This window comes from Eucalyptus grandis, chromosome 10, assembly GCF_016545825.1.
Source record: "Eucalyptus grandis isolate ANBG69807.140 chromosome 10, ASM1654582v1, whole genome shotgun sequence".
Classification (NCBI taxonomy): domain Eukaryota; kingdom Viridiplantae; phylum Streptophyta; class Magnoliopsida; order Myrtales; family Myrtaceae; genus Eucalyptus; species Eucalyptus grandis.
In genome coordinates, this window is record NC_052621.1 from 15333528 (window position 1) to 15405616 (window position 72089).

Here is a 72089-nt window from a genome sequence, read left to right on the forward strand (position 1 = left end):
AAGAAGAGTGCTTCAGGAATGTGATCAGCCTGTGCTTTATGGAAACGAAATTTGAATTGTAGCTGAGGATCTTGACCGGGGAAATGGCGCTGGCGGTCGAGATTGGGAGGGGAACCATGCATGCGGTCGGGACAATGTTTGAACGGAGAGCAGAGAAGTCGATGCTTTGGGCTTTAGTTGGTATTTGCCATGTAAAGCAGTAATTTGCTTTTCGCCCGGTTTAATAATTCAAATCTCCACAAATAATGAAAGATGCGTACTTATGTATTGATATTTATTTTATGTAAATTTTAAATAATTCGAATTTAAAATATGTTGAGATATATACATCATAAAATTTAGATTATAAAAAAGAAATAATTAGATAACAGTCTTTAATTTACTTGGAGAATAACATTTTATTTTGAATCATAAAAAATAAATAACTAATAATTATAAATTGTTATAGGGTCCATACTTTTAAGAATTTATAACTTATAATAAGTTGTTGTTCTCTAAGTAGCCTAAAAATTATTACGCTAATAAAGCCCCTTTTAAAACGTAAAAAGTAAAGATCCATCCAGGTCAAGGTATTTCATTTTCCTAGCGAAATGACTAATTTGTTTGCTAGGCATGTAAGGCAAATCATGCTCATCCGAAAAACCAAAATTTTTCTTTTTTCAATTCTTTTGCTAGACTAGACACACTCTTCAAACAAATTAACAAATTCCTTCGTGCTGCGCAGTTACTAATTTCTTTATTTTATTTTTTTACTGAACAGCACACGTGTTGCAAGTGCAAGGAAATAGTGGAAAAAGTTAATAAAGAATAAAATAATACGTAAAGGTTTTGATCTAATGTTTTCGCATAATTTCAATTGTCGTAAAAGGAAAGATGATAGATTTAAGGGATATTTGAATTGGTTTTAAGTAGAATTTTGAAGGTAAGGCATTCATTGATAATTTGCTGACTATTTCGATTATTGTAAATTATGATTCTGTCAATCATAGTTTTGCGTGATCATAAAATGTTTTCAATATATGGGTTTTTCATGGAAACTCTTTGAAAATTTTGAGGGTGAAGTAGCCACTAAGTTTGTTTAATTTGTGGTATAGATGATAATTTTTGTATAGTCGCTTAAAACTGATAATTTTTGTAGCCATTCTTGTAGTATAGGTTTTTTCATGTGCTAACTTATCGTGATGTTACATTACTTAATTTTTATTGAACTTGTCTCGGTTACCATATTAGAATGACATCCTCTTTGGTTTTTCCGAAAGTACAATGTCCAGTTTGACACTTTTATAGCATATCATGCTTTAAATTTCACTTTTTTACTGGGACGCATGTATTACTTTTAAAGAAGGATAGAGTACTCGTTTATTTAATCTGTTTTAGGGTGATAGAATAACCATTGGCCGGAGGGGCTGGCTCGCCCAAAGGAAGAGTGAGGAAGGAAGAAAAAAAAGAGAGAAAAAGAGAAAAAAGAAAAGTCAAAATTTAAAATTAATAAAAATAAAAGAAAATGTATTAAAAAATTGTTTATGTCGGTTCACTAGACTGCTAATGCCAGCCGACCAAAATTAGCCAAATGGGCTGAATTGACACAATTGCATTGAATTGACAAAAAAAATAAGTTTATGACTGAATTGGAATAATTGCAATAGGTTTAGGATTTTTTTGATAATTTTTCCAATATGTATAAGTTACCATATATGTGACATCCCGATTTTCGCAATTTTTATTTTCAGTCAATTGAGACGGACAATTCATCTGTGCATGTAGTTCGCCTCTCAGTTGGCCACTCACGAGGGAACTAGTCTATTGAGTGAAGTAATTAAGGAATTTTGCCGCGTCAGACTTAGGGACTGATCACCCTCGGGTCGGATGCAAGAAAATTTCCCAAAAGCTACTCGGTGGATTAGGCGCGCTGAAATCGCACCGGATTGAATTCAACCGTAAAAATTGGAATTGAATTTAGAAGTTGGAAGCCGGTCATGTCACATATCTTATTAGGAGCATAGGATAATTTTTATGGATTTTAATTTGGACTCAAGTAGAAGAGAATTGATGGACATTGAAGTAATTGAATGTACAAGAACTTGGACCCCGGAAAATGAAAGTGAACCTATTGGAAGATGTTATGGAGGATTTGAATTAGTGGAGAATGACATCGGCGTGATGTCATGGTGGAGGCCAAATTCAAGGAGAGCTTGACAAGTGTCACAAGCCAATTGGCTCACCAAAAGTGGGGATGTCACTTCCCCCTTGTCTCCATCATCTTCAAGCTTGAGAGGAGAGAGATTGGGAGGGAAACCGAAGGAGAGAACCAGCGGAAACCGCCCCCCTTCCGTCCACCTTCGCCGCTCGACCGTCGCCACCGCTTGCCTTCGTCGTCGCCTTCGCCGTCGCACGCCATCGCACGCCGTTGCCGTCGCCGCTCGTCCGCGTGCGAAGCCTCGCGCGCGCTCGTCGTGTCCCCGTCGCACCGTCGTCTCTTCGTCCGCTGCTGGTCACCGTCCGCCGAAGCTCCCGTCACCGCCGATCGTCCGCTCAAGCCTTCACCGGTCGTTGCACGAGCTGTCGCCGGTTCTCCTCCGCCGTTTCCTCCACCCGTTCAGCCGCCGTTCCATCGCCTTTCAAGCCCGATTAGTTGCTGGAAAGAAAACCAGCAAATCTAGCCTCTTCCAAGCTCATTTTGGTCCCCTATTAGTGCTCATTTGGTGTTGATCCGTGTAGGTTTGTCGTCGGCGTCGTCGTGCTCTTCGCCGGAGACTCGTCGGAAAGCGATTCCGGTGAGTTTTACCTCACTAATCCGCGATTAGCGAGTTAATGATGCCTTAAGTATGTTTAGTTTAAGTTAATTGAGATTAGGTGGATAGATTGGCCTAATTAGTTATGGATTATATTAAGGTGATTAATTAAGGTAAAGTGTGTTTAGTTTAATGGTTAAGTATGTTTATTTTTAAAATAAACCTTGATGTGACTTAAAGGAGTTTATTTATGATTTAAATAAATGCTTCGAAATTGTTGGATTATTTAATAATATATCTTATTCCGAAATTCATTAAAATATTATTTTATATAAAAAAAAAACTCGAAAATTTATTTTGACCCTAGTTGCTTAGAATTTCGTGCCGATCGTTCTTTGTGCTAGTAGAATTTGAAATTGATGATTGGTCGTGATGAATTGAGTGTGATTGCGATTTATGAGGATTCTTTAGAAAACCCTAAGTGTGGAAATTGATGGGAGATTAGCCGTGATATACCACCTAGGAAAGGTTGTGCCCAGTGAGGCCGTGATGTACCACCTAGGAAAGGTCGTGCCTAGTGAGGCTGTGATGAACCACCTATGAGAGGTCGTGCCTAATAGGGCCGTGATGAACCACCTATGAGAGGTCGTGCCTAGTGAGGCCGTGATGGACCACCTATGAGAGGTCGTGCCTAATAGGGCCGTGATGAACCACCTATGAGAGGTCGTGCCTAGTGAGGCCGTGATTGACCACCTATTAGAGGTCGTGCCCAGTGAGGCCGTGATGGACCACCTAATTAAAGGTCGTGCCGAGTGGGGCCGTGATTGCCACCGTTTGTCAAACCTTTCTAATAGGGCGGGGATTGAGAGCAATGATTGATTTGCTAGAATGACATGTAATCGGCCGAGTCGATTGATCGCTAGACGATCCAAGGGGTTGAATTGTTTTGATGATGTGATTGTGCCATGGTCGGTTGGTTATCATAATTGTACGTGGTTGAATTATATAAATTGTGCTAACCTGCAGATGAGGGCTAAGCCGAGGTAAGTCTTCTTGATGTTGTGGCTAAGCTACTTTGGGGCGTATTTACTTTCTAATAGGGGTTTAGGAGGGGTGAACTTGCTGAGACAAAGTCTCATCCCGGTTTGGGGAAAAATATTACAGGACCGTAGATGGCGAGACCCCCGGAGATGAGTGGCCTGCCGACGGAGATTGACCAGACGACAGAGAGTGCTCCTGACCCTTGGAGTCCTTGGGTCTATCAGTTGGTTAGGACCCTCATCTGGGTCGAGGTGAACGTGCATAATAGGGTACCGTACATGTTTAGGGCTTGGTTTCGTTCCGGGGTCGATGGCGTTAGGGTTGGCCCTCTGGATAGCATGGATATTCTACCGGGCATGATGAATGCCATTTTGGGTGAAGGCGTGGCGGATCTTCCTGACGGTGGAGTGATCAACGCTTCGCCCCCGGCCTCCTAGGTGACTGATCCTGAGGATGTAGGGTCGACGAATGGGGACGACCAATAGTCCTAGGATAGTGCCTTTTCCTTTTTGGGCGGACTAATTCGTGTTGTGTAGGCTAACCCTCTTTTGATGCACATAGACTCTGACCCATTTTTGGTGCATAGGCCACCGGATCCGGTTGATGTATGTAAGCACTTTGGATTGTTGATGATATATGAAAGTATGTTGTTTGATTTTGAGTCGATGTTCCTGCTGTCCTATCCCGTATGCTTTTGTAAGGGGTTTCTTAGTACGTTCCTCTTGCGCATTAATAAATAATAAAAATTGGGGTCGGCGACACTACCTGGGAATGTCGCATTTGCATGACCATGGCGGGTTGTTCACGGGTCTCGGGGTTCGGGGCGTGACAACCCCGTTTAAGTGGTATCAGAGCGAGGTTTGTGTATGGAGTGATAAGGGCGATGAGTCACGGGATAGTTAATAGGAAGAACTTTTCATATTCTAATGCATGTGATTGTTAGTTGTTTGTTAGCTTGGTTGAAAGGTTACTCAAATTCTAATATGGCATTGGAATTCGCCAATAGGCATCTATATTGAGCCTGTAGCATGAGTGACCGAGTGCCAAGAGCTGCTAGGAAGAGAGCAGTAGGCCCCGTGTTTCGGGGTGGGCCGTCAATGAGAGTCGGTGCCCGAGGTGCCTTGGGAAGAGCGCAGCCGAGGCCGGTGCGAGTGGTGCGCGTCACCTCCGGAGGATGCAGTGGCCCCCGAGGATCCGAGGTTTGCTTTGGGATCATGCGAGATGCTTGAGATGATGGGTGACAGACTAGACCAGTAGGCCGCCGCTTCAGCCGCCGCTATCGCCGCGGCCACCCATGCTGCTAATGCCGCCAATGCCGCCAATGCTGCTATTGCCGCTAATGCCGCCGCTGCTACTGCCGCCGCACCGGTTGCCGAGCCAGAAGAGGAACTTGAGGAAATTCCACTTGAGGATGTGGTCGCTGGGAGGCCTAGGCAGAAGTTGGTGCATCACTTTCTGAGATTGAACCCACCAACGTTCACGGGAGCGGGAGATCCCGAAGCTGCAGCGCTATTGGTTCAAGAACTAGAGAATGCCTTTGAGCTACTGTTGTGCACTGAAGGAGAGAAGGTCGTGCTAGCGGCCTATCAGTTGAGGTGGACCGCAGCCACATGGTGGAAGACTAATAAAGGGATAGTGTTCCCTGATGGTGTAGCTCGAGAGTGGAATGCATTTCTAGAAGCCTTCAATGAGAAGTACTTTTCTGATTGTGCTAAAGAGTTGAAGATGGCGGAGTTCCAACGCCTTCGTCAAGGTACAATGACAATGAGATCGGTATGAAGTGAAGTTTGCTGAACTGTCGCAGATATGCCCCCGATTTGTCCGAAACCGACGGACCGACCCGAAGGTTTAGAGATGGGCTTAGATCGGAGGTGAGGAGCTTTTTGGTTCCGTTAGATCTGAAAGAGTACAAGGATCTTTACAAGTGGGCCCAGCTGATTGAGAAGGACCAGAATGAGAAAGCCGCCGCATCTGGGTCGCGGTTTAACTCAAGCAGAGGTGATAATCGGTTTGGGAAGAGGCCGATGCCTGGGGGAAGGTACCATGTTCCACCCACCAAGAAGGGTGGAGTGGGGAAGCCGTCATCGAGCTTCAATGGAGCATGTCGTTCGTGTGGAAGGCGACATGGCTCAGCCCCGTGCCCTCCTAGGACGGGTGCTTGCTATGAGTGTGGCCAGCAGGGTCACATTGCTAGGGTTTGTCCTAGGAGACAAATGAGACAGCCTCAGTTGCCGCCGCCGCCGCCCGCCGCCGCCACCGCTGGGCTAGAACAGAGGATTCGCACCGCAGATCATGCCGCCGGGTGGAATGAACCGACCTCCAGCTCAGGGAAGGACTTATGCGGCGACGGAGGACGGGCGGAGGATGCGCCTAACGTGGTCACAGGTATGGTCTTGCTGAACGACCAACCAACTTATGCTTTGTTTGATCCTGGAGCTTCGCATTCATTTATAGCTGAAAGATTTGTTAAATTGGTAGAATTAATTCTTGAATTGTTGGAGTCTGTGATTAGTATATCTTACCCGTTGAAAGATAAAGTGTTAGCTACGGTAGGTTGCCTTGGTTGCAAGTTAGTGATTGGTGAGCGAGAGGGGAGGATAGACCTGATAGTCCTAGCCATGTATGATTTTGATGTGATAATTGGCATGGACTGGCTCACCAAGCATCGAGCTAAAATGGACTGTTATCGCAAGGCGATTCAGTTTAACCCGTTAGGGGGTGAGAGCTTCGAATTTATTGGGAGTCGAGGAGGGCCCTCGGTTTCCTTAATCTCATCGCTCAAAGCAACCCGCTTGTTAGGCAAGGGTTGCCAAGGTTACCTAGCAACTGTCGTAGACATGATAGTAGAGGAGTTAAAGATTGAAGATATCACAGTGGTACGAGAGTTCCTAGACGTGTTTCCGAAAGAATTACCGGGTTTACCGCCAGAGAGAGAGATAGAGTTTGTGATCGAATTAGCCCCCGGGACAGAGCCGATCTCTAAAGCTCCTTACCGAATGGCCTTGTCAGAGCTTAAGGAACTAAAGGTGCAAATGCAAGAGTTGTTGGATAAAGGATTTATACGTCCAAGTGCATCACCTTGGGGAGCACCGGTATTGTTTGTGAAGAAGAAAGATGGTTCATTACGCTTGTGCATCGATTACCGACAGCTCAACCAGGTGACAATTAAGAACAAGTATCCGTTGCCAAGGATTGATGATTTGTTTGATCAACTTCAAGGAGCGTCGATATTTTCTAAGATCGACTTGAGGACGGGGTATCATCAGCTAAGAATCAAGAAGGAAGATATCTTGAAGTCGGCGTTTCGCACCCGATATGGCCATTATGAGTTTACGGTGATGCCGTTTGGGTTGACAAACGCCCCGGCTGCTTTCATGGATCTGATGAATCGGGTGTTCAAAGAGTACTTAGATCAGTTTGTAATTGTTTTCATCGACGACATCTTGGTGTATTCAAGGAGTACTGAGGATCATGAAAAGCACTTGAGGATAGTGCTTCAGACCTTAGGAGATCACGAGCTGTACGCCAAGTTTAGTAAGTGCGAGTTTTGGCTGACTCGTGTAGCTTTCCTAGGTCATGTCATCTTTGGTGAAGGAATCTCAATGGATCCCGCAAAGATTGAGGCAGTGATCAACTGGCCGAGACCGACGACAGTGATAGAAATTAGAAGTTTTCTGGGTTTAGCAGGGTATTACAGACGGTTTGTAGAAGGGTTTTCAAGGTTAGCATCGCCAATGATGAGACTTTTGAAGAAGGAAGAGAAATTTGTGTGGACGGATAAGTGCGAGAGTAGTTTCCAAGAGCTTAAGCATAAGTTAACTACCGCGCCTGTGCTTACTATTCCATCCGGTCCAGGAGGGTTTGAGATCTACAGTGATGCGTCATTTAAGGGATTGGGTTGCGTATTGATGCAACATGGAAGGGTTGTTGCGTATGCGTCCCGTCAGTTGAGACTTCACGAGCTGAATTACCCGATGCATGACTTAGAGCTAGCAGCGATCATCTTTGCCCTGAAGATTTGGAGGCATTATTTGTGTGGGGAAAGATTCCAGATCTTCACTGATCATCAGAGTCTCAAGTACCTATTCTCTCAAAAGGAGTTGAATATGAGACAGCGTTGATGGATGGAGCTCTTAAAGGACTACGACTGCGAGATTTTGTATCACCCTGGAAAGGCGAATAAAGTCACCGATGCACTGAGTAGGAAGTCTTCAGTTGCCCAGATGGTACTCAAGGAATGGGGCTTAATTGAAAGAGCACGGGATTCGGATTTCAAGTTTGAAGTAGGCCACCTTTCGAACCTTGTGGCCACCCTTAGAATTGAACCAGAAGTCTAGGTCAGAATCAGAACGCTTCAGCAGACGGATCCAGATGTTCATAAAATCCTGCAAGAGGATGCAGAGAAAAGAAAGGCTGACTTTCAGATTTCTAAAGATGGAACATTGAGGTTCCAAGGACGATTGGTTGTACCTGACGATGTGGAGCTTAGAGAAGAGATTCTATCAGAAGCGCATCGTAGCAGTTACAGCATTCATCCTGATAGTACCAAAATGTATCAGAATCTGCGTCAACACTTCTGGTGGTGTGGCATGAAGGCGGACATCACCAAGCATGTCGCCAAGTGTTTAATGTGTCAGCAAGTGAAGGCTCAGCATTGTAAACCAGGAGGACTTCTGCAACCCCTTGAGATCCCGGAATGGAAATGGGAACATATCACAACGGACTTCGTGACGGGTCTACCGAGGAGCCAGAGAGGGAACGATTCGATTTGGGTAGTGGTCGGCCATTGACAAAGTCGGCTCACTTCATTGCAGTTCGAAGAGACTTGAGTTTGGATAGACTTGCAGATCTATATGTACGTCAAGTGGTTCGTATGCATGGAGTGCCAGATTACAATTACTTCGGACAAAGACCCGAGGTTCACCGCCGCCTTCGGAGGAGTTTACAATCCGCTTTAGGAACAAAGCTGCAGTACAGTATGGCCTATCACTCGCAGACTGATGGCCAATCTGAGAGGACAATTCAGACTCTCGAGGACATGCTCGAGCTTGCGTCTTGGACTTCAAGGGAAGCTGGGAGGAACAGCTTCACCTGGTCGAATTTGCTTACAACAATAGTTATCAGCAGAGTATTCAGATGGCTCCTTTTGAAGCATTGTATGGTAGAGCATGCAGAACACCAGTGTGTTGGGATGAGGTCAGAGAAAGAAAGATCACCGATCCACAGTTGGTTCAGCAGTCAGTAGAGGCAGTTGCAGTTATCAGAAATAGATTGAAAACCGCTCAGAGCTGACATAAAAGTTATGCCGATAGGCGTCGAAGGCCATTGGAGTTCCAAGTTGGTGAGCACGTCTTTTTGAAGGTGTCACCGATGAGAGGTACTTCCCGCTTTGGCAAAAAGGGGAAACTGAGTCCGAGATACGTAGGTCCCTTTGAGATTTTGGAAAGAATAGGGACTCTAGCGTATCGTCTTGCATTATCGCCGAGGTTGGCACAAGTGCATGACGTCTTTCACGTGTCGATGTTAAGGAAGTATGAACCTGATTCGGCACACGTCCTAAATTTTGAGGAATTAGACGTGGATGACAGGGTGTCGTACGTTGAAAGCCCGGTTCAGATAGTGGATCGCAAGGAACAGGTTTTACGAACCAAGACCATTCCATTGGTCAAAGTGGTCTGGCAACACCACGGCACCAAGGAGCAACATGGGAGACCGAAGATTCGATGAGAGAATTGTACCCCTACCTTTTTGAGCAAAATGTGTAATGGTTTAAATTTCGAGGATGAAATTTTAATAAGAGGGGAAGAGTTGTGACATCCTGATTTTCGCAATTTTTATTTTCAGTCAATTGAGACGGACAATTCATCTGTGCATGTAGTTCACCTCTCAGAGTTGGCCACTCACGAGGGAACTAGTTTATTGAGTGAAGTAATTAAGGAATTTTGCCGCGTCAAACTTGGGGACTGATCACCCTCAGGTCGGATGCAAGAAAATTTCCCAAAAGCTACTCGGTGGATTAGGCGCGCTGAAATCGCACCGGATTGAATTCAACCGTAAAAATTGGAATTGAAATTAGAAGTTGGAAGCCGGTCATGTCACATATCTTATTAGGAGCATAGGATAATTTTTATGGATTTTAATTTGGACTCAAGTAGAAGAGAATTGATGGACATTGAAGTAATTGAATGTACAAGAACTTGGACCCCGGCGGAAAATGAAAGTGAACCTATTGGAAGATGTTATGGAGGATTTGAATTAGTGGAGAATGACATCAGCAGGTGATGTCATGGTGGAGGCCAAATTCAAGGAGAGCTTGACAAGTGTCACAAGCCAATTGGCTCACCAAAAGTGGGGATGTCACTTCCCCCTTGTCTCCATCATCTTCAAGCTTGAGAGGAGAGAGATTGGGAGGGAAACCGAAGGAGAGAACCAGCGGAAACCGCCCCCCTTCCGTCCACCTTCGCCGCTCGACCGTCGCCACCGCTCGCCTTCGTCGTCGCCTTCGCCGTCGCACGCCGTCGCACGCCGTCGCCGTCGCCGCTCGTCCGCGTGCGAAGCCTCGCGCGCGCTCGTTGTGTCCCCGTCGCACCGTCGTCTCTTCGTCCGCTGCTGGTCACCGTCCGCCGAAGCTCCCGTCGCCGCCGATCGTCCGCTCAAGCCTCCGCCGGTCGTTGCACGAGCTGTCGCCGGTTCTCCTCCGCCGTTTCCTCCACCCGTTCAGCCGCCGTTCCGTCGCCTTTCAAGCCCGGTTAGTTGCTGGAAAGAAAACCAGCAAGATCTAGCCTCTTCCGAGCTCATTTTGGTCCCCTATTAGTGCTCATTTGGTGTTGATCCGTGTAGGTTTGTCGTCGGCGTCGTCGTGCTCTTCGCCGGAGACTCATCGGAAAGCGATTCCGGTGAGTTTTACCTTACTAATCCGCGATTAGCGAGTTAATGATGCCTTAAGTATGTTTAGTTTAAGTTGATTGAGATTAGGTGGATAGATTGGCCTAATTAGTTATGGATTATATTAAGGTGATTAATTAAGGTAAAGTGTGTTTAGTTTAATGGTTAAGTATGTTTATTTTTAAAATAAACCTTGATGTGACTTAAAGGAGTTTATTTATGATTTAAATAAATGCTTCGAAATTGTTGGATTATTTAATAATATATCTTATTCCGAAATTCATTAAAATATTATTTTATATAAAAAAAAAAATCGAAAAATTTATTTTGACCCTAGTTGCTTAGAATTTCGTGCCGATCGTTCTTTGTGCTAGTAGAATTTGAAATTGATGATTGGTCGTGATGAATTGAGTGTGATTGCGATTTATGAGGATTCTTTAGAAAACCCTAAGTGTGGAAATTGATGGGAGATTAGCCATGATATACCACCTAGGAAAGGTTGTGCCCAGTGAGGCCGTGATGTACCACCTAGGAAAGGTCGTGCCTAGTGAGGCTGTGATGAACCACCTATGAGAGGTCGTGTCTAATAGGGCCATGATGAACCACCTATGAGAGGTTGTGCCTAGTGAGGCCGTGATGGACCACCTATGAGAGGTCGTGCCTAATAGGGCCGTGATGAACCACCTATGAGAGGTCGTGCCTAGTGAGGCCGTGATTGACCACCTATTAGAGGTCGTACCCAGTGAGGCCGTGATGGACCACCTAATTAAAGGTCGTGCCGAGTGGGGCCGTGATTGCCACTGTTTGTCAAACCTTTCTAATAGGGCCGGGATTGAGAGCAATGATTGATTTGCTAGAATGACATGTAATCGGCCGAGTCGATTGATCGCTGAGACGATCCAAGGGGTTGAATTGTTTTGATGATGTGATTGTGCCATGGTCGGTTGGTTATCATAATTGTACGTGGTTGAATTATATAAATTGTGCTAACCTGCAGATGAGGGCTAAGCCGAGGTAAGTCTTCTTGATGTTGTGGCTAAGCTACTTTGGGGCGTATTTACTTTCTAATAGGGGTTTAGGAGGGGTGAACTTGCTGAGACAAAATCTCATCCCGGTTTGGGGAAAAATATTACAGGACCGTAGATGGCGAGACCCCCGGAGATGAGTGGCCTGTCGACGGAGATTGACTAGACGACAAAGAGTGCTCCTGACCCTGGGAGTCCTTGGGTCTATCAGTTGGTTAGGACCCTCATCTGGGTCGAGGTGAACGTGCATAACAGGGTACCGTACATGTTTAGGGCTTGGTTTCGTTCCGGGGTCGATGGTGTTAGGGTTGGCCCTCTGGATTGCATGGATATTCTGCTGGCTGTGATGAATGCCATTTTGGGTGAAGGCGTGGCGGATCTTCCTGACGGTGGAGTGATCAACGCTTCACCCCCGGCCTCCTGGGTGACTGATCCTGAGGATGTAGGGTCGACGAATGGGGACGACCAATAGTCCTAGGATTGTGCCTTTTCCTTTTTGGGCGGACTGATTCGTGTTGTGTAGGCTAACCCTCTTTTGATGCACATAGACTCTGACCCATTTTTGGTGCATAGGCCCTGGATCCGGTTGATGTATGTAAGCCCTGGATTGTTGATGATATATGAAAGTATGTTGTTTGATTTTGAGTTGATGTTCCTGCTGTCCTATCCCGTATGCTTTTGTAAGGGGTTTCTTAGTATGTTCCGCTTGCGCATTAATAAATAATAAAAATTGGGGTCAACGACACTACCTGGGAATGTCGCATTTGCATGACCATGGCGGGTTGTTCACGGGTCTCGGGGTTCGGGGCGTGACAATATACTTCTTCAAATTACATGCTTTTCCGAATGCATTAGTTTTGATGCAGTGACATATGTATAAGTTACCAGATATTTCTTCAAAATGCATTATCATACTCTAAAATTAAAATTTTAGATAAATTGAAATCTATTTCCTCTTGAAAAATATTTTTAAACTACGTTTGACCATGTGACCCAACCACATACTAGTGTTTGGCTTGCTGCTCTCCCATCTCATTTGGGACTATACCCAGTGTAATGCTGAATTGCAAATCATTATTAGTTTTACTAATATGTAAGACTTTTTATTGTTTTATTTAATTTAAGAAATGCATGGGTTTGTGAGATGGAGCCTATGGTTGCACGACGGGGGGCTTAACCACAATATTAGAATTTAACTGGTTGACTCATTATACATAGTCATGTATCTAATATATTCGCTGATAAATGGAACGCTAAGGTGAATTCAGCTTTACTGATCATTATGTCAGATTAAATCCAAATTACTTTAATGTTGCAATTTGAAGTCTTAAGTGCATTTAAGATTAGAGTGTGAGGAAAATGAAGTTACTTTGTCCAAAATGTAAATAGAAAGTGGGAGGTAAATGGACCTCTATAATTTAAGGTGATGTGGCTCAATCACATAAGGGAAAATGATACAAATGGTTTCTAAACTATGACTCAATATGAAATGTGGTCCCTAAGCTTTAATTCGACGTGCAATTTGATTTCTGAACTTTTAGTTTATTTAGTATGGTTTTTAGACTTATGGTACATATTCAAAATAGTCACTGAATTACAAGAAAATATTCAATATTGACATTTTATTAATTCAACATTAGGGATAACATTAGATATTTTCATATGATTTAGGAACTAAATTTGACATATACTAGAAGTTTAGGGACAAATTGCTCATTGTGCTAAAACTTAGGAACCATTTGTATCATCATCTCATCACAGAACTCCATTTTATTCATTTTACTCTTTTTACTTGAGAAAACAAGCGTGACCTTTAGGATTCTCTTTTACATTGTTTATCACTTGATAAAACTAATTTATTTCCCATTAAAGTGTAAGTAAATTAATAATGTACGCAATTTACATCCATGTACTATTCTTGTAAATTAAATTATATCCTAGTCGGATAGTTAGGTTTCTTTTTCTACTTTGTGGAGAATGAGCTTTCTGCTCAACAATGTCTTGGTTGCTCTTCTAATATCATATTACATTGTGTTAATCAACCAACATGTAGAATGTTTGAATGAAATTTACGGCCCAATGCCCTTTCGATGAACATGTTTATTATAATAAGCAAAGGGTGTCATGCCCCTAACCCCGGGCACGTGCACATTCCTCAGCGGTCAACTAAATTGCGACGTCTTAGGACGCGTTGCTTAAGACGCGTTGCCAACCTTTCGTTTTATGCACATGCGAAAGCAAACTCATAAACCCCAGACAACAATCAAATATATGTGATAGAAAAGCAGGACAATCAATTTTTCTCAAAACACACTTTATAAACAATTATGAAGAGACCACCGCCTTGGTGGCCGCGATGATTTGGGCTCTCTCCCCCTCACGAAGGAGGGAAGTTCAAATCCCCTCACGGTCACTTGGGGTCTTAAGTGGGATGTCGGGGTGGTGGATCCTCCCGCTTACATGTCCCCCTAGGTTTACTCGCCGACTACCGGTTGTACGGGGTTCCTGGGTCACCAAAAAAAAAAAAAAAAAAAAATTATGAAGAGCGACCAACCGCACTGAGTAGCGCTACTAGCTTCGGGCTTTTTCCCCCTCATGAAGGGGAAAAGTTCAAATCCCCAGCACGTCGCAGGTGGACTTACTCACTTCACGGGGGTGGTTGGTTCCTCCGTAGGCCCCAGGATTTGCCTGCCGACTGTCAACTTACGAGTTTCCCTGGGTCATTAAAAAAAAAAACAATTATGAAGAGCATAGTTAGCCCTTTTCCAAACGCTTTTGTGAAGGGTAAGCGGATCAGGGACAATATCTTGTTAGCCCATAAACTCTTCTCCAGGTTCCATCTAGAGCCCTACTTACCTAAGTGTGTGGTTAAGGTAGACTTCTGGAAAGCATATGACACAATTGATTGGAAATTCCTTGAGAGAGTTCTCTGTGCTTTTGGGTTTCCTGAGTTTGTGACTTAACTTATTATGACTTGTGTGCGCACTCCCAAGTTTTCTATTGCCTTGAATGGGAAGCTTCATGGGTTCTTTGCGAGTGGGTGTGGCCTTCGCCAAAGTGATCCCATTTCTCATTATTTATTTATTTTGGTTATGGAGGTGCTGTCCGGGATCCTAATTAGGTGCTCTTCAAAGCTAAAGTTTAAGTTCTTCTAGAGATGCAAGCCAACGAATCTATCGCATTTATTTTTTGCGGACAACGTCTTCCTGTTTTATGAGGTTGATTTGTCTACTGTGACTCTCCTCAAAGAAGGTCTCCAAACCTTCTCAACTTGGAGTGGTTTGCTTCCAAATCCGAGCAAGAGCGAGATCTTCTTAGTTAGAGGTATGCCTTCTTTAAGGAACCGGATTCTCCTTGAGCTCGGTTTCCATGAAGGTAACCTATTGGTGCGTTATCTAGGGGTTCCAATTATTACATCAAGACTTAGTAAGGCGAACTATTGCGCTCTCGTCAACCGCATTATAGCAAGGGTTCAAGCTTGGACACATCGCTTTCTTTCTTTTTGCCAGCTGACTTCAGCTTATCAGGTCAGTCTTTCATGCTATCCAAGCCTATTGGCCGAGTGTATTTATTTTACCTATAGTTGTGTTGGACCAAATTGAGAAAATCCTCGAACAATACTAGTGGAAAGGCCCAAAATTGGGTAGCAGGGGTGCTAAGGTAGCCTAGGATGATATGTGCCTCCTAAAAGAGGAGGGAGGGCTTGGTATCCAAAGGCTTCGGGATTGCAACAAGGCTGCCATGCTGAAGCATATTTTGCTCCTGTTTTCAAACAAAGAGGCATTGTGGTGCAAGTGGATTCATTCCACTTTTTTTAAAAAGAAAGAACTTTTGAGTCGTTAAAAAACCAACCTACTATTCCTAGGCTTGGAAGAAAATCTTATATCTCAGGAGGGAGTTCTGGAATGCCTTCTATTGGAGGATTGGGGATGGCCTCTCAACTTTACTTTGGTTTGATAATTGGCACCCTAGGGGTCTTCTAAACTTATTCTTTTCGGATTCACTCATCTATAGCTTCGGGCTTTTTAGGCAGGCAATAGTGGTAGATCCTTTCTCTGATGCTAAACAGCCTCTCAAGATAGTGTTGGAGTCATGGGAGCACCCCCTCCTGAGCCTTTCTCAAGTCTCAGACTGCTTTTACTGGAGGGAGAATTCGTTGGGCCGGTTCACGGTTGCAACGGCTTGGGAGACCATCAGGCGGAAGAGGACTCCAGTCCTTTGGCATGCGTTAGTCTAGAACAATGCAATCACGCCACGGTATCAAGTAAACCTTTGGCTTATAGCCAAGTGCAAACTTCCCACCCAAGCCCTTTCTATTATCTTATGGTAGAATTGAGAGTGGATCCTGCGCTTTTTGCGATGATATGCCTAATTCTATTGACCATCTATTTTTTAGTTGTCGTGTCACGGTTGGTGTTGCTTTCTTTTGGGCTGCCAGATGCAATATGCCTTGGCACAACAGGTCTTGGGAGGAGAATCTTCGTTGGGCCACCACCTTGCAGTTGGGCAAGGATTTCTACAAATGCATTGTCCGCTTTTTCTTTGGTGCTCTTTGTCATATTATTTGGAATAATAGGAACAACATTTGTTTTAGAGAACAACCACTTGCCATTCCAACTATGAAGAACCATCTTTTTAAAGTGGTTAGAGATAAGGCTATCACATTCAGGAACGTTGATGATTATTTCAAGAATAAAAGGTTGTAGTGGAGCTGGGGCATTGACCCGGTTATCTTCTTTGGGGACCCTTAGTCGCATCCCTCAGTTCGGCCGACGCTTGTAATTTTTCTCAATCCAAGGTTGCTGATGTTTGCTATGGAAGCTATGGAGATTCTCTGCTCCTTGGCTGAGGTTTCTTTTGTATCTGGTTGCCGGTTATTTATGCTGTCCTAGTTTCTTGTTGTTTTTGCTTTTGTTGTAGTTTGGTTGTTGCGTGTTGTGGCTTTTACATCTTGGTATCCTTCCACTCATAATGCTCTTATCATCTTGAGTGTAAGTTTTGGTGCCATGATCTTTTTGTATAGTTGGTCATTGCTCTATATATTTATTACCTTTTACCCAAAAAAAAAAAAAAAGACCGAGTTAAACCTACAGGTTCATATACAAAGGCCTGACTCAAAAAGAAACCACTAGGCCATTTACACTCTAGACCCTTCAGCCTTAGGCTCTAGATCCTCCATGCTATGGCCTTGAAAAAAAAAGGTAACCCACGACGGGGTGAAATAAAAATCTCAACGAGTTAAACCCTAAGCCCTGATTAGGGCGAGAATTCACTCAAAGGCATCCTAAACATGCGCCATCTAGAACTTACCTTGCTTGGGCGCGTCCCTACACATTAGTACATCTCATATGCACTCATTAACGCAGTATGCGTAATTAGCAATTGGAACACTTCATAACACTCATCGAATATTCATAGAAGTCCCGATTATAAGACCAAATCGTTATAACATGTCACATTCCGTGCCACACAATTTCGTCCCATAATCAAGTGCAGATAACTCATATCGGTGGTTCAATCCACACCCGATATTCACTCTCAATATCCAAACTCCACATTGAAACTCAATATTCAAACTCCAAATTCAAACTCAAGGTTCTAGAGGTGACCCCCACGAAGTTCCATTATCATGTGACACTTAGCCCTTGACCACAATCAGCCACAGTACAAGGTAGTAGTGCAAGATAGTAGTGCAAAGTTCCAGAGGTGACTCCCATGTGACTCAGTTCACCATGTAGCACTTAGCCATTGACTACGATAAGCAACAATACAAGGTACTAGAGGTGACTCACACGAAGTTTTGTTATCGTGTAGCACTTAGTTCTTTACCTGTTCACAACCCATTCGGTCTCCTCAACACATCTCATCCTCTTTCAATAGTCGCCACATAAAATAATAACAATAAACCATGATCATGGCACAACCATTCGTGCCTCAGCACGCATTACTTCTAAGCATATCACGAAGCAACCACATCACCAAATAGGCATGGTTCAGCAAGCATAACATCGAGAACAATTACCAAAACCACTACCGGTCTTAATCGGCAGAAACGGTCCACTCGCACGCCTCCAAGTTTAAATTCAGAAATCTAATCAAACGAGTTTATAAAATTCCCAAATTTGAATATGTTGTAAAGAACACATAAACGAATATTTTTTAATGAAGACACCTTAACCCAAATCCTTCTAGATTAAGCCCAGTAAATCGTTCAATCCAGTACAAAAACTGGGTTCGTTTCCAGAAAATCTATTTTCCAAAACCAGCTTAGTTTGAAATCCAAAACTTGTCTATTTGATTTAAAATTTAACTATGTTAAACTAAAAGATGTGAAAAAAAAATTTGTGAGGAAACCATTTCAAAATTCGAACCCTAAGAGTTGATAAAAATCCAATAAATCCCGAAAGGTCACTAGTTCCAGCAAAAAATAGAGGTTCTGTTTTCAAATGACGAAACTGAAATCTCATTCTTTTTAAATCCCTAAAATCTTGAATTAAATATATGTCATAGCTGAAGATGTCTAAAACATTTCTCAAGAAGGAATTGACTTCAAAATCTTAATATATTTTGATCCACAAAAATGGCAAACGGCAAGGGTCCAGAAATCAAAATTGAAAAAGTCCACCGAATTGGACTAATTCAACCTCATTAGTGCTAATCTCACAAATTAGATCAACACTAATTTATCTTAAGGCTAATCTAACAATTCTAGATTAGCACTAATCCATCTTAAGGCTAATCTCACTTAGTACTAATCTAATTAAGCTAATTAACACTAAACTAACCCCTAAGTGTAATTAACAATCTAATCTATGATTATGGAGTTAACTCATCGGATTAGTGAGCCGACGGGTTCACGGCGACGACGACACGAAGACAGTGAAGACTCGTGTCTACAACGGCTCTAAAGGAGGCCCGGATGTGGTTGAAAACAGCCACAAGCTCACAGCTGAAGAGGAGAAACCTATTCTGCTTCGAGGGGGCTGAGTTGATCGACTGGACGGTTGGCAAGTTGGGTGGCCAGGTTGCGACGGCGGGACCGGGTGAAGGCTACGGCGGCTCGAGTAGCTTTAGGACGGCGACGATGGCTTGGTCGATGACGAGCAGGCATGGGATGATGACCTGGACACGCGGTGCAGCGTCTGGAGTTGCGTGAACAACGGGCGTAGTTCGAGCCGTAGTGGCTACTCGGATGATGGGCGGTCGACGGCTGTAAGGCTTGAATGGGTTGCTGCTGGTCTCCTTTGGTTCTCTACTGGTTTTTCTCCTATCCAAAGTAATTTTAGGGACCACACTCGCCAACCAATTGGGGGTAGAGTCTTATTTGATGGGCGTGGACCGTACGATTTATCTGGAGTGGCGAAAATAAAATTAAATTCAGCCATCAACGGCATTTCCTACCGCCATCTGGCATATGCTTTGAGAACCTGACAGAAAGGATCATTTTCTCCCGAGACAGAAGTTTCAATCCGCCACTTCCGCTTTCCCAAGTGTATGGCTCGAGTCGCAAGGAGAAAAAGACAGATATCTCTCTTCTCTACAATTCAAGTCACGATAACTGTCAAGTCAAACGACTTTGTCATTCACCAACTTCCAGACCCTTCACGAACCGAGAACGAGAACTAGGAGACAAAGCGTGCCCTGCAGAAGAAGAAGAAGAAGAAGAAGAAGAAGAAGAAGATTCCAAGTTTCAAATGCTGGAAACATCCAGCGTTGCTCGGCCTTATTTAGATACAGAACTAGTTTGCAAGCTGTCACCCAATTGTCACCGAGGTTTCAAGCGTCAGAGAAGAACACAAAACGCTAGCTGCTCTTTAGCTGAATCTCATCAGGTTCGATAGAAGAGAATGTCGCCTGCTCTGTCCCTGTCTCTCTCTCACCTCCCTCCGTGCAAGTCCCAGGACGGCATCCCCAAGGAGAGTCCACATCCCAGGATCAGCGCCGCAAGCCAAAACCCTTGTCAGAAATCGTGTTCCGACGCCAGCGTCGGCAGGAGAAAGCTGCTCGCGACTGTGGCTTCGACGGGTCTGGGGCTAGGGACTTCTTTTCTCAGGCCTGCGAGGGCGGAGCCCCAGAGCCTGATCGAGTCCGCCTCAAGTAGGATGTCCTACACCAGGTTCTTGCAGTACCTGGACGAAGGCGCAGTGAGGAAGGTGGACTTGTTCGAGAATGGGACCATTGCGATTGCAGAGATCTACAACCCCGCCCTTGACAAGGTCCAGAGGGTGAAGGTTCAGCTGCCGGGCCTACCACAGGAGCTGCTCAGGAAGATGGAGGACAAGAACGTGGACTTCGCAGCTCATCCTATGGAGGCCAGCATGTGGCCAGCGATCCTCGATCTGCTGGGGAACTTGGCTTTCCCGTTGATACTCCTAGGGAGTCTGCTGTTGAGGAGCTCGTCTTGGAACAATCCCGCAGGACCCAATTTGCCCTTTGGACTTGAAAGGCATGAAAATTCAGCAATTTCCTAGCTAGCTTTAGTTGTATTGAGTGAAGTCAGTAATTCTAGTACGAAAGTTCAGAAAATTGATTCGTGTGAACTTTGTAAGCTTTCTTCATCAGTTCAAATGTCTTGAGACAAATCTTGCTAAAACCAACCTGTTTTCTCATGTTTATGAAACAGAAGCAAGGCGAAGTTTCAGATGGAACCAAACACAGGAATCACATTTGATGACGTGGCTGGGGTTGATGAGGTGAAGCAGGACTTCCAGGAGATTGTGGAGTTCTTAAGGACGCCGGAGAAGTTTGCAGCCGTGGGAGCAAGGATCCCAAAAGGAGTTCTTCTAGTGGGGCCACCAGGGACAGGGAAGACCTTGTTGGCCAAGGCGATCGCAGGAGAAGCTGGGGTCCCTTTCTTTTCGCTGTCTGGGTCAGAGTTCATCGAGATGTTTGTCGGTGTAGGCACTTCGAGGGTGCGAGACCTGTTTAACAAGGCGAAGGCGAATTCGCCTTGCTTGGTCTTCATTGATGAGATTGATGCTGTTGGGAGGCAGAGAGGAACTGGCATCGGAGGAGGAAATGACGAGAGAGAGCAAACACTGAATCAGTTGCTCACTGAGATGGACGGTTATAGTGGGAACAGTGGAGTGATCGTCATCGCAGCGACGAATCGTCCCGAAATCCTTGATTCTGCCTTGCTTAGGCCAGGAAGGTTTGATAGACAGGTAAATCCTGGCATTTGTCTAGGAGATATCAGTCGCGCATGTCTGTTTTGAGTCATCCCACGTTGCACTGGACTTTGATAACCTAATGAACTGAAAAAAAAAGAAGTTTCTTTGGACAGACATGTTAAATCAAATGGGTACCTGTCCGTCGAATCTTTTTGAAATATTACTGACATTAATTTGTTTGATTTGAAGGCTACTGAAACCTTACATTGTGCCTGAGCAGGTAAGTGTTGGACTACCAGATATAAGGGGAAGGGAAGAGATACTGAAGGTACACAGCAAAAATAAGAAGCTAGATAAGGATGTCTCTCTCAGTGTGATTGCCATGCGAACACCAGGATTTAGTGGTGCTGACTTGGCGAATCTGATGAACGAGGCCACCATTCTTGCCGGGAGGAGAGGCAAAGACAAGATCACGCTGAAGGAGGTTGACGACTCAATTGACCGCATTGTGGCTGGAATGGAAGGAACCAAGATGGTGGATGGAAAGAACAAAATGTTGGTCGCGTATCACGAAGTCGGCCACGCTATCTGCGCGTAAGTTCATCAACAGAGCTTGTTACTTTTTTAGGACTAACCCTTTCACTAGTCGTCTGTCCAACAATTTTAAGATGCTCTCTTTTACAGGACATTGACGCCAGGACATGACCCGGTACAGAAAGTCACTCTAATACCCAGAGGCCAAGCTCGCGGTCTCACGTGGTTTTTGCCTGGTGAAGATCCTACCCTGATCTCCAAACAGCAGTTATTTGCTAGAATCGTTGGAGGTCTAGGTGGCCGAGCTGCTGAGGAAGTCATATTTGGAGAACCAGAAATCACCACCGGCGCAGCTGGAGACCTGCAACAAATCACTCAGATAGCAAGACAGGTTTGCTCAAAAGAAATTCTTTCCAGTGACTCGAGACAAAACATAAATTAATCTATAAAACATAGATGATAAACTATTTTTTTTCCTCATTTTCTGCAATGCAGATGGTAATAACGTATGGTATGTCCAATATTGGGCCATGGGCGTTGATCGAACCAACAGTGCAAAGCAGTGATGTTGTCCTGAGGATGCTAGCTAGGAATTCCATGTCAGAGAAGCTCGCGGAGGACATTGACTCATCTGTCAAGAACATCATTGACAATGCATATGAGATTGCAAAGGCACATATAAGGAACAACCGGGAGGCCATGGACAAGATAGTGGATCTGCTTCTGGAGAAGGAGACGCTTACAGGAGATGAATTCAGAGCGATGCTTTCGGAATTTACAGATGTTTCAATCAACAACACAAAGAGGACTCCTGTTAGGGAGATGATTGAGGCCTTGGAAACACAATCATAGTTGTACATAAGCAGAGTGAAAAGAATTCTAAATAGGTACTCTGACTAGAGGATAGTATAGATAACAACGTCTAGTTTCTTTATATGGAAAAGAGAGTTTTACTGTGTCTTACTAATAAATATTTGATGGTTTTATATGAGATGGGCTTAAGGCCTGTCCGCCCAAGTTGGGCCCAAAAAGCCCGGCCCACGGGAATACGGCCCGTGGATGGGGGGACATATAAAAGGGAGGAGAGAGAGAGAAGACACCGTTTTGAAGAAAACAGAAAGTGAACGTACGTCTTCTCCTCTCCCGCGCGCTCTCTCTCTCCAAAGAAGAAACAGTAAGGCAAAAGGCACGTTAGCCAAATCTCTTCCTCCTATCGGCGTCGGTGTCTAATCTGTGGCTTAAAAGGTACGCTCGAATCTGTGGTGTGCTTTAGGATCGGTGATACGTGTTGTTTTTCCGGGCTCGTCTTCCGCATTGATTTAGGGGTTCGATTTAGTGTCGAATCCGGTTTTCGGGGATCCGTTATTCCCAACAATATTACAACGATCTATTCATTTGATTGCTGCATCCTGCCAAAATTTTCATACATGAATGTCTTACTGCTCCAAAAGATATTATCAATTGCACTGGGGCATCGAAAATGCTAGAGAGATGAAGGTGGGAAGTTCTCTCGTTTTTGATCTTTGACAAAGGGAGAAGAACTTATAGGCCATGTAATCAGAAGCGCAATGGAGTTAAATGACCAGGTTCCCTGTATTCTCCGAAAAGAGAACCCAAATTTCATATCTATGTCTAGTAAATTCCTTGCCATTTTAGAGCAACAAAGCAGAAATATAATCACCTAAAGTCCTAACAGATGTGATTGGAACTGCAGCCATATTTCAAACCAAAATTGGTGAGGATATTTATGAAAGAGACAAGCCAGTTATTGGAACACAAACACTGACCAAGATCTAAAAATCTCCTTGGAAATATAACAATGCACCGCTTCTGCTTGTTTAATCGTCCTCTATGAAGAACTGAAGATGCCGGAGTGTGTGCCCAGGGTTTAACTTTGAAGGCGTAACGAATACTTTGCTGTGATGCTGCCTGTTTGATGTTACTAATGTATGTGATGAAGCACAACCCATCATTCTAATGCCCGGGCTCCATCGCTTATTATGCTTGGGAAGTTGAAAAAGAGAAAAGGAGGAAAAAGTGATCAATGTCACAATGTCTAAAGCTTTTCCACAAGTGGGCATCAAACAAAGTGGCTACTATTCACTCAAACAATTCTGTACGTGATGGATCCATGTCCAGTGACTTGTCGAACCTCGCCTCCTAAAAGTAGAGGAAAAAAGATGTGAGATGCTGCTTGCTCACTTTATCGCAAAGTCACCCACGGGAGCACCAATGATACACGTAGAATTCTTGGGATCTTAAGATAGGATTTGGCTGAAGCACATGGAAGAAATATAGTAATCCCTTGCCCACATCTCCTGCAAAAGATGAGAATATGAGCTCCATGAAGCGAATCTAATGCAACCAAATTGATGGTATTGCAAATAGCTGAATTAATCACAGGAGTTCCGATAATGGGGAAAGTGGACGTTAGGAGTCTCTTACTTTACCTTGATGGCGCTACTCCAGTAATACTGAAGACAAAAGCAATGTGATCCGAACTAGCCATGACTGACTGAAGTGATACGGTAGCCTTGCTTCTGCCTTTCGAGGATGCCTTCAGCAGGAAACTGGAAGTATATCTCTACAACCTTAATTTTAGCACAAGAAAACGAATCGGGAACTTGCAGGTTTAGACAATACAAAAAGGGAATCTTGAAGCTGGAAGTATCTATGAACCTGGGCAGAAAATCCAGCTTCATCGGACGTAACAACAGCCCATTTGCTCCCAGAAGTGGCCAAGGCAGTGACGTGGAAACCTTCTGCCCACTGTCTCTTGATCCACCTGTAAGGAAATGTATCGCTGACCTCAAGATGCTGCCAAAGATAGCGGGACCCTCCATTTGGTGGTTTGGGAACAATTTGTCAAAATGGTATGGTACCATGTCATCAGAAGTTGAAATCAGGCATTCATTGGCATACCCTTGGACATTACAACATATGATCTGTGATCGTCTGCTCCGGCTATTGCAGTGATCTGGTAGCCCTCCAGCCAGCGTGCCCAAATCCACTCCTTTAAACATTGAAAAAGGCTGTTAAGTCCCCCTAATTGAGAATGCCATTTTTGAGTGGTTGATGCATTGGTCAAATGCGTTATGCATTATCTAGTAACATGGAACTATTGGATCTGCATAGTACATGAATGTCCTAAATAGAGCAGCTGAAATGGAACCTGGGGAAGAAATTCGGGTGGAAGATAACAAGTTTGAGCAGTGAAGCCAGTGCCATTGTCCATGATCAGGGTCCCCAAATTTAAGCAAAAAGCTACACTGCTGACAAAACATTCCATTTACACATATCTTCTCGGCTTGTAAGGGCAGGTTCAAATCATGAATAGCAGTGTAAAACCTACAAGAAAAGGGGCCAATGAGATGAAACCATGAAGTAAGTGAAGCACAAATTCAATAATGTACAAAAGCAGAAGAAAATTCTGACAACTTTTAAGTTCTTACCTTTGCTTCACGGGCGGATGTGCATCATAATTGACAATCCATCGCGATACACTCCACCCCGTTCATACTTCCTTTTGGAGCTTATCTTCTTCAGTTGAAGTAACTCCCTTATTTGCAACCTGCCAAATGAATGTTGCAGCAAGGAGAACGTATGGCTCAATTAGAGGACGAGATCATCCTATCAGATATTTTTACTGGCATCTACTGATTTTCTGAGAGTAGGCTACTACCTCTTTAGCAACATGAAGACTAAAGGGCCAGATGTACAGATTTGGACCGATGCTTCCCTGGAAAAGAGAAATGTATCTTGCATAGTTTGGTTCTTCGTTGAATTTCAAGCTAAACACAAGCTCAGAGAATCGCAGGAAAGGCTCAGGACAATTGCGACACAGAGTTTCTGGAGGAGTGGCCATCTTTTGCTTGCAAGAAAGGAGAGAGCTATCCTACCCTGAATCAGCCATGGCGGTTAAAGGACAGACAGATGCGTTTTAAAGAAATATCATAATATAGCAAACCTTGTATTCTTGCCGGGGCAAACGACCGGAGGTAAGTTTAACAAGCATATATAAGCCAGGGACTCTAGGTCATCCCTTCTGCTACTTGTTCTGCCAAGACGAGCATGTACACTGGCGACCCAAGTTGTTCCTCTGCAGTAAGCCATGAATTAGCATGCACCGGTAATTTCATGCAGGAGAGCTTCAATAGAGGAGGTTAAGATCGTTTCCAGTGCACCTGAAACGAAATGGAGTTTGATTGTACTTAACGTGTAAACCGGTTGAATTATCTAGCCATCTTCTAGCTGCAAGATCATAAATGACACAAAGATAATGAGACAGTCGAATCTTTCTTTTTTTTCTCCTTTTCAATTGATTATGCAAATTGGCCATAAACTAATCCAAGATTGGTCAGATACAGTTCTTTATCTTCCAGCCCTGAGGACCAAGAAAAAAATTACCAGGTTTGACATCCCCATGAATGTACCTGTCAGGAAAAGAAGCATAATAAAATTCATGATCAAACCTGGCACTAGCAAGTATGATCTGTAGCATTAATCATAGAATTGTACAAACCCAATATGACTGTTTTCACTCATTGAATCTTCATAATCCTGTCTTAAGGACAAAAGGATCCCATCATTGGACTTTCAAGGATTTTAATTTTTCCAATAAGGGGAACCTTTTGGAATGCGAATTCCGTTAATACATAGCAGAACCAGAGATGCTACAATCAAAATCTAAACAGCAAAAACTGCTTCAGAAGAACTTCTCCCATATATGAGAAGCTATCAGAAAGCGCAGTCTTTGAACATGTCTAGTTGACCCTTAAATAAAGAACAACGTCACACCAGGAAAGGAAATCAGAAGCCAATCAGCCATTACCGTTAGAGTGCAGTTTCTCGAGTATAGAGATTGCTTCAACAGCAACACAAGAAACCACCGCCAATAGATTGCTGAATTAAAGAATGAAAGAGAGAAAACCAGGAAGGCCTAGAATCTGTTCAAATGTCCAAACATTAGAAAGAAACTGCATAGAAGACACTTCATGAGAAGTCGTACGCTAGACTATTTTGCACCAGGTCACGTTCGTTCTGTCCAAGCAAATCCATGACCTGCATACGTAAAGCAGATCCCAGATATCGTAAGCATGTCATCATCGATCTTCAAGCATGCAAAAGTCTCCAATTTTAGGGGAATGCACATACCATGACATTATAGTCCCATTGCTGCCCCTTGTAATGTATTCAGGGAAGCGGAATGCCATGATCATTACCCAGATCGCTGTTCAATATGCAAAACACAGATGAATATACATTAGGCATTCACACAGTAGAGTGTGCACTAAATACGCGACAATCTGAGATGTCTCACTCGTAAGCTTTCCACTCAAGAGGGATTCCATCTTCACGTGCTTTGTGGGCTTTTCTAAGCTCAAATTTTATGGCTACCTATAGATCGTGAGCATCCATCATGTAAGGGACAACGCAAATATAGCAACTGAGCACGAAAATGAGAAGATCGAGCTTGGAGGTACACCTCTACCACTCCCGGACCAATTTGACCAATTGCAGCTGAAGGACCGACAGGTTCACCAACACAAACTTGTCCATACGATCCCTTTCCTATTATTGTTCTTTTTACTCTGTACACTAGAGAATCACCGATCCGAACCTCGAGCGCACGAACATCCCTCAATGGTCGATTGAAATGCGACGTTCCCAAGACGTGTGACATCCCAAATTTTCGATTATGTTTTCTATTGAATAAATCGGGCATTTCATCGACGCGCCTATAAGGCTGTTCTCAAAGTTGATCACTTTAGAGATAATTAGATTATCCAGGGAAGCTATTAAGGAATTTTAATGCAATTGACTTGAAAATTCAACTAGGAACTGACTTCTTGACCGTGCTCATCTTTAAAGGCAATTACGGCACAGTTAAAAATCGATTTAAGATCAGAGATAGATCTGTTTGACTGAGATGTGTGGCTAATCATGGGTGACACCACTAAATTGAAAAATTCTCATCGACCGGCCCTAAACTAATTCTTCTATCGTTTTGGTACCTTGTGTCTGTATTTAAATCCTCGAGATTGTCACGATAACCAAGAGTCGCCAATGTGTTGAGTGAGTTTATAGTGGCTCGAAGAAAATCGACCACGGGTCATTTGCACTAAAAATCTCTGAAAACTACCTGGTAGCCTAGGTCACGCTAAAAATGCACCGAATGGAAATTAATTGCGAATTCGAGTCCAATTTTAGAAATTGAAGATTCTGTCATGTCACAATAAATTTTAGGAATGTTGACTCAATCTTAGAAGATTTTTCTGCAATACGAAACTTTTTGGGAAAAAGTCGGTATAGGACTGTTTTTGTTCAAAAAAGAGGTTGGAGATTATTTTTTGTCACAAAATTGGGATGCAAAATTTTCCATAGGTGAGGAAAATTAACAATTTGATAATTGAGGTGTCAATTGAATTTATCGAGGCCATATGGGATTGGATTGTAAAGGAATTGAGTCCAATTGAAGCCAAGATTGTTCAAATTCGTAGCTCCCCCATGGCCTAGCTAAAATGGACCATTTTAAGGGTTGTTTAATGTGCATTGGTGGCCTAATGGAGGCCAAGGAGCAGCTGGTGGCCTAGTATGGTCAAAGGAGACAAAAGAATGGAAAAAAATGACATGTGGAGCCCTTGTCTCCCCACCTCCTTATCCTTCCCTCTCTCTCTCTCCCTTGGCTAGCCAAACCCATTCCATTCCCCCTCTCTCTCAGCTTGTTCGACACCAGCAACTAGCAAGAGAAACCTAAGCTGTGTTGTCACCTCACGTTGCCTCGCCATCACCGTTTCACGCGCCACCGCCCACACGCACTGCCGTTTGCCAAGCTGTGCCTCACGCCGATGTTCCAGCTACCTTGTTGTGACCTAAGGAGCCAAAGTAGAACCAGTCCAACTACCGAGAGTGGCTGAGGAAGCCACCTGAGCCGCCGGTTTGGACTCGAGACCATCCCCGTTGTCTCTCTCGAGCCCTGCCGCCGCTTCAGCCTTGTTTTCTTTTGTTTTTGCAGCCAAAACAGAAGGTTTGGAAGTGGGTTTCATAGCAACTTTGAAGCCCGTTTTGAGGTATTTGTGGACCTCGGATCCTAGGCTCGCCTTGAAGAAAAGTGGCCCTCACGATGTTCCCGACGTTTCGATCCGAATGGATTGTGAAACGGGTGAGTTTTGCTCACTAATCCTCATTAGTGTGCTAATGATGCTTAAATATTAATTATATTTAATTAAGTGCAATTAGGTGAATAGATTAGATTAGATTAATTAAATTAGAGACTTAATGATGCATGTTAGGCAAATGGTTAGTGTAGTTAGCAAGGAAATAGGTCCTAGTATTTATTGAACGAGTCTCAATAATTTTCTGGGCTTGTCTCGGCTTCCAATTAGGCATTACGGGCCTAAATTGGATTTATTGTATTTATTTAATAATTTTAGGAATTATTTATTTATTTATTTATTTTCCAGAAATTAGGCGGGGATAGCCAATGACCATAATTTTATGCTGATTATCGTGGTGCAGTCCATTTATTTATTTGAGCATTGATTTGTGCTGAATTGAATTAAATATGATTTTAGGATTTTATTCCTAAGTTATTCAATTTTAGAAATTGATTGGAAAATGATCAAGCGTGGGTTTATAGCGCCAATAGTGTTTTGATGGGCTATGTATAAAGTGAAAGAAAAGAATGTTGTACCACGTGGCTCGGAGACCAAGAAGGTCGTCCTGGAGAATGCACGTGACCTATGGATTTAATATAAAGTAATGAGAAAGAGAGTTGTAATACGTGGCTTGGAGACCTAGAGTATTGTCCTGGAGAATGCACGTGACTCGCAGATTAAATAAATCACCTGTGGATAGCACGTGGCTCGATGATTAGTACGTCACCTTAGAGAATGCACATGACTTGGTGATTTGGTATATCGCATTTGAGAATGCACGTGACTCGGTAATTAAGTATGTCATCTTAGAGAATGCACGGGGCTTAGTGATTAGACATGTCGCCTTAAAGAATGCACATGGCTCGGTGACTAAGTATGCCGCCTTAAAGAATGCATGTGGCTTGGTGACTAGATATATATTATCTTGGAGATGGCATAGTATGGATTAAAATGACTGGCAAATGGTTTGCTTGACATGTAATCGACTAGGTCGATTGATCAATTATTGGATCTGATGCTGTGAGTTGATGTGGTTCCTGTATATTTGATATATACTGACTTGTAGGAAAAAACTGAAGCCAAGGTAAGTCTTTTAACTCGTGTTGTGCTTAGGCAGCCTCTAGAGTGTATTGGCTTCCTAATCGGGTCTTAAGGGGTAGAACTTGCTGAGACGTAGTCTCATCCCAGTTGTGGGGATAACATTTTAGGTCCCTAGATGGTAGCACCTCCACTTCCTCGTCCTCCCATGCATTTTGGTATATCCAAAGAAGTTACCGAGATAGAAACTCACTTCCCGATACACCCTCACTCGGAATGACTAGAGTACATTCTGGTTAAGTTGATTGTCTGGGTTAATGTGGATAAAGATGCCTTGAGGCCCCACGAGTATCAATCATGGTATCGTGAATATCATGATAGGCAAAGGGAAGGTCCCATGCTAGAGGGTGATGTACCTTTGTTCGTTTTAGAGGAAACATTCGGAGAAGGGACTGCGGATCCCAAGGACGGAGCAGTGACCGATGCCAAAGACCTAAGCTCGAGAGTGACCCCAACTCTCCCAAGCAATCAACAGCAGACTCCAGCTGGAGCTTGCTAGAAAGAGAGGCTAAACAAGAAGATGTATACCTAGAAGAGAACTAGGAGGAGGAACCTGAGGAGGAGGAACTTGTGGAAAAGTAACCCGAAAAGGAGGACCCTAGTGAGGAACCGGAGGAGGAGTTCGAAAAGGATCCCAACGATGACCCGGAGTATGACTCGGATGAAGATTGAGACCTCACCCTATTTTGAAAACCCTAAGTCGAGATCTGGCTTGTTAATAGTATTGTAATATATACTATGAGGTTTGCTTGTATAAAAGTTTGGTTGTGAAAAATATAGCCCTACTTTTCTATCTCATTGTTTTATTGTCTGGGGATTATTTTATTTGCTTCCACATGCGTATTAAAATGAAAGGGTCGGTGATGCGTCCTGGGACGTCGCTATTAATTAGCTAAGGTGTGGGATGGGTATGTGCCCGAGGATTGGGGCATGACAAGACGCGTCGCCAACCATTCGTTTTATGCACATGCAAAAGCAAATTGAACAAACTCCAGACAACCAACAATCAAAGGGATAGTAGGAACACACTTTCTATACATAACCAGTTGGGTCTACAAGACTATACACAAGAGACTGACTCAAAAGAGACTATTAGGTCACCTACGCTCCGGACCCTTCAGCCTTGAGCCCTAGGTTCTCCATCCTAGGGACCTAAAAATATTTAAACCATGACGAGATGAGATAAAATCTCAGTGAGTCTACATCCTAAACCCCGATTAGGACGAGAATTCACCTAAAGGCAGCCTAAACATGCACCATATAGGACTTACCTCACCTCAGTACCTCCCTACACATTAGTACATCTCATATACATATATAAACGCAGCAAGCGTAACTCAAAAATTGGAACACCTCATATCATTCATCAATTATTCACAAGGGTCCCGATTATAAGGCCAAACCGTTATAACACGTCTCATTCCACGCCACACAATTTTATCCCATAATCAGGTGCAAGTATCTCAACACTCAAGTGTGTTCCAATTATTTACAACCCAACAGCCACAGCCAACTCAACAGTTGGCAGTCATCCGGCATAATCGAGCGTCATCCCGCTTCGTCGGGCACGGCAACGTCTACATCTAAACGGCATTCCACACAGGAATATTGATCCAGCCTCTATTGTGACCGGCATCCGTTGTCAAGGGCATTCCATAAAAGAGTATCGGCCCAATCTCCACTGCAACTAGCATATGTTGTCAAGGGCATCTGAACTTAATCGGCATCGTCCCACGTGAACGTATCGGGACGAGTTCGATAATGACCACACGCACATTCATGCTCGGCCAAGAATATCGTGCTTTGCACTCAAATACTTCCATTTCAAATAATGGATTTAGTCAATCTTCTTCGTATTAAAAATACCTTGTAAAATAATTGTATGTGGTCACATGTGGCATCCAAAAATTTAGACAATCCTCGGATAGGTGACAGTCATGATCGATCGATGGGAGTATCGCCGGACTGTGGCATTGATATCATTTATGGGCATTAATTCGTATTTGTTTATTGGATTGATATGATATGTCTAGCAATGGACTGATCAACCGTGCAACAAGAGAAAACTTTGGACTATGAATAATATTTTTCTAGTTATGAAGGGATGGAATTTGGTCCTGCGTGAGGATCATATGCATGCTGAAATTTAAGGATAAAATTTTGAGGAGTTGGGTCGAACTTGAGGATCATGTACGTCTCTTCATTGTGCATTTCAACAAGTAAGGAAAAGAAATCTTGCCGCTTGATCGAATTCTTTTTCCATGCAAGAACTTTGGTTATGCAGTTGTACATGAAACAATTGGATTATGAGAATGTAAAATTTATTTCTTTAAGAAAAATAATAAAATGCTTCATAATGGTGCAAAGATTATGGGTTTATATTATAAAATATATGGGCCTTTTTATTTGGACTTTCTTTTGGCCCCAAAACTTTTGGGCTCAAGCAACCTGTTGACACCTAAATTTTGGTGACCCATTTAGACATTTAAAAAATTAGGGGTTAATTTTATCCCTGAAAAAATAAAATCACATGGCATATAGTTTAGGAGCATTTTTGTTTATTTTATTGGACCGACGGCGAGTGCAAAATTTTTCACATATTCTGTTCAGATTCTTCACACATTTAGGCAATATACACCAAATGATATATTTTCAAGCAAAAAGGAAAATTTTGGATGGGATATTTGATAAATACAAAAGGTAATATTGCGCGGGGGGTGCAACGATATATTCAGTGGTATTTTGCATGAGCAAAATTAGAAAGTAAAATATACCACGGAGATCCAATTTTTTGGCTTATAAAAGGGACCGCGTACGGACAAAGTTGAGGGGGAGGCCACATATTGATACATACGGCCATAGCACAGCGCACACAAAAATCGGGAGAGACGGCTTCAATTAGAGAGAAAGAGACGAACGATTTTACAAAGGGAAAAGGAAGCACGCTCGTCCAAGTCGAGAAGGCTGGCTTTGTCCCTTGCGCCTGCAGCACATCCTCCTGCTGATTACCTCTACGAAGCGTTTACGGTTCCTTTCAATGGTCGAAGCTCCCACTGTGCCGAGTTCCTCCCATTGCCGCTTCTGTCTCCTGGTCAAGCCGTGATCTTCTGACAATCCACCCACGTTGATCCGTGAGCATCTTCGTGAAAGTCAGCGTAGTCAGCGAGAGTTGACTAATCCTTTGGTCTTGGTTCATATTAGTGGAACACCACCTGTTGTGGTGCCTCTTTGTTTCCCAGCGTGTTTGTCCACTTCAAATCTCCCATGTAATTGCATACCGCATGAAGTTTAGCAACTTGCTTTCGCCGCGTTCAAAAGACACGTGATCATCCTGATGATCCTTGCGGAGCAACGTCGTGAACAGCCACCACGAGCCATCGTCAGACATTCCTCATTGTGATTCTCGTGGTCTACTGTCCGTCCATATTCAGAAAAATATCTGAGCCATACCGCAAATTAGGTAAGAATCTTGATTAATTCAGTTTCATATATCCTATGCGTAATTCGTAGATTGCGACCATGTTTGAATGTTTAGTTGATATTATCATGTCCAAAAGAAATCTTTTGCATTCTCGTGAATTAGGAAATTTTCCTAATTTCATAACGTGGATACGATTGACAGTCCGATTTCACACTCGAAATACGACTCGCAATCACACGGAGAAAATCGCTAATCCGATCTCACGCTCGAGATACGATTCGCGATTTTATTTGAAATTGGCCAATCCGATCTCATGCATGAGATATGATTCGTCAATTTATTCCAAAATGGACATGGATGATATCTTGCCTGATTTGTTGCGTGCTAATCTTGATGTCTTATTTTGATTGCTCCCGTAAAAGAAAAGAAAAATCCGAAAAAATCTGAGTTAGATTAGGTTCGTTTAGAATATTCATTGTTTTAGGATTATCCAGCACGTTCATAATAGGAATTTTATTTCGAATTTTCAAAAATAAAAAAATCAAATCAATTAATTTAGGTTGCTAGTTCTTTTTTAATTTGGATTGCATGTTTAATTATTTGGCAATTATTAATTTCGAAATTTAAAAAAAGTGAAAAAAAGGAAAAACACAAAAATGTCATTTGCATGTCATATAGAATTAGGTTCATGAAATGCATGTCATTTTAGTGATTATTGTTAGGTTCATTTCTAATTAGAAATTGCCCATCATTAGATTAGGTCATTTAATAAATGTCGCGTGACATATAGCTCGCATATTAAATTGTATGTCGCATATCATTTTAGTTAAAATAATCTTGTGCGTCATCGTATTGCATCACACGTAATTAAAATTAAGTCATTTTGGTTAATTTAGATTGCATATTTAATTATTGCATGTTCATTAAGAAATCATTAGTTTTTCTTTACTCATTCATATAGTTTAAGACCTATTGCCATGTCATATCATTTCATGTTAAATTAGTGGTATGCATTGCATGATTTCTCATTAAATAAGTGAAAACAAAAAGAAAAGAATTTGTGTGTTAATTAGAAATCATATCTAGGATTGTTGATGTGAATTCTGATCTAACAACGCAAATGCTTTCGTTGCTATGAGGTAAGTCCCTGCATTTTTTTTATTTGCTTTCTTGGATGTTAAATTGGTGGTTTGCGCACCCGCATGATCGCTTCACATGTTAGGGAATTAAAATCAATTCAAACTGCTTGCCAAACAATTTTTTCAAAATAAAAGATAAAGGTACCAAAAGGGCATTAGAGAAATCTAGTGTAACCAAGTCCCCGTACCCATAATCTCTGGTTCGTAGGAGTAAAGTAAATCTCCCATTACTTTACTTGGGTTTCTAATCGACCCACTAAAAATAGATTGTGGCGACTCCTAATTGAAAATCAATTGCATGTTAAGAACTCGAATCTAAGTCGCGAATTGGTATGGGCTTGGGAGAGCCCGAGTTAAGTTTAGGCTTAACAATCCATTAGCCAAACCCTAGGTGGTTCACACCCGACGAAAAATTGGTCGCGACAGCTTGGCGACTCCGCTGGGGACTTGAGTTAATACTCTTAGTGGACTTAGGCCAATTTCTCTTTTCTTTTGAAAAATTTTTGTTTGGCAGCGAGGATTCCAGGTATGTCCCTAACATTTAAGGTGTTAAATGTTTTTGCAGGATGGGAGGTACAAGGGGAAGTGTTTGCTAACTTTTATTTTGCAGGGAGGTGTAGGAATGTATGGTTTATTTTCATGAACGAAGTGTTGTTTGATATAAATTGTTGTGCATGCTTTGCATTTACACTACACTTTTGCACACACAACCTACCGCCGGACCTGGGCCGCATAGGATCATTTAGGATGGTGTTGAGATGGATACCACTCCGACTGCATGCTCGCGGTACGAGTCGCCCATCTCAATCCCGAAGTTTCTTTCATGGTGTCAAGAGTACCCACCTCGGTCCGCATGCTCGCGACCCGGGTCGGCCCTTTGACTAAGCCGGAGTCATGAGGACCCGACATAATCCACAAGCTCATGGCTAGTCTGATCATCCTTGTGGCTCCACCTTGATAAGCCTTATAGATTAGAGATCGAGCCACTTACCATGCGCATGTCTATGTGATTGCCATTGATTCTCCTTGGTGAAGTAAGTGTTCTTTCCCTATACCATGCAATTTATTTTGTCATACTCTTGGGTCGGTCCATGACAATCTAGGTCAATCATTGATTTGATTCATTTGTTAATCGAAATGAAATGAGGAAATTGCCATGCAATGAACCATTTGGAAAAAAAAAAAAACTTTGGTTAATTTGTTTTCAGTTCATGTTTAGGAAATTTGATCTTGCTCTTTTTAGGAATAGCCCTTCTTGTACGAACTTTTCATGAATAAAAGAAATGGAAAAATCAATTAGATCATTGTCATGGATTGACTTTCTAATTACGCATCATGCTTACACGTTCCCATTTATTTCCTTTAGGTGATCTTGCTCACCCATCCGTACACGACCGAGGGCTAAAATGGTGGATCAAAATGAGGTGCTGGACCATATCATCGTCAATATAAACAAACGAATTGCGTACCTCCAAAGTCAAGTCGATGAATTGTCTGCTACTGTGGCTTGTTTCGTCAAGCAAAAGGGCCGTGGTGATATAGATACTCTATCATCAGTAGGAAACTATGACTCAAAGAAGAGAGCCGAGAGGACTTTCGAACCATCCTATTTTCCTGAGGTAGCTGAATTTGATGCCACTATGAAGAGACTAGTGATATATCTAGAAGGAATAATCTCTGACCTAGAGGATTTGCATCACAAGATCAAGGAGGGTGAAGAACTCAAGCACACATGATTCATGATCCTAAGTAGATTGCTTTCCTCATTTAATTAGGGGCATACACCTTCCCCTGCGTGGGAATTCTTATCGCTTTTTAGGGATTGATTTCAATTTCTTTTGTGCTTTAGCATTACATTCCAATAAATGTAATTTGATTGATGAATATCAATAGAATTACAAGTTTTGTTTTGAGGACATGATGGGGTACACCAAACTAGCCCGGTGACGATATCCAACAATGAAAAGAAAAAACATCATCCAAGGAGAATTCTGAGGACTAGGCTTCTTCATGCTTCCTCATCCAAAAAAAATTCCAAAAGAACAAAAAAAAAAAAAAAAAAAAAGATCATTTTTCAAGCCATTTCCATAAAGCATGCATTAGGTTACCCTTGTTCGTTTTTCTAACTCATTTACTTCATGTCTCGAGCATACAGAGGCGTTTGAAAATAACGCATCAATTTCCAATGATAGTGGGCCCATTGATTTGGGAACATACATCCGAGAGGAAAAATAGACGTGGGGGCAAATGATCATTTCTAACTGATCTTGATGACATCTCCCAAGAGTGAAGAAAATCATATGGATTCCAAAGTGTGATATGTGGCACATCTCATAACAATTTGTGTGAGATGTCATTCTCAAAGGCCAAATGAAGTTTCTCATTTCCATGAGAAAATAATGGAACAAATCAAAAGAGGATAATCTGCCTTGGATGAAATGGATACATTGTGTTCATGAATATAATTAATTCTGGAATTGACACTCTATTCTTTTCCTTGCAGATGATAAATTGGGGGCATGACAAATTTCGGTAGTGACCCGACTGAGATAAAATCTCGATCTGAGCCAAAATGGATGTGTAATTTGAATTTAATCAGATGATGCATAGTATCCTTTTCATGCATGTTCTCTTGTGCAAGGGCAAAAGTGGATGATAGGGACAATCCAAGGACACCCAATTGCTGAGATAGTCCCTTCGTGGGACAATTCATTGATCGAATGCTTGAAATTATGTTTTTTTTATGAGGGCATGTTTTGTCTGTTTGAAGTCATAAAAGCTTTTCATGCTTAAAGTTGCTAGACTCTTTTAAAAAGAGAAATTTTCATATTGATTTAGCTCACCAATTTCATGTGGAGATTTGTCAAGATAGACAACTCAATGGAGTGACATCAATGCTTAAGAATGCTGAATGAGATGTGTCAGGATGATGAAAGGCAAGCCTTATCCTATACACAGTCCCCTACTTATACACTTATGAGATGAGTGTAGGAAGTTCCATATCTATAAGGTAAAGAATTCTCTCGCAAAAGGTACGATGACCGAAATGATGAGGGGCAGTTTATTTCTCTATCCCAAACACTACAGGTGATCCATTGCTTAACCTCTTTGAGCCCCATACACTTGTGGAGATTCTTTTTAAATTACCCCTGTCAAGAACCACCCCACATCGGGGCAAGTTGGAGGTAAGACAGCATCATGAGGTGAGGAAAATGAAAAGAAATTTCTTGCTCTCACTTGCATCAATCTTCTTGTCATGCTATTACATTGAATTCATGTGGTAATTTAAGTGCCTTAGAATGACGAAGAGCAGTTCTTTCTCTACCGTACACACTTTTATCCATTGCATAGCCCATTTGAGCCTATGAATTCATTTCAAATTAAACCCAGTTGGTGATCATCCCTCATACTTGGGGCAAGGTAAAAAGGCGATGAAGACCTTGAAAGTTCGAATGTCATTCAAAGTGTGATTGCTTGACGCATGCATTATGCGCAAGCATAGAAATCAAAATAGAATTAAGGGGCATGAAAAAGTAGTGTGCCTGGTAAAAGCAAGGCCAATGCCCATGAAAAAAAAGTGAAAAAAAATGAATAAGAACTAGGGGCATGAAAAGCGGTGTGCCTGGTAAAAGCAAGGCCAATGCCCATAAATGAAAAAAGAGAGTCGAGATAAGGTGACTGTCAATTGCAAAGATTGTATCTCCAATGGAGCAATACTCAAAGAACTCAAAAGTTGAGTTTTTACAATCAATGGGGGATTTCATGAAGACAATCCCCGATGATGAAAAAGAAAACTGGTGGCAATGCCAAGATGATCACCAACTCTCACCATTCACATACATTTTGAGCCTAATGATCCTTTCATTTCTCAATCCATGAACCTAGCCTACGTTACGTCATTTACAAAGTCTCTTCAGATTATGGCACTTGAATTAACATATGAGTTCATATGTTTATAAGCATTGCTCGAAGAAGTACGAGCAAGATTATTTCTTTCTCATTTTGTAGGGTTCTTGACTTGTAAACCCGAAGATGATTAAAGAATTGTTCTTTCAATAGCCTTGACTCGAAGAGTCCCTTTGTTAAGCCATTGACCAAACCCACATTATGGTCCCTATTAAAGACCTCTCAGATTGGTAAGATCGTACCGCTTGCGAGAATACTTGGACCCTTGTCGATATGATGATGAGATTGAGTGATTCTCATAAAATAGCCTCTAAATGAGAGTGAGTGAAAGTCCTTTCTAACTGAAGGTCTCTCATTTGGTATTCTTAGGAAATCCATGTCATGAGTGAAGATTGCCCTGAATGATAATTTTCTCCGGTGGAAATTTGGGTGATGCAAAGGTCATTATGCATGAACCCCGATTAAGTTGATGAAAACCTCATTGAATTTTGAAATGTTCATTCTAGAATAGCCTTAATTGTCTATCTCTTTGATGAATGCATATTTTTGCTCTAAATTATGTCCGATAGGTAATTCAAGTTCCTTTCAGAATGTTTCATGATATTAGGGATGAGACCGACATCGGACAATCAAAGGATAGTAGGCATCTCTACCATACACAAGAGACTGACTCAAAAGAGACTATTAGGTCACCTACGCTCCGGACCCTTCAGCCTTGGGCCCTAGGTTCTCCATCCTAGGGACCTAAAAATATTTAAACCATGACGAGATGAGATAAAATCTCAGTGAGTCTACATCCTAAACCCCGATTAGGACGAGAATTCACCTAAAGGCAACCTAAACATGCACCATATAGGACTTACCTCACCTCAGTACCTCCCTACACATTAGTACATCTCATATACATATATAAACGCAACAAGCGTAACTCAAAAATTGGAACACCTCATATCATTCATCAATTATTCACAAGGGTCCTGATTATAAGGCCAAACCGTTATAACACGTCTCATTCCATGCCACACAATTTTATCCCATAATCAGGTGCAAGTATCTCAACACTCAAGTGTGTTCCAATTATTTACAACCCAACGGCCACGGCCAACTCAACAGTTGGCAGTCATCCGGGATAATCGGGCATTGTTCTACTTCGTCGGGCACGGTAACGTCTACATTTAGACGGCATTCCACACAGAATATCGATCCAGCCTCTATTGTGACCGGCATCCGTTGTCAAGGGCATTCCATAAAAGAGTATCGGCCCAATCTCCACTGCAACTAGCATATGTTGTCAAGGGCATCTGAACTTAATCAGGCATCGTCCCACGTGAACGTATCAGGACGAGTTCTGATAATGACCACACGCACATTCATGCTCGGCCAAGAATATCGTGCTTTGCACTCAAATACTTCCATTTCAAATAATGGATTTAGTCAATCTTCTTCGTATTAAAAATACCTTGTAAAATAATTGTATGTGGTCACATGTGGCATCCAAAAATTTAGACAATCCTCGGATAGGTGACAGTCATGATCGATCGATGGGAGTATCGCCGGACTGTGGCATTGATATCATTTATGGGCATTAATTCGTATTTGTTTATTGGATTGATATGATATGTCTAGCAATGGACTGATCAACCGTGCAACAAGAGAAAACTTTGGACTATGAATAATATTTTTCTAGTTATGAAGGGATGGAATTTGGTCCTGCGTGAGGATCATATGCATGCTGAAATTTAAGGATAAAATTTTGAGGAGTTGGGTCGAACTTGAGGATCATGTACGTCTCTTCATTGTGCATTTCAACAAGTAAGGAAAAGAAATCTTGCCGCTTGATCGGAATTCTTTTTCCATGCAAGAACTTTGGTTATGCATTTGTACATGAAACAATTGGATTATGAGAATGTAAAATTTATTTCTTTAAGAAAAATAATAAAATGCTTCATAATGGTGCAAAGATTATGGGTTTATATTATAAAATATATGGGCCTTTTATTTGGACTTTCTTTTGGCCCCAAAACTTTTGAAATCAAGCAACCTGTTGACACCTAAATTTTGGCGACCCATTTAGACATTTAAAAAATTATGGGTTAATTTTATCCCTGAAAAAATAAAATCACATGGCATATAGTTTAGGAACATTTTTGTTTATTTTATTGGACCGACGGCGAGTGCAAAATTTTTCACATATTCCGTTCAGATTCTTCACACATTTAGGCAATATACACCAAATGATATATTTTCAAGCAAAAAGGAAAATTTTGGATGGGATATTTGATAAATACAAAAGGTAATATTGCGCGGGGTGCAACGATATATTCAGTGGTATTTTGCATGAGCAAAATTAGAAAGTAAAATATACCACGGAGATCCAATTTTTTGGCTTATAAAAGGGACCGCGTACGGACAAAGTTGAGGGGGAGGCCACATATTGATACATACGGCCATAGCACAGCGCACACAAAAATCGGGAGACGGCTTCAATTAGAGAGAAAGAGACGAACGATTTTACAAAGGGAAAAGGAAGCACGCTCGTCCAAGTCGAGAAGGCTGGCTTTGTCCCTTGCGCCTGCAGCACATCCTCCTGCTGATTACCTCTACGAAGCGTTTACGGTTCCTTTCATTGGACGAAGCTCCCACTGTGCCGAGTTCCTCCAATTGCCGCTTCTGTCTCCTGGTCAAGCCGTGATCTTCTGACAATCCACCCACGTTGATCCGTGAGCATCTTCGTGAAAGTCAGCGTAGTCAGCGAGAGTTGACTAATCCTTTGGTCTTGGTTCATATTAGTGGAACACCACCTGTTGTGGTGCCTCTTTGTTTCCCAGCGTGTTTGTCCACTTCAAATCTCCCATGTAATTGCATACCGCATGAAGTTTAGCAACTTGCTTTCGCCGCGTTCAAAAGACACGTGATCATCCTGATCATCCTTGCGGAGCAACGTCGTGAACAGCCACCACGAGCCATCGTCAGACATTCCTCATTGTGATTCTCGTGGTCTACTGTCCGTCCATATTCAGAAAAAATATCTGAGCCATACCGCAAATTAGGTAAGAATCTTGATTAATTCAGTTTCATATATCCTATGCGTAATTTGTAGATTGCGACCATGTTTGAATGTTTAGTTGATATTATCATGTCCAAAAGAAATCTTTTGCATTCTCGTGAATTAGGAAATTTTCCTAATTTCATAACGTGGATACGATTGACAGTCCGATTTCACACTCGAAATACGACTCGCAATCACACGGAGAAAAATCGCTAATCCGATCTCACGCTCGAGATACGATTCGCGATTTTATTTGAAATTGGCCAATCCGATCTCATGCATGAGATATGATTCGTCAATTTATTCCAAAATGGACATGGATGATATCTTGCCTGATTTGTTGCGTGCTAATCTTGATGTCTTATTTTGATTGCTCCTGTAAAAGAAAAGAAAAATCCGAAAAAATCTGAGTTAGATTAGGTTCGTTTAGAATATTCATTGTTTTAGGATTATCCAGCACGTTCATAATAGGAATTTTATTTCGAATTTTCAAAAATAAAAAAAATCAAATCAATTAATTTAGGTTGCTAGTTCTTTTTTAATTTGGATTGCATGTTTAATTATTTGGCAATTATTAATTTCGAAATTTAAAAAAAGTGAAAAAAGGAAAAACACAAAAAATGTCATTTGCATGTCATATAGAATTAGGTTCATGAAATGCATGTCATTTTAGTGATTATTGTTAGGTTCATTTCTAATTAGAAATTGCCCATCATTAGATTAGGTCATTTAATAAATGTCGCGTGACATATAGCTCGCATATTAAATTGTATGTCGCATATCATTTTAGTTAAAATAATCTTGTGCGTCATCGTATTGCATCACACGTAATTAAAATTAAGTCATTTTGGTTAATTTAGATTGCATATTTAATTATTGCATGTTCATTAAGAAATCATTAGTTTTTCTTTACTCATTCATATAGTTTAAGACCTATTGTCATGTCATATCATTTCATGTTAAATTAGTGGTATGCATTTGATTCTCATTAAATAAGTGAAAACAAAAAGAAAAGAAATTGCGTGTTAATTAGAAATCATATCTAGGATTGTTGATGTGAATTCTGATCTAACAACGCAGATGCTTTCGTTGCTATGAGGTAAGTCCCTGCATTTTTTTATTTGCTTTCTTGGATGTTAAATTGGTGGTTTGCGCACCTGCATGATCGCCTCACGTGTTAGGGAATTAAAATCAATTCAAATTGCTTGCCAAACAATTTTTTCAAAATAAAAGATAAAGGTACCGAAAGGGCATTAGAGAAATCTAGTGTAACCAAGTCCCCGTACCCATAATCTCTGGTTTGTAGGAGTAAAGTAAATCTCCCATTACTTTACTTGGGTTTCTAATCGACCCACTAAAAATAGATTGTGGCGACTCCTAATTGAAAATCAATTGTATGTTAAGAACTCGAATCTAAGTCACGAATTGGTATGGGCTTGGGAGAGCCCGAGTTAAGTTTAGGCTTAACAATCCATTAGCCAAACCCTAGGTGGTTCACACCCGACGAAAAATTGGTCGCGACACAACCCATGGGGGCCCTAAAGCTGTCGACCGAAAGAAGGGGGGGGGAGGAGAAGAGAACCGGACAAGGGGGAGGGAGATGCCATCTTACACTTGTCCATGCTTACCTTAATCATCTTCCACTTGTGCTTCCCATGAAAACGCTTGTCACCTGCATGCAAAATAAACAAAACAATTAACTAAAGAAAACCAAAAGTATTCGGTTGAAGCAAAGGAGAGAGTGAGACCGAGAGAGTTCGAGCGGGCAAGCAAGTGAGAGGGAGGAAGAGAGTTCGAGTGAGAAAGTCTGAGAGAAAGAGAGAGTTGTAAGGGTGCATCGGCAAGGGGAAGAAGGAGACCAGCCCTGCCATGCGTACGCCTGCTGTTGTCGTCGACAATGCCTAGCTTCACCGTCGATTGAGCCGCACCCGAAGTCCTCAAGTTGCCGTTTTGCTTGCTGTGATTGCGTCGGACTTAAGGCAAGTGAAGTCCATTGATCTACATTATGATGTGTTGTTGATGTCTAGTAAAGTATGATAGATCTTGGAGATGCTTGAATCTTGATGTTGGATATTAGAATTTCGAAAGGATAGAAGTAATTTTTGGACTAGCAAACTGTTTCGTGGAAAAAACAGCTTGACCTTTGGCGACTCCGTGAATTTTATGCAATTATATAGTTGAAATTTGACTTTGTGTCCTTAATGAAAGTTGTAGATAACATCTTGAGGAGTAACATACTAAAATTTTAGAAGAAACGGAGAAGTATTTGTCGGTAAAACAATTTTTCTTTGAAAGTGTTAAATCTGGAAACTGTTACCGAGGGTTAGAGAGAGTTATAGTGATTATAGCTCTTGATCTATCATGAATCCGACTCCGAGTTCCTCAAGAAACTTTTACCTTTAGGTTTTATCTATAACATATCAAAATCTCAAAGTTTTATGAGTTCATTTAGGGGTTATACTGAATTTGTTATTAAAACTGTGCAATAGTGATGTTTGAAGTTTTATGGCTGTGATGCACGGACCATTGCGATTTATACGAAATTTTATTAACTCGGTGTTCTTCATAAAAAATTTCCCCAAAGACCTTGTTTATAACATGTTAAATTCTTAGAATTTATTAAGATAATTTACTAATTTTTCCAGAATTTCAATTAGTGGAGTGCATTCTGTTTTGTTCGAAAACTGTTTTATTTCAAGAACAATTGAATTGCTCTAAGTTGTGATGCCTTGGGTCATCATTCATACAATGGATGCCGTGACATTTAGCATATCATATGACATCAAAAATGAAATTCATGAGGTTTTGTAAACTCATTGAAATTTATGATTGTATTGCATCAAATGTTATTTTCAAAGTGAGACATATATGTATATATTGTGATGTTGATGATACCGTCGGACGGCTAAGACGACGATGCCTCGGGAGTGTCAGGATGCCTAGAGGTGTTTGCTGGAGGTCCTCGGGAGTTTCGAGATGCCCGGTTGTAAGTATTGTACTTAATCCGAATGGAAGGGGAAACCATTTTCATGGTGAGCCCTGGATGTGCCTCGTGATGCCAGGTGGGGTGCGAGATGCCCGGAGATGTGTGCTGAATGCCTGGAGGTGTGTACCAAAGGTCTCGCGATGCCAGGATTGGATGCGAAAGCCCGGAGGGATGCAAACACTGGTCCCCGAGGAAAATGAGATCCTTTTGAATATCAAAGTGGGAAATGAAACATGCGCATGTGTGTGCATATGACATGGTGCATAAATTATCTATGAATTTGAGTTGGTACTATTTGGCATTGAAAATGTGGTCATTAAGGCATTGAATGGATCTTATGGAGATATATGCATGATTGTATAGATGATATGTACATTTCACATGGAATCTTGGTAATCTTGCTTGTTGTATTGTGTAGTTTGATGGATTTTTTACTGTTGAGTGGTTGTACTCACCCCTTTTAGGGACTAACATTTCAAACTAGGAGATATGTCTCTGTTGCCAGTCACCCCCGGTACTTTCTATGGTATACCGACCGATGTCGAGTGCAAGTGTACGAAGCATCATCACCTCGAGATACGGGGGTTAGTTTTTGTTCGTGTGCGGGTTCTGGTTTTGTACAACGTTGGATCACTTGCCGGCCTTATCATTCAAGAGTTTCTATCTGTGCATGTTCGTCGTGATGGGATCATGCTACGGATGCTGTCGCCACTGCTAGCTGATGGATCGGGCTGGGTGTGACTGAGTGCGATGGGTGGAAGATGAAACTTTTTGGACTGCCAACACCGAATGATGGATTGATGTACATGACTGTTGTGGAGTCGGGTACTTTTGGTTATAACCGAGCTTAGAAAAGCCTTGGCTTTTTGATGTACCGACTCATGATGTTCATCAAATTATGTAAATAAAAGTGTTCGGCTCTAACCTATATAAAATGTGTAGTTAGTGTGCATTGCATTATTTTGTTTGAGTATGGGATAGGGAGATTTTGAATATGCTTCCGCTACATAAACTGCGGACCGATTTAAATGATATAAACCCTCAGGACTTATGGACCCATTATAATTCTATGGTATCAAAGTGACATATTATTAGGGCAAATGAAAGGTAAGCAAACTATGGCGACCCTAACAGATCGGGGTTGTTTCGGGGGTGCCCCACACACAGTCAAATCAAACCATAAAACGTGATATTCTCCAATTTCAAAATTCCATGATTTTATATAGTACATAAACATTTTTGGCGTCAAAAACCGACACCCAATATTTTTTTATTTAAATACCATAAGATTCAATTTTTGCAATAATAGTCCATAACAACAACCAAGCATCCAATTGCACAATTAAGCGATCAATCTCACATATATTATCAAGCATATGCTCTAAGCATGCCAAAAGTCAACCACATCACCAAATATACATTATTTATCAAGCTAGATACCAAGAACAATCGGCCCTAACTAATAGAAACGGAGACCACTCGCATGTCTCTAAGTTTAATTCCAGAAATCTAATCAAACAAGTTCAAAAAATTCTCAAATTTGAATATATTGTAAATGACACATAAACAAACACTTTTCATGCAGACACCTTAGCCCAGATCTTTCTATATTAAAAGCAGTAAATCGCCCAATCTGTTACCAAAATTGTGTCCGTTTCCAGAAATCACATTTTCCAAAACCTATTTGGTTCAAGATCCAAATTTGTCCGTTTGGTCTAAAATTTGACTATGTTAAATTAAAAAATGCGAGGAAAAATTGAACCCTAAGAGTTGATAAAAATCCTTTGAACACCAAAAGGTCACTGTTTCCAACACCAACTGAGATTTTGTTTTGGATGAAACGAAACTAAAATCTCATTCTTTTAAATCTCTTAAATCTTGAGTAAAATATATGTCATAGCCGAAGGTGTCTAGAACATTTTTTAAGAATGAATCAACCTCAAAATCGTAGCACATATTTCCCCACAAAAATCACAAACGGCAAGGGTCCAGTAACCAGATTCGAGAGAAATTCACTAAATTAGACAAACCACCCTCATTAGTGCTAATGTAATTGATTAGATTAACACTAATCCATTTAAGACTAATCTAACCACACTAGATTAACACTAATCCATTTAAGGCTAATCTCACTTAATACTAATTTAACTAAACTAATTAGATTAATCTAACCCCCTAAGTGCAATTAACAACATAATTAAGGATTAGGGAGTTAACTCACTGGATTAGTGAGGCAACGGGTTCACAACGATGGCGGCGCGACTGCGATGAGATCCTGTGTCTACGGCGACTCCAAAGGAGGCCCATAAGAGGTTGAAAACTAGCCTTGCAAGCTCACGACTTGCTAGAAAAACATGTTCTGCTTATGTGGCTGCTGATCAGGCTAGTTGGACACGGTATGAGGACGATGGGGCGAGCTAGCGGCCGCAACAGGCGGATGTGAGGACGGCTAGCTTGGGGATGGCTGGCGGACAGCGATGGCGAGCGATGCAAGGAGCTAGTCATGGTTGCCTGCTAAGGTGATTTGGCGTTAGGGCTGCAACGAAGGCTGGTCGGCTTGGGAACTAGGTGGTCGAGCGGGCTGTGGGACAGTGGCTTGGCTGGCTATAGCTGATTTTCTAGATGAGGCGGCAGTAGAAAGACAGAGAGGAAATGAAAAAATGAAGGAGATGAAGTGAAGAAGAAGAAGAAGAAGAAGAAGTTGCTACAGTGGTTCTACAGGGGGGTTCACACACAAATGGAGAAAGGGAGGAGAGAGAGAAGAGAGAGGGGGACAAGGGGTCATGCAAGTCCAGGCATGAACCAATGGCAAGCCAAGAGAAAATCAAGCAATGATCATAATTGGCACAAAGTCTTCAGCCCACAAAAGTCCTTGCATCCTCCAATGGCCATTTTCCACCAATTTTTTTTCACAAAACCAACCTAATTGACAGCCAAAATTGCCTCCCTTGCTACCCACATGAATTTCCATCTAATTTCTTTCACTTTCTCACCAAACCAAGTCATTTTGGTGGTCAATTTATCCCTTGAAGCTGCCATACGAATATCCTTTTTATTCACCACATATCCATCCAATTTGAAGGCCAAAAATCAACATGAAAGTGGCCATCCGAGTTTTCACCATTTTAATTTGCAGAATTGATATTTCACAAAAAAATCCCGGACTCAACGAAAACTTCCCCAAAGATGAGACGAGGTCCTAAAAATAAATTGTGACACGCTCGAATGTTCGATTCCCAAAACTGAGTTCAATTTCTTAGTTAAAATCAAATGGATGCAATTTTAACGCTACCCAACTTACGAGGTAGCATTCAGGGATTTTATCGCGTTTAACTTGTGATCAATAATTTTCGATCCACATTTGTACATCTCCAACTCATCAGCGACTCTCGATTGTCGTAAAAATCTTAAAGTTTCAATTATGGGAATCGAGTACAGAATTGACAGAAAATTGAGTTAGTGCCATTTGACGCGAATTTTGCAATCATGTGGAATCATCCACAATTTAATTACGTCATTCCATCGAATCGACCTATATCTGATCACTAATCGATTATAATGGTGCCGTATTGACCATTGCCAATTATCATGGTCGAGTAGTTGATTTTTGATCAGATTCTCAAGTATGTTGCATTTATATACCTTAATGGCTTCACATGGTAGATGAGTTAACTCGTGAGTGATCAACTCAGAGAAAAATGACCATTGGTGCCGTATTGACCATTGCCAATTATCATGGTCGAAAATTCAAGATGTTACAACTCTTCCCCTCTTATAAAAATTTCGTCCTCAAAATTTAAACCATTTTAATTCTTTTTCGAAAGGGTGGGAGTATTGGCATTTCACCGATTGCTCGCTTCCCATGATGTTGCCAGACCACTTTGATAAAAAAAGATCGTCTTATTGCGCAGCACTTGCTCCTTTCGATCCACAATCTGAACTGGTCTCTTCATGTACGACACTTTCTCGAATAACTTTGAGGCGTTGACTGGCTGTTGGACTAACTCAAGGCCCTTAATTTTATGCTCCCCAACTTCGTCCCAATAGACAGGAGTTTTGCATGCTCTGCCATACAACGCTTCAAACAGTGCCATTTGGTACTTTGTTAATAACTGCTACGATGAGCTTCTAAAAAAATCTCCTCCCTAAGCTTTGCATCGTCAGGTATACACAATGGCTCACGAAACTTTAATGTTTCGTCCTCAGAAACTTGAAAGTCAACTTTTCTCTTTTCCGTATCTTCCTGCAGAATCTGAATCTCAGGATCTGCCAACTGCAATGTCTTGATTCTTATTTGCACTTCCAGTTCAATTATGAGACTGGCCATAAGACTTGAAAGTTGGCCTACCTCAAATTTGAAAACCGAATCCCAAGCTCCTTCAAGTATGATCCACTCCTGAATCACCATTTGTATAATCGATGATCCGACTCAACGCATCTTCGACCTTGTTAGCTTTTTCGAGATGATATAGGATGTCGTAGTCATATTCCTTGAGAAGTTCCATCTAACAACGATATCTCATGTTCAACTCCTTTTGAGACAATAAATACTTTAAACTCTAATGATTTGTAAAGATTTGGAACTTTTCTCCGCACAAGTAATGCCTCCAAATCTTCAAAGCGAAGATAATTGCTACGAGTTCTAAGTCACGTGTCACGTAATTTAGCTCATGAGACCTCAGTTGACGGGATGCGTATGCAACCACTCTTCCATGTTGCATTAAAACGTAACCGAGTCCTCTAAATGACGCATCACTAGAGATCTCATACCCTCCAGGACCAGATGAAATTGTCAACACGGGTGCTGTAGTCAGCTTCTGTTTAAGCTCTTGAAAACTATGCTCGCACTTGTTTGTCCATACAAACTTATTTTCCTTCCTTAGCAATTGGGTCAAAGGCACGATTATTGCTAAAAATCTTTCTACGAACTGTTTATAATAACCCGCCATTCCTAAGAAACTTCTTATCTCTATCACTGTTGTGGTCTTAGCCAATTGATCACGGCTTCCATCTTGGTCGGGTCCACGAAAATCCCCTCACTAGAAATCACGTGACCTAGGAAAGCTACACGAGTCAACCAAAACTCGTACTTATTGAACTTGACGTACAATCCATGTTCTCGAAAGGTCTAAAGTATTGTCCTTAAATGTCTTTTGTGCTCCTCAACGGTCGTGTTCACAATAGTTGCCAAGTAACCTTGGCAACCCACATCCAGTAATTGGTTGCCTTAAGCGACGAGATTAAGGTAATCCCTCCTCCTCGACTTCTAATAAACTCGAAACTTTCACTTGCTAACGGTTTAAATTGGATTATTTCACAATAACAATCCATTACAGCAAGATGCTCCTTGAGCCAACCCTTTTCATTTACGATATCAAAGTTATACATAGGCAAAATAGTCAAGTACAACTCTAGCCAATGATTCTCCTTTCTACGACTTCATTTCAATAAACCAAAGTTCTACAAGCTTAATCATATTTCCTCTGCGCCATTCTAATAAAATTAGCCTGGGAACATTCTCCCCCTGATCGACACATAACTTAGTTCATTCTTGTCCCCTTCGCCATCCTAGTAGTGCCCTGTCTACAGTAGTGGTGGCTGTATTCCCATAGGCCTGTGTGAACAGTCCCTAATCTAGTGGCGTGCTAGCCACACCTGTAGCAAACTCTTGTCCTAGAAAAACATGAGGCCGATCCATGTTGTCTCCCATAAAAACGGCATGCACCGTTCAAGTTAGGTGCCAACTTTCCTATCCCGCCTTTTTGGTTGGAAGGGATGGAATACCTCCCTCCCGTCATTGACCTCTTCCCAAACCAATCATTGTCTCTGCTAGGCCCGAACTGCGACCCAAATGCAGCAACTCGCTCATTCAAGTTCCTCTCGATTAACTATGCCCTCTCATACAGAGCGTTGTAATTCTTCAGATTAAACGGCACCAACGCATCCTTAATCTCTGGTTTGAGGCCATCCTCGAGCCTCCTACCTTTGTCTACTGGATCCTCGATCGGTCTTGGCGCGTATTGGGACAGCTCAGCAAACTTCGCCTTATACTGGTCCACAGACATCAGACCTTAATGAAGACGTTGAAACTTTGCCATCTTCTGCTCTCTAGCATAGTCAGAGAAGTACTTTCCATTAAAGATTTCAATGAAGGTATTCCACACCGGGACCACGCCTTTAGGAAACACTTTTCCTCTGGTGGCCCTCCACTAAGTGCTTGCATTTCCTTGCAACTGGTAAACCACCAGGACTACCTTGTCTTCCTCATAGTGCCTCAGCAATGCGAAGGCCTTCTCTAATTCTTGGATCCAGAGGTTACAGCCTCGGGATTGCCTACTCCAGAGAACCTCCGCGGTTTCAGCTTCAGAAACTACTCAACTAAATTGTGCATTGGTCGCTCCTCGATCACATTCCCAAGCGAGACTTCAACAGGTGTGGCTACAACAGCGACAACAACATTGGCAGCAGTAGTAGCGATGGTGATAGCAGTGGCTTGATTCTGCGCTTGATGTCCCATCAAGTTCCCAAGGGTCTCTAGCGCCTGCACAATCCCGTCTATTCTAGGATCGCCGGGTGCTGCTACACTAGTATCGGCCTACCGCGGTACTCTAACACTCGCGCTAGCCTAGGCCGGCGCTCTACCTCAAGTACCGACCCTAGTTAGTGTCCTACCCCGAGTGATAGATGCCACTATCCTCTTCCTAGGAGTCCTCTATTTCGGATCGATCATAAATGCAGACTCTCTACAGACACTTGCTTTCCAATTCTAACACAGAATTAGAAAACTGAGTGACCCACACAAAATAATCAACCAGTCAATCACAGGTGTCAGCATAAGGAAAAAATCTTTCCTACTAACTATACCATGACCCATCGTACCTTATCACTCCAAACACTAACCAGCTCTGATACCACTTAAGGCAGGGATATCACGCCCTGAATCTCGAGAACGCGAACATCCCTCGATAGTCGATAGAAATGCGACATTCCCAGAACGCGTCGCTGACCCATTAATTTTATAAACGTACAGAAGTAAATTGAACAAACTCCAAACAACCAACAATCAAAGGGATAGTAGGAACACACTTTATATACATAACCAGTCGGGTCTACACAACTAAAAGGGTGGTGTGAGGATGGTAAGGCCAGCCTCGAGCGAGGGCCGACAAGGCCTCGCCCAGGGCAAGTGACGATCACCGACCCTCACTTGGGGCCGACGAGGCCCTCCGAGATCTGGCAAGCCTCGCCAGCCCCAAGTAAGGACTAACGAGGCCTCGCCAAGGGCGAGCGACGATCGTCGACCCTCGCTTGGGGCTGGTGAGGCTCGTTGAGATCTGGCAAGCCTCGCCGGCCCCAAGCGAGGGCCAACGAGGCCTCACCTAGGGCGAGCGACAATCACTGGCCCTCCCCTGGCCAGGCGAGGGCCGACCACCCCCGCCCAACTCTGGCAATTGTTGCCCGGCCCCTCCGGCGATGGGCGGCGGGGGGGAGAGGAGTTGCTGATTTTTTTTTTTAACAATTTTTTTTTAAATAAATTTTTTAACTTTTCTTTTTAGTTTTTGGTGAAAATAAGATAAAATGAATAAACCTTTTTTTTGGGAAAAATAATTAAAAATAATTAAAAAAATCCATGTGGAAAATAAAAAATTATTTAAAATGCCATGCGAGCATTTTTAACGAAAAATGCTAACGGTATTAACTTTAGAACTCGATTGAAAAAATTTGACAAGTTTTAAAACTTGATTGCACTTTTTGCAAGTTTTAGGACTCAATTGCTTTTCGTGACAAGTTTTAGGACTTTTGGAGACTTATCCCTTAACTTTTTGGTCAACCCTTTAACCAAAAGTCAACCAGTCAACCCCGAGTCAAAAATTGACTTTTTACCCAAAAAATATTCCATTTAGCTTTAATTTCACTTTTGTTAAAGCAATTTCTTGAAAATTCAAAGATTTGACCAAAAAATCAACATTTTAGGTGGTCAAACCTTTGACCAAAAATGGAAAAAATAAAAAATACACAAATATATTTATTTTAATGTCAATTTGACTTTTGTGTCGAAAATTTCATAAAATCTAATTAAGAACCTTGATTTCTAAATTTTTCAGTTTTAGATTCTAAATCGACCAAAAATAAAATAACTTTTATTTTAGCCATGATTAGGTGTAGTTCTTTCTTTGACATTTGGTTTAAGGACTATTTTAGATCCGCTTATGCATTCAATTTCACGATTTACCAAGTCAAAATGAAAATTGCCGTTTTGAGCCCTAATTAGGGGACTAAAATTGATTCTTCATAACTTGTGAACGGATGATTGTTTCTTACTCATTTCCTTAAGATAAGTTCAAATTCGAAATCAATTTTGAGAAATTTAAACCAAAACTTATCAATTTGAAGAATATTATCCTCTCAAGCATAAGAAAATCAAACAATTAAGCTTTAATCGACAAAATTCGAATTGACCCATTTATGGTTATGGTTTAACTTCAAAAATTAGGTTCAATTTTAATATTAGGCCTAGATTCATTTTTGACATAAGCTCGAGCGCTTCAATTCAAGGTCAATTTGAATGTGATAAGTGATCTTACACATGGGTAGTTCATTAAATAAGACAATTGTAACATCAATTGAATTGAATTTTAGTTAATTTGCAATGCCCATTGAATTGCAAATATTACATTTTTAGTCCTTTAGGCCTAATTTAAAGCACCCATGGTTTTAAATCGTTACTTTTCACAATAATCATTCAATTAGGTCAATAAAAGACCTATAAATCATGTTCATAAGGTTTGATTAGCTTAATTGTACCTTAATTGATCAATTTCTTCTTAAATATGGTAAAATTCATTTTCAATTTGGTCCTATAGGGACCAAATTGCATAAATTTTAGAACCATGGGGGTTCCAACCGGACCAAACCGATCAAGAATCAGTCAAAAACCAGCCGAACCAAACTAAATCGATCTAACAGCTGATGGTGAGGATGGCCAATTCAGCCTCTTGCCTGTCGGTTCCTGACCTTCGACTATCGGTTCTAGAATCCTTACAATGTCAATTTTATTTATGCACCCTCAATTTCCCAAAAAATTGTATATTGGTCCTCAGATTTCATAAAATTGCATTTTGACACCTAATTGAGCATTTTGATGCAATTCTCGATTTTGACTTGGGTTTTCTCAAATCAAATCCACTAGATCAATTACCTAACATCTCTAGATCATATTAGAGCCTTTGAAATCAATTTTTGATCGTTGGATCAAAATTTTGATTGTTAGATTGAACCGACAAACGAATTGGGTGGTTTAGGAGTAATATATAAGCTCATTTTCCCTCCATTTTTTAGGAGGTCTCATTTTCATGAATTTATAAAGAAAAATCTCCAACATACTCTCCCTCCAGCTCTCTCTCTCTCTCTCTCTCTCTCTCTCTCTCTCTCTCATCCCTCCATCTCACGCGCGTTTTCCGATCGCCGGTGTATGCACCCACGCTAGCAACCTTGCCATCATCAATCAGCCCCTCCATACAAAGATCCTTGACCTGCTAGTGCTCATGGTTTGAAGAACAAGCCACCGGATCTTCATCAACGGCTTCAAGTTTCACCAACGGCTTTGGAGATCGATTCAATTGGACCGGTTCTATTTCAACATTAAGCCGACGATCCAACCAATTTGCAAGTGATTTTTGCTGTTTAAATCTAGTTCGTGGAGGTTTGAACATGTTCTGGTGATTTGATTCGATCGATTTTGACCAAAGTCGACAAAAACACATCAAAAGATAACAATCTCGAACCCCGTGAAGCAAGACTGGATTAACCTGTCAGAGCTAGGGTTCAATTTTAAGTTAATATACTATATTTAGATGTTAGATCGATGGATTTTAATGTTGATTTGTTGTGCTTGAGTGTTCTTGATTGATTTTGAATGATTGAACTTGATTTAGCCTTAATCTGCATTTTTGTAGTTCTGTTATAGGCTTACTATTTTGGCTAAAACAAGATATGAAACGACTTTATTTGAGTTTGAGTCTTTCTAGACTTTGATAGTACACATCACTAGCTTCAAATCAATGGGTCGCATGCCCTGATCAAGTGTCGTTTGACTTTCGAAAAATACCTCCAAATATAAGCGATTGTGCAGTAGTTTAGGTTAGTTTTCAACTCTGTTCTTGTTCCAACTTCTGTCCTTTTTTATTTTGTGCAATTTCTTATGTTAATTTTTGGAGGAACTTTCCTTTATGGAAGTTGATTACTATTGTCTTGAGAATATTTATATTTTTTTCGGAATTTTTAGACATAATTAACTAGGTTAAAACTGTTCAAATCTAAACCTAGGTCAATCTCCTCTTAGTTGATTCCTGATTGTCATTTTTGTATAGATTTCTATGTCAAGTTCTAGAGGAATTTTCCTTCATGAAAATTGCTTAATAGTGTATAGCATGTTTTGTAATTTTTTCATGATTTTTGGATTAGTTTAACTAGTTCAAAATCGCCTAGATCTGAAAATAGGACAAATGCTCTACACTATTCCAAATTGTGATTTGGTAAAATTGAGTCCATAAATGAGTTTGTTTGATCTTAAATCCTTCATGAAATTTTAAATACATGCTATATGTGTTCAATCGATGCATGTTTTGCAAAGTCTTAATATTGACAAGTGAGTCAATTTCATGAATTAATGTGAAAATGAGTTGAAGCAATACATAGTTTAGATATGCATATCTGTCTTGCTATATTTGCTACGACTCATGCGATCACATTTAGGTTTTGAACTCCTAACAACAAATGTTCATCATTGCATGCTTTGTATGGAGGATTTTTTTTTTTCTTTTAGGAATTTTGCATATCTTGATATGAATGAAATCATGCACATTCTGTGAAATTGATGCTGTAACAAAAGCATATTGTATATGCATCTTGCCATGCTTATTTGAGTCATTTAGAGTCCAAATTTTGTGATCATGCCTTCTTGACAATCAAACCACATGTTACAAGGTTTGCATATATGTTTAGGTCATATTTTTTTTTAAATCATTTTGAACATTAAATTTGTGTCACAAAAATGTTCATTACACTTTGAATTCTCAAACATATAATTAGGAATCTTAAATCATTTCATAATGTCATTTAATTTGTATGACATTTTGTATGCCGACCTGGGATTAGATGACTACCTAAACTTTCCATCACATCTAATTAGACGTGCGGACCCCTAGAGTGCCATAACTTTGGCCAAAGGGACACTTAAGTGCCATAACTTACGAAAGGTACACTTAAGTACCACATTTTAAGAAAAGTAAGACACTGAGTGCCATCTCCGGCGAAGTTGGCCGGAAATCATACGTGGCATTAAAATATTAATATTTCTCGCTGATATGTCTTGTCGGAGAGAGCCGAGTCGCCTCGAATTCGGCCAAAACGACGTCGTTTTGACATCATTTGAATTTTATAATAATATAAAAATTATTTAAATTAAATTTAAAATAAATTTATTTAAAAACATTTTTAAAAAATTAAAAAAAATTAGAAACTTTAAAACATTGAAAAAATAAAAAAATTGCAAAAAATTACAAAAATTTACAAATTTACAAAAATTTTACAAAATTTACAAAAATTTACAAATTTTACAAAAAATTTAGAAAAAATTTACAAAATTTATAAAAAAATTTACAAAATTTAAGTAAAATTTACAAAATTTACATAAAATTTAAAAAAATTTCAAAAAATTCAAAAAATTTTAGAAAGTTACAAAAATTTAAAAAATTTACGAAATTTACAAAAACTTAAAAAGTTACAAAAATTTCAGCCCTCACCGCCTCCCTTTTTTTTTTAAAATTATTTTTCTGTAACTTTTTTAATTTTGCAAAATTTTTTAATTTTTAAAATAAATTTATTTTTATATTAAAATTAATTAATTTATATATTAAATTTTTTACCATGTCAGCACCAAATTAACGTCGTTTCGGGTGTTGGCCAGATTAGAGCACTTAAATCGGCCAAAACAACGTTGTTTTGGTATAAGTTGAATTTTAATATAATAGAAAAATTAATTAAATTAAATTTAAAACAAAACAATAATATAATTTATTTTTATTTTTAAAAAATGTAGGAGGAGGAGGAGAAAGGCAGCCAACGGTTGAGGGCGGAGCCCTCGTTGCCGCTGCCTCCCCGCCGTCACCGGAAGGTGGGGGAGGGTTGGCCGGGCCCGCCTCATTTTCTTAAATAAAATTTCAAAATTTTTTAAAATTTTTTAAAATTTTTTAAATTTTTTAAAATGTTTTAAATTTTTTAAAATGTTTTAATTTTTTTAAATGTTTTAAAATATTTTAAAATTTTCTAATATTTTTTTAAAATTTTCTAAAATTTTTGAATTTTTTTATTTTTTAACTTTCAATTTCTTTTTAATTTATTTAATTTATTTAATCTTTTATAAATTTTTATAGAATTTTTATAAATTTTTATAAATTTTTAAAAATTTTTACAAAATTTTTTACATTTTTTTCAAATTTTTTTATATTTTTTATAATTTTTTAAAATTTTTATAATTTTTAAAAAATTTATAATTTTTAAAAATTTAACATTTTTAATATTTTAATATTTTGTTAAATATTTAAATAAATTTAGTTTTAAATTATTTTTTATATTAAATTTTTGGTCGTCGCAAGCATTAAAACGACGCCGTTTCGCACTGCCGCCGAAAAATTGACACTTCAAATAAGTTTTGGCCAAATTGGCACTCAAGTGATCCATTTTACTCCGATTTTTGCACTTAAGTGTACCTTTCGTAAGTTATGGCACTTAAGTGTCCCTTTGTACAAAGTTAAGGCACTTGAAGCGTTCTTTTGCCCATCTAATTATAAGTCTCATGTGATTTCTTCATACAATTTGTACATTATTTGAATGACTTTGAGGTTTTTAAAATGCATGCTTGTGTTCTAGTTTTTAGTTACCAACATGCACACCTTTAGAGATATTGATTTTGAGGTACCTAATTGACCTAGTTTGGACTCAAGCCCTTCTAGGAAATCAAAATACACACTTAGAGGTTTCTAATGCCACTAATTTCACATAGATTACTCATCGTTTGGACCACTTTCCATTTTTTTAAAACTAAATCAAAATCTGCAAATGGGATCAAATTCGGACTCTTGTTCTAACCCCTGTTTGGAAAGACTTTTGATATTTTTGTTCTATTTTTCCTATTAGGATTATGTACTTGCCTCTTAATGAAACTTAATTTTCATCATGTTGGCTATGTTGTGTGTAAATTTGGTGATTTTTATACTTGTTTTGATAGGATAAATCCTTACAATATTGGCTGAGTATCCTGTTGTTTTAACAATTTTCTGACTTGCTATTGCTTGTTGTCTGATTTTTGTAAAATCATGTGTAGCTTGTTTAGGAAAACTTTCTTCACGAAAGTTGTTTGTTATTATGTCATGCATATTAGGAAATTTTTTCATACTATATTGTCAATAGGCATTACTCAATTTTGTTGACTTGACATGTTTGGTCTGAAATTGCTTGATATGAACCTTCGGTTGTGTTTGTTTAGTTATACCTTATAGGTTAGACTGTGCATTGAGATAGCTAGTATAAGCACCTAGAGGGGGGTGAATAGGTGCACAAACAAATTCTCGAGATACGGAAGTGATTCTAGGCACACAATAGAAAGGAAAATTTGATCAAAGTAAAGTAAAGGTTAGGGAAGAGAAAATTGAACACAAGATTTATAGTTCGGCTTATCCAAGCCTACATCCACTCTTCCGCACTGACAGCCCACCGGCTGGATTTCACTATGAACAAAAGAGAAGTTACAGCACAGCTTTTCCTTGATTCAACAGTGTAGATGATCTACCACACTTCCTCAAGGTTTCTCACGAATAGAAACTCTCTTTTTTTTACACGATTTTGCTCAACAAATGAATTGACTAAGAACAAAGAGCTTCAGACTTTGGAATTCTTCTATCGTGCACACCCTCGAACAACTGGAACGTCTCCCTTATATACTCCTTCATGCCATTATACCCGTTGGCACTTACCAAATGAATTCCTCCAATCTACCCGTTGGACGGAATCAATTAGGAAGATCATTCAAGCTATTAAAGGAACATGTCGATAGCCCATCAATTATGCTCGTCCATACAATCAGGATCTCGGTTTCCATAAGTAGAACCTTCCAAGTATACTTTGCCAATCATCGGATCCTTAATCTTCGAATCAATTATGATCAAACAAAGGATTCCGTTATGTCATATCCAGCCAAGAGATCTTCTCCAGCCAATTCTGGATAGCCTTTCTTCAACGGATTAGAAACTGTCAATGAGGATAGACTTTAAGTCTTGAGTCTAGCTATCCGGAGGTCTTCAGACTTTAAATAGCAAAGTCTGCAAGCCTTCAGACTAGACTGATGGAAATGTTTTGTCAACTTCAAAATACTTCAAGAGGATTTCTCCAACAATCTCCCCATTTTTGATGGTGACAAAACTTTCCTGCAGATTTGGAAAACTTTGACCTGCAAAACATTTCTCAAACACATATGCATATCTTATAGAGATAAATGGCTAAATGAATAACACTAGAATCTGCAACCACAGAAAATAGGTTAGTCCAGTATACAATAAAGCCATCCATAAGATATCAATAGTAGTTAATAAGCAGTCAAATCCAAATCCCAAATTTAGTCCACATCCAAACACACATGACTCACAAGTCAAGTTAAAACAAACCATAAACCAAACAAGCCAAAAGTTCGACAAATTTAAGTTCAAAGTTTTTCAAGTCTCGCAACTCTCCCCCTTTTTGTCAGCATAAAAAAGATTGAGATGAAAATGGAGTCAAGAATGCTTGGGAACTCGAACAAGCTAGAAATCTCCCATCGACTGAACGATGCATTCCAGCATTTTCAAGTCTTCCTTCAGTTGTGCAACATCCTCACCCTTAGCATTAGCCTAAATCTTGCATCTCCAAGAGAATATCCATAACTCTGCAAAAGTTTGCTGAATTGTCGGTCTGCGTACTAGCGTTGGCACGATCTGATGGAGTAAATGCAGACGATGGTAGATCAGCATAATCACGCAGATTTGGCGAAGAAACATCATGACCTTCCTCGAAACGAGAGGCATAAATATCCTCGGATCTGCTCGGGATCGACCGACTCCCTCACTTGTTGCAGGATTTGAGGACATTCCTCTTTTCTCTTGGTCTCCCCCTGTGTTCATGCCTTCAGGTGGAGAGTGCTCCTCATGTGCTCCTTCTGCTTGATCTCTTTTCTCTTCTTCTTCTTTTTCAACTCTCTCTTTCTCAGCATTTCTTTCTTCTTCTTCTCTTTCCTCCGTTTTTTTTCCTCTGCTTCTTTCTTTGTTCTTTCTTCTGTCTGCTGTTCTGACTCTTTCTCTTGAACGGGTCGACTGAGATTTTTCAAAGCAGAAATAGTGATGTTTTCCTCATCATCTTCATCCTCAACGAGGAGAGCTCTTCTTCTCTTGGATGGAGCATCCATGGGCTCCTTCCCTTTTCTTTTTCCCGCAGAAGAGAATTGATGAGATTTGACTGGAGTCTTCTCCTTAAATTTCTCCAATGCCTTGCTTAGTTCCTTCAGACGCATCTTGGTCACCATTTTCAGTCCCACCACCATATGATCGCACGATCGAGCACAAAGAATTTGCGGAGGCTGAATGTTCAGATGTCTGAATAACTTCGTCACAAGTCCTGGATAAGGAAGTTGACCTCTGTCCTTCATCACAGCTCTATACATGTGGAACATAATAGTGTGAGGAAGTGAAAACCTTTTCCCAGTGATGATTGCATACATTAGCTTTGCCTCTGAACTTGAGACATCAGTCTTGGAAGTTGATTTCGGTCTAAGACAATTGATTACAATTTTGTGCAGCAAGATGTTGAATGCACTCATCCTTGAATAGGAAATCTTTTCCTTTGTTCTCCTGTCCTTAACAAGTTCCAGTGTAGTACGAGCAATAGAAACTTTGATATGTTGATATCTTCCTCTCTCAACTCCTAACACATATGCCAGCATATTCATATCCACTACAAAGTCTTGATCTTTGACACTGAAGGAAAATCTATTCACATCCAAGAAACTAAGATTTGAATAGAAATATGCAGTTAGTTGAGGATAAGCCTCTGTGGTGTCAGAGCAGAATTTTTCAAGTTGAAGATGAGCGAACTTTTCCCTTAAGTTCACATTCACAGCATCCAGAAAATCAAAATCCACACTCCTAGGGTTTATCACCCCACGCTTCAGCAATTTTGAGTATAGATCCTTCTGTTCCTTCGATCTAAACAACTCTCCCCTTTTTCCTCGATTTTCCGCCGCAACTCCCATTCTTGGTTGAAATTGGCTGTATAATTTGTCATCATCATTTCCATCTACCGGATTAATTCCCCAATCACGAGGATCACTTAGGATATTCGCAAGGGTTTCTTCTGCCACCCATTTACGAGCAATTCCCAAACTTTCCATTTTTCGCAAAAAGATATATTCATTTCCATATCCTTTGTCTTTAAGAAAATCATCGACATAGTTCAATGGAGTACCAGTCCCTTTTAAAGCACGATATAGCTTATAAATAAAAGAGGGCCTTTGAACTCTTACAGGGTCTGCATCTTCAATGATTTCTTCATTTTGTTGATGATCAACATCTTGAGGACTAGATGGAGGAGAATGACGCCGCGAGAATGTTGTGGGCTCTATTGCTGATTTGGAGACACTTCTTCTTCGGTGAGATCGAAGTGCGTAGGCCCCTCACTCATTCACCGTGGTCCCCTGCTTGCGATCCTCGAAGACTTTCTTGAAGACGACATCTTTCTTAGTCTTTGAAAGATTCCTTGCTTGACTTTCCCAAGAAAGATGAGAACTTTTTCGAAGATTAAACAAGAGAAGAAAACAGGAATGGAAGATTGATGCTTTTTAGGGTTTTGGAGTTAAGCGAAGAGAAACTGACTGTATATAAGACAGTCGAAAGGAGGGGATACCAATCGTCGTAATGGAAAGTGAAAAGATGCCTTTTAAAAATAACTGCATTTTTCGAAAAATGGTCATTTCAAAATAACTCCTTTTTCTACAGGAAACGATGCAATAATCTCATCAATTAAAGATAGCGGTTGAGATAACAATAATCAAACACGGTTGATAAACGTACCTTTTCAAGATGAGATTAGAGAGAAAAAATAACTTATAGTCAAAGTCTTGCCGTTAAAGTCTTATTTGTCTGAGTCTGAGAGTCTCTAGACTTTAACTTTTTCAAACCTCAAAATGTTGAGTCTGGAACGGATAATTTCAAATTGATTTTTCTCCAAAGGCTTTGTAAATATATCCGCTAGTTGGTTCTTTGAGTCAACAAACTGGATCGTAATTTCTCCATTTTGAACATGATCTCTAATGAAGTGATGTCGAATCTCTATATGCTTTACTCTTGAGTGAAGAATTGGATTTTTGGTGAGATTGATTGCACTTTGGTGTTGTCACATTTAATCTCCGTGCATGAATCTTCAATTCCAAAGTCTCTTAGCTGTTGTTTTATCCACAGAATTTGTGAACAACAACTTCCGAGAGCTACATATTCTGCTTCTGCTATAGAGAGAGCTACTGTACTTTGCTTCCTTGAAAACCAAAACACTGTCTTGCTTCCAAGTAGTTGACAGGTACATGAGGTGCTCTTTCTATCAACTCTACATCCGGCTAAGTCTGCGTCTGAGTACCCAAGAAGAGTAAAGTCTCCCCTTTTATGATACCAAAGACCGAAGCTTGAAGTTGATGCAATATATTTGATAATACGCTTTGCAGCATTTAAATGTGATTCTTTAGGGTCTCGCTTGAAATCGGCACAAATGCAAACACTAAAAAAATGTCGTCTAGAAGCGTAAGATAAAGAAGTGAACCGATGATACTCCCGTATAACTTTTGATCGACTTTTTTTCCTCCTTCATCTTTATCTATCTTCAAGGAACTTGACATTGGTATATCGGCCTTTTTGCAATTGTCCAGTCCAAACTTCTTCACAATATCATTAGCATATTTTTCTTGATGAATAAAAGTTTCTTCCTTCAGTTGTTTCACTTGAAGTCCAAGAAAGAAGGTTAACTCACCCATCATACTCATTTCAAATTCATCCTGCATAGTCTTAGAGAATTTCTTGCACTGAGACTTTCATTAGAGGATCCAAAAATAATATCATCGACATATATTTGAACAAGTAGAAAACTCTTGCTTTCTCTTTTAATGAAAAGAGTAGTGTCTACTTTACCTTTAACAAATCCATTTTCAATTAAAAACATACTCAGTCTGTCGTACCAAGCTCGAGGTGCTTGTTTTAAGCCATATAAAGGCTTTTTGAGTCTCGAATACGAGTCCGGTTTCCTTGGGTCTTCAAACCCGGAGGTTGTTCCACATAGACTTCCTCTTGGATAAATCCATTTAGGAAGGCACTTTTGACATCCATTTGGAATAACTTGAAATTCTTATAACAAGCAAAAGCAAGTAATAATCGAATTGCTTCTAACCTTGCTACGGGAGCGTAAGTCTCGTCATAGTCTATCCCTTCTTCTTGTGTGTATCCCTTGGCCACGAGTCTTGCCTTGTTTCTTATAACTTTTCCTTTCTCGTTCATCTTGTTCCTGAAAACCCATTTAGCTCCAATAACAGATTTACCTTTTGGTTTAGGAGTCAATTCCCAGACATCATTAATGCCGAATTGCCTGAGTTCTTCTTGCATAGCTTCAATCCAGCTTTCATTAGATAAAGCTTCTTCTATGCTTTTGGGTTCTATTTCAGAAACAAGAGCCACAGCACTAGACTTTTCGCGCATTTTGGATCTTGTGCGAATTCCTTCATTGATGTTGCCAATAATAAGATCTTTGAGATGACTGGACTTATGTTTCCGATTCTTTGCTTAATTTGTCGATTGATGGTCACTTCCTTCACTTGAATCTTCAACATTCACTTGTTGCTGATCTTTCAAAGTCTGAGCTATTTTAGACTTTGTAGAGTCTGGAGCAGGTTTAGATTCTTCAAGATGAGTCTGAATCGATTCATTTTGCATAGAGTCTTGGAATTTGACATTCATTAATTCTTCCACTGTTTGAGTCTTCTTGTTGTAGACTCTGTACGCTTTGCTTGTGGTTGAATATCCAAGGAAGATGCCCTCATCTGACTTTTCTTCAAACTTACCAACTCGATCATTTGCATTTTTCAGTATAAAACATTTGCATCCAAATACATGAAAATATGAAACAATAGGCTTCTTTTCTTTGAACAGTTCATGTTTTTTCCAGAATAGGCCTTAGAAAAACTCTATTTATAATGTAACATGCTGTAGAAACTGCTTCAGCCCAAAAACGTGAAGAGATGTTACTTTCAATTAAAAGAGTTCTAGCCATTTCTTGAAGTGATCTATTCTTTCTTTCCACAACTCCATTTTGCTCGAGTATATGGAGAGGAGAATTCATGCTGAAAACCAGATTCATCACAAAATTTTGTAAAATCATGATTTTCAAACTCACCTCCATGATCTGTTCTTATACTCGAGATAACATACCATTTTTCATTTTGAACCTTTTTAGCAAACTTTTCAAAGTAAGAGAAAGTTTCAGACTTACTTGCCAAGAAATATACCCAAGTAAATCGTGAGTAATCATCCACAATTACTAGGCGTATTTCTTACCTCCAATGCTTTGTGTTCTGGTTGGTCTAAAAAGATCCATATGCAGAAGCTACAGTACACGGTTAGTGGAAACTTGATTTATTGGTTTAAAGGAATTTCTTACCTGTTTTCCCAATATACATGTTGTACATAGATCGACTTTTGGTATGATAAATTGGGTAGACCACGAACAAGCTTCTTTGCTGAGATTTTGGCTATTTGCTTCATATTGACGTGCCCAAGCTTTCTGTGCCATAAGTTTGCTTCGTCTTGGATTGAGATTAGACATCGTGATTCATTTGGTTTCACATCCAAGAGGTAGATATTTCCATGTCTTCGACCCATGAATGACTGAGTAGAATCTTTACTAATTCCTCAACATATTCCCTCTTGAAAGTTGATTTTGAAACCAGTATCCATAGCTGACTAATACTGAGCAAATTGTAATTAAGCCCTTCCACTAAGGAAACATTGCTGATTGTGAGATTTCCAATCTTTATAGTTCCAAATCCCACGATTTTTCCTTTGTTGTTTCCTTCAAAAGAAATTTTTCCACCATTTACTCGAACAAGCTTTATGAAGCAATTTGAGTCTCCTGTCATGTGTCTTGAGCATCCACTATCCAGATACCATTTTACCTTTTTCTTGATAGTGACCCGCATTTAAAAAGAAACTCAAACCTTCTTTGGTACCCATATTTTCTTGGGTCCATTGGTGTTAGTATGATATGAGGTTTTTGCCCATACCTTTTTAACAGGTTTCCAAATCATAGGACATTCTTTTTCAAAATGATCTGCACTATTGCACTTTGAGCAATTGAGAGCATTGCGACCTACTGGTTTTATAAAGATCATTTTAAAATGATTTTTGTAAGCATCTCTTGTGGGTCTTTGTTTGATTCGTTCCTTTACTTTAGGAAAATCAATTAAAGGAATGGTTTCAACAGTCATTCCCAAACCAGATTTATTGAAATAAGGTCTTTGAACAGAGAGAATTTTTTCCAGTTTCTCAGATCCTATAGAAAATCTTTTGGAAATGTTTGAGATATCACTTTTCAAGAATGCATTTTCTTTTAAAAGATTATCTTCACTTTCTTTAAGAGAAGAAACATTCTTGTCTAAACAATTCACTTTTTCTTTCAAAATATTTTCCTGTTGTTTTAGAGCAGAATTTTCCTTCTTGAGTTCGGAAATTCTTTTAAGAGAAGTCTTAAGACTAAAACACAATTTATCAATGTATTTTGAAACCTTAATAGGGATTTTGAAGTTACTTACCTCAAATTCGCTTTCTGAATCTAAATCTGTCTCGGAATTTGAATCTGAATCCGATTGTGTCATCAGACATATATTGGCATAATCATCATCACTTTCTTCACACTCTGTATCACTCCATGTTTCAGCTTTAAGAGCTTTTCGGTTCTTTTCAGTTTTTCCTTTCTTCTTCCTCAGAAGAGGACAGTTGGGTCTGATGTGTCCATTTTCTTACATTCAAAGCGGAGACTACATCTTTGTTTGATTCATCATCCTCAACGGACTTAGTCATTTGCTTTTAAAAACTTTGTTTCTTTGTATTGAATCTTCTTCATTTTCTGTTCAGCTTTCGAATCTTCTTATCATGAGAGCAAGTTCCTCATCATCCATATCGTCTTCAGAATCTGTAACATCGTAATCATCATTAGATTTTAATGCAATGGATTTCTTACCTTTAGGGTCTTCGTCTTCATTGATTCGTTCCACTTCATAAGACCAAGAGTCCCAACCAATTCATCAACAAATGGTGGCATTATTCTTTGGGTCTCTCTAATTGAGGTCTTTATGTGATTCCAATCCTTGGAGAGTCCACGCAAAGAGCTTGTTTACTTTCATGGGATCGAAATTGGTTGACCTTGACTTTCAAGACCATTCACAATATCGTAAACGACTAAACATATCGGTTATAGATTCTCCTGGTTTCATTTTGAAGGCTTTATATTGGCCGAGGAGAATGTTGATTCTAGTCTCTTTCACTCGATCGGTTCCTTCATAAGTAATATGTAGTCTATCCCAGACTTCTTTGGCTGTAACACAAGAAGATATTCTGTTATATTCAGTAGGGGATAAAGCACAATATAAGAAATAAATTGCTTTTGCATCAAGAGCTTGTCTCTTGATTATCTCTTCCTGAGTCATTTCACTAGACTCAACAGCATCTTTTCCTCTTTCTAAGACAGATGCAGCTTTAGGAATGATTCCTTTTTCTACAACGTCCCATTCCGAGGATCCTTTGATCTTAGGAATGCTTTCATCTTGTTTTTCATATGTTGTAATCATTTCCATCAAAGTAAGGTGGTATGGTATTGCTTTGCCCTTCTACTAGCCTTGGAGCCAACATACTAGCCATGGATCTTTAACTCTGAAGTAAAACACTTCAAGTAAAGTGAGTACACGAGCTCTGATACCAATTAAGATAGCTAGTATAAGCACCTAGAGGGGGGTGAATAGGTGCACAAACAAATTCTCAAGATACGGAAGCGATTCTAGGCACACAATAGAAAGGAAAATTTAATCAAAGTAAAGTAAAGGTTAGGGAAGAGAAAATTGAACACAAGATTTATAGTGGTTCGGCTTATCCAAGCCTACGTCCACTATTTCGCGACAGACCCACCGGCTGGATTTCACTATGAACAAAGAGAAGTTACAGCACAGCTTTTCCTTGATTCAACAGTGTAGATGATCTACCACACTTCCTCAAGGTTTCTCACGAATATAGACTCTCTTTTGTTTACACGGTTTTGCTCAACAAATAAATTGACTAAGAACAAAGAGCTTCAGACTTCGGAATTCTTCTATCGTGCACACCCTCGAACAATTGGAACATCTTCCTTATATACTCATTCATGCCATCATACCCGTTGGCACTAATTAAAGGAATTCCTCCAATCTACCCGTTGGACGGAATCAATTAGGAAGATCATTCGAGCTATTAAAAGAACATGTCGATAGCCCATCAATCTTGCTCGCCCATACAATCAGGATCTCGGTTTCCATAAGTAGAACCTTCCAAGTATACTTTGCCAATCATCGGATCCTTAATCTTCGAATCAATTATGATCACACAAAGGATTCCGTTATGTCATATCCAGCCAAGAGATCTTCTCCAGTCAATAAGATCACATCCTTAATGAAACATCCAGTTCTAGATAGCATTTCTTCAACGGATTAGAAACTGTCAATGAGGATAGACTTTGAGTCTTGAGTCTGGCTATCCGAAGGTCTTCAGACTTTAAATAGCAGAGTCTGCAAGCCTTCAGACTAGACTAATGGAAACGTTTTGTCAACTTCAAAATACTTCAAGAGGATTTCTCCAACATGCATGAAATTATATCATGTCATCTTCATGAAAGTTGTTATAAATGCTTTGATCTTTGTTGTTAAACAATTAGCTTTTCCAAATTGCATCTTTAAAAAAAATACTTTAGTACATGTGATATTTCCCAAAAACAATTTCTAAGAAATTATTTTCTAAAGCTCGATTTGGCTTAAGGAAAAGTTGTGGTTTTGACCATATTCAAAATGCTTGCAACACTTACGAGTGTATTTATGCGAGCCTCGAGCTAACCTTGACAATTGAGTGTGTTCTATAGCATAGATATTTCTTAATCTTAAATATCTTCAAACCTCTTTAAAACTCTATTTCACATTGTGAAAAGTCAATGTTTGAATTGTATTCCAAATACATGCGATGCTTGTGAGTGCATTTATGCGATCCCGAGCTAGTCTTGGCAATTGAATACCTTTCATAACCACGACATCACTTTGTCTCAAAAAATTTTATGTGGATGATTTCGAAAGATGTCTTTGAAACATCACATGTAGCCCTCATGCATACAATTACATCATACATTTAGAAGTGCCTATGTTTGTGATTGGCGCATGCCCTTGGTAATAAGTGACCCACCGACGGTTCACTTTCTTGCTTGATTGGTTGGGAAATAAGGTCCAAAAGACCTGCACACATGTTTAATTTATGTAGTGCATGTGACTTTTAGATATATGATAGGGCCGATGCATGATATTGAGGGAAAATCTTGGGATCACATAAATCACTTGGTTAAAAGACTTATAAGTATTATTGGTCATGTGAGAATACAATTAGTTGATAATGATTATAAGTCACAAACAAAATACATTTGGTAGGTGTCTTAGTGGGACACACACATGAAAGACAAAGGCCAATCATGAGAACCAAATCTTCTCTTTGCATTGAAATTCTTTTGAAAGATTGATTTTAGCAATGTCATTTTATTTTTTTTATTTTTATTGTTTTGATAAGGTATGCTTGTTTATTTCCATTGTATGTACCTAGTTATATAGTTCTTAGATTAGGTATTAGATTAGGATCCTAAAGATGGAGAAGACATGAAGACAGTGGAAGTCGATGTCCATTCCGACCATAATCCTATACTATTCATTTCCTTGACATATGTCTCAAGTTCCTTTTATTGTATAAAGCCCAACGAGTTGCAAATCCTCTTTTCCTTTTTCAATTGTGTTTCTTTTTTATATTTTATTGGATTGCATGTTAGATTTATAGCTTTCCTTGATTGATTACTTACTACTTGGCAATTTTCAATTCAATTAGGTGCTTCCTTTTTATTTTTTTTAGAAATAGAATAGCATGAAAACGACTAACCATGCATGATTGCTTAGTTTAAGACTAATGATCTCGAAAATATAAGAAGAAATGCATGGACACCTTAGGTAAACACAACATATTGTTTAGGTACCAAAATGGCGCTAATAGAAAAATTGGCGTAACCCAAGTCTTCAGACCTAGATATTTGGTTGCATAGGAATCGAAGGAACACTCCTGACTCTTGATTGGGTTTTTAGTCAACCCCCAAAAATGAGACTAGTGGTGACTTCCATCTTATTTTTTAAGTTGTCATAAACAACTAGACCATATAAATGAACTCGTTGCGTAGGGTACGAGTTTCGATGAAACTCACCATGGTTTAGAATAGTCGATGTGAGGGTATTCCAAATAATGAAGTGATGCCATCCTTATGGGTGAAGCGTACTATTGAGAGGGCTACCGTGGTAAATGTACCATTAAATCTAATATTCATATCCAACCTCTTCTCCCGAGGTGTGTCTCCCATATAGGTATGGATCGCGACACTCCGCTGTCACACGGGGTACAAGCTTGAGAGAGCTTGTGATCTCGTAGAGGGAACTCACGAGAGACTTGACCCAAAAGACGAGGTGATGGCGTCTTTTGGAACACAAGCCATGAGGGAACTCTCATGATCGAGTACCCCTAAACTTGACATATCCCCTTTCTTTCCTCATGATGGAGGATCAAGGGCAGCAAGATTGGGTTGTGACAATCCCAAATCATTAAACATGCCGAGCTTGATGGAGATTCATGACTTGGTTCGATTCATATGATACATCGATTTAGTACCAAACTTGGCTCGAGAAAACGATACGCCTCAATATTGCCCCAGTACCAAGAAATGACCAATCCGTCATGGTCCTATGTCCAAGGCCAACGAAGCCCTTATTCAAAACTTAGGTCATGGGCATACATTTTTCAAAATGGTTTAGGAATTTTATAAAACAACATTGAGCTTTCTTTAAAGCACTTTGCAAAATAGTTGGGATCAAAGTAAAGTGAAACCATAATGAAACAAGGATCAGGCCACTTCAAAAGTCAAGCCAAAGCACAACAATTAGCATAAGAATTAGGCCACTTCAAATTCCAAAAGCCAAAGGTCAAGCCAAAGTACAACACCAGTCCCAAAACTAACTCAAGCAAACATACATAAAACCTTAGTCAAGAACAATAAATTAAACACGAACTCCTTACAAGCTTGGACCAGCATAACACAACGTCCTAACCAAACTCTAGTAAGTTTAATTACTACTTTCTAAGCAGACGGCCTCGAGTCAGTGATGACGACAAGAATGGCGGCAAGGACAATGACAAGAACTTCTAGAGAAGAGATGGCTAAACTATAAGAGTAAGAAAGGGAGTGGTCGGTGATGGAAGGGGAAAGAGAGGAAGGTGGCTTTTGTGTGGTGTGGTGGAGTGAATGGGTTCTACCCCTATTTACAAGAGTCCTCCCTAAAGAATGGTCCGAATGGCCCTAAATGAATGTGGCTTAGGTAAAAAGCACGCAGTTGATGTGGCCAATTTCTAATTGGTCCACCTAGCCCCTTAATTAATGAACTGACACACTTTGTCTACCCTCCCCTCAATAGGCGTTATAGGTCTCCCAATAGGCCAGCATTATTGTCCTCAAATAAATCAATCAAGAGGCATTTATGAAGGGTATCACTTGATCTTCAAGCCTCAAGATAGGGTAGGGTTAGAGTTGAGTAGATCGGGACACCTCAAGAGAACAATTAAGGACTAGAGGCCAAGCTGGGCATGATTCACACCTCTTGGATAAGAAAAACACTTTTGACCGATTTTCAAAATTAAGATCATTACCCTATCACATGAGCTCAAAAAATTATGAAATTTTAATATGTTGTAAAGAAAATCTTGATTAACATTTTTCATAAAGGAAGTCTAGACGGTGAATCGCTGGGCCTCCGTCCCTATCATTTCACCTCAGAAAAATATGAAATTTTAGTATGTTATAGGTCAAGATGTTTCGAACAATTTTCATGGGGAAGTTTCTTCAAATTCCTAACACAAAAAGCTCTATAAAATTGACAAACAATAAAGGTCCAGTAATTTCAAAAATCAAAGGTGGTAAATTCTAGTTGGAAAGAGGAGCGTCCCACTTGATCTTTGAGTTGACGATCATTAATGTTTGGACAACCTTATCTTCCAAGTCTCCAACTAAAGAAATCATTACCTAAGCACTAAGGGACATCTCATCTTGGTATTGAAAAACTAGAAGCCAAATGCATTCACTGCACTCTTATCTTGTCCAAGAAGGCTTGACTTGCTTGCTCCTTCTTCCAATGGGTGTGTAGCCCTTTTTTGGCGCCCCCCCATCTCATTTTTCACACTCGGTTTAGGGTTATAATTAGGCTAGGCTATAGGGACACATATTCCTTAGTAGCCCACCTTTCATTTAATGCATTCACATGTGTTCACATTTGTTCACACTTGTTTTTCTAAGAAACTTAGACTAGTCCAAAGCCTAGGTGTCTCCTTCATTAATGGTTCCAAGTCAAGTTTAATCTTATCTTCCAAGGTAAGGCCCACCAACGTGCCAAGTGTCCATACTCCTTAAATTACTACGTGATGGAGGTTTTTGATGTAACTTGGAAATATCTCAGTTTTGGAGACCTTGTCATCGGGTAGGGATTAATCAAGTTTGATCATGATCGACTATCTTATGTGGCCCAAGGTTCGTGCCTAAGTCAAGCCCAAACGGAGCCGGACACAACCGGGCTCGATCAACCAAACAGAGCTTGAGCTCCCTTTTATCGAGAAAAGGGTTCATGGTTGGTTTCAGGGCCAGGCCTTGGCCCAATCAATGGGTTCATAAGCTAGTCTATGGGCCAGGCTTATGGCTAGTCCTTGGACTAGTTGACCGGTTTCATGGTCGATCCTGTGGCCAATCCAAGGTCCGACATCACAAGTCATGATCAATTTGAAATTGAACCCTATTGAGTACATTCAATCTATCACGACCCCAACTCCATCCCTAGTATCACGAGTAGCAAGGGTTATTTTCGCGACGTCCCAGGCGCGTCACCATCCCGTTTCATTTTATCTTTTCATTAAGCACATGTGGAAGCATATATTTAACACTCAGACAATAACAAGCAGCCATGAAAACAATCATTTAAAAGCATACAATTACATCGGTTACATTTACAAGCCCTTTTTGTCATGGGCCGTTATATTTACAACCATCACATACTCTATGCTCAAAAAGGCCAAGGTAAATCTTAGCTCCCTTATCGAGATTGCAACTCCTCCATACCTATAATTCTGAAAAACAATGGGGTGAGTCATGGACTCAATAAGTAAAACCCACTAATTTCCAGATAGGAAGATGCCTCGCCTATCAACAACCATATAACTCATCCAAAACATTAGTCAATGATAGATCAATAGCAAAACAAAAACTTTGTCTTGGATGAAACCTAAGGAATCCTCAATTGGCAGTATGCAAGCATAAACCAATATTCACCCACAACATGAGGAACTCACGCCTCACTCAATATTTTACAAGTATAAACAATATCCATTCCATAATACTAGGAACTCACGCCTCACTCATATGCAAGCATAACCAAAAATCCATTTCATAATATGAGGAACTCATGCACACAAGATTCATTTATAATAATAGTCAAAATCCATCGACTCTTCCAAAATCCACCGGGCATCCGAACTTAATC

General features: G+C 40.3%; 3 protein-coding genes and 1 pseudogene across 3 annotated transcripts in view; 2 read left to right on the forward strand and 2 right to left on the reverse strand.

Annotated features, from left to right (window-relative positions):
- Positions 1-176, reverse strand: part of LOC104421993 (pentatricopeptide repeat-containing protein At2g36730) — a 1752-nt gene extending 1576 nt beyond the window's left edge. Inside the window, exon 1 of the mRNA XM_010034194.3 lies at positions 1-176. This exon is cut by the window's left edge and continues 1576 nt beyond it. Within this exon, the coding sequence (XP_010032496.1) occupies positions 1-118 (118 nt within the window). The 5' untranslated portion in view covers positions 119-176.
- A 9325-nt stretch (positions 177-9501) lies between these two features.
- On the forward strand, positions 9502-12328 carry LOC120288886 (serine/arginine repetitive matrix protein 1-like). Its single transcript, XM_039303120.1, has 3 exons — positions 9502-10521; positions 10614-10669; positions 11794-12328. The coding sequence occupies exons 1-3, from the start codon at positions 10039-10041 to the stop codon at positions 11843-11845; spliced, it is 591 nt and encodes a 196-aa protein (XP_039159054.1). The 5' UTR covers positions 9502-10038; the 3' UTR covers positions 11846-12328.
- A 6953-nt stretch (positions 12329-19281) lies between these two features.
- Positions 19282-22358, forward strand: LOC104421994 (ATP-dependent zinc metalloprotease FTSH 6, chloroplastic). Its single transcript, XM_010034195.3, has 5 exons — positions 19282-20129; positions 20307-20847; positions 21074-21387; positions 21478-21718; positions 21823-22358. Exons 1-5 carry the CDS (start codon positions 19531-19533, stop codon positions 22177-22179), a joined length of 2052 nt encoding a protein of 683 aa, XP_010032497.2. The 5' UTR covers positions 19282-19530; the 3' UTR covers positions 22180-22358.
- Positions 22359-23530: 1172 nt separating this feature from the next.
- Positions 23531-41025, reverse strand: LOC104423631 (annotated as a pseudogene).
- Between the last annotated feature and the right edge of the window lie 31064 nt (positions 41026-72089).

Bases quoted from the DNA above. Each gene is read 5' to 3' on its own strand.
- LOC120288886 (XM_039303120.1), top strand. From the start codon at position 10,039: ATGACATCAGCAGGTGATGTCATGGTGGAGGCCAAATTCAAGGAGAGC. The intron at 10,522-10,613 runs GTTAGTTGCTGG...TGATCCGTGTAG, and splicing joins TCCGTCGCCTTTCAAGCCCG to GTTTGTCGTCGGCGTCGTCG. The intron at 10,670-11,793 runs GTGAGTTTTACC...AAAATATTACAG, and splicing joins CTCATCGGAAAGCGATTCCG to GACCGTAGATGGCGAGACCC.
- LOC104421994 (XM_010034195.3), top strand. From the start codon at position 19,531: ATGTCGCCTGCTCTGTCCCTGTCTCTCTCTCACCTCCCTCCGTGCAAG. The intron at 20,130-20,306 runs GCATGAAAATTC...TTTATGAAACAG, and splicing joins TTGCCCTTTGGACTTGAAAG to AAGCAAGGCGAAGTTTCAGA. The intron at 20,848-21,073 runs GTAAATCCTGGC...GTGCCTGAGCAG, and splicing joins CAGGAAGGTTTGATAGACAG to GTAAGTGTTGGACTACCAGA.